We start from the raw sequence: 65,293 nt of genomic DNA, 5'->3' as shown, positions 1-65,293 counted from the left end.
TTGTAATCTGCCTTACTATATAAAAATACAACAGTATTTTCTTTGCCTGAGTATGCTTTCATTCTGTTTGTTTCTATCAAAGTATAAAGTTTTAAAGAAAAACATTGAGTATATTTTTTCCAAAGAAAGCTTCTATAAGTTGAAATAAAATACAAAAAAATTAGTTTTTCTATCCCAACTAGTGATTCTTCTGCAATATAAAATTAAGCAAAAGATTATTACTTATTGGTATTTTTGCATGAATGGTTACCAACTTTCCAAATAATAGGTAGTTATTTTCAAGAAGATATAAATTTTATATTCCTAGTGTTGTGTGACAGACTTTTCCTGGGGAGATACAACAGACATGTGGCTCACCCCAATTAGGAAACTGATGACATGCCAAAGTATGGATACCATTTGTGCTGGCTAGTTTTATGTCAACCTGACACAAGCTAGAGTTACTTGAGAAGAGAAAACCTCAGTCGAGAAAAATAAGGTGGGGCTGTAGAAAACCCCGTTGGGCATTCTTAGTAAGTGATTGGAAGAGGAGGACCGAGCCATTTGTGGGTGGAGCCATCCCTGGGCCATTGGTTCTTGGTTCTATAAGAAAGCAGGCTGAGAAGGCAATGAGGAGCAAACCAGTAAGTAGCACTTCTCAATAGCCTCTGCATCATCTCCTGACTCCAGGTTCTAATCTAGCTTTTGGTGATAGTGTTTCATAGCGGCAAAAGTAACCTTAACAGTGAAACCACCAGAGTCCAGTTGGGTAAAACAGTGAATTTTATTGTGGTTACTTAAAGGAGCAGAAATGACTAAAAAAACAGTTATATCACCAAAGCACGCCTCAGACTGGGTAAAAGTTCACAAAATCTGGAAACCTAGAATATACAGCTACCTACCTATAACGGGCTTTCTTTGGGGCCACCAGCCAGCTCCCAAATCATGACATGGAGACTTATGATTAGTTATAAATACTTAGCTTTATCCTATGCTTGTTCCCAGCTAGCTCTTATAACTTAATTTAACCTGTTTCTCTTTATCTAGATTTTGTCTCAGGGCATTTTACTTTTCTTTCATTCTGTATGTCCTACTCCATGTCTGTCTGACTGGCAGCTTCCTGGTTGGCCCCAATCTCCATCTCTTGTTCTCCTCATTCTCCGCAGCCTAGTTTCCTTCTCCTACTTAATCTCTCTCTGCCTGTCATTCCCACCTATATCTCTACTGCCTAGTTATTGGCCATTCAACTTTTTATTAGACCAATCAGGTGCCTTGGGCAGGCAAAGAGAAACAGCAACACATCTTTACCCAATTAAACAAATACTGCATAAACAAATGTAGCACATCTTTACAGCAATAAACAAATGCAGTATAAACAAATGTCACAGAGCTCTACTTAGTTAAAGTAATATTCGACAACATAAGCTCCCAACTCAACAGATTGAAAACAATCCTTTCCAGGTAGCAGAGTTGGCTTGTGTGTCTTCCAGGGACTAAGCTTTTCCTTCTCGTGGGCAGTTCTACTGTCAATTTGTTCAGGTGACTGGATTTGCCTGACAGGAACTCTCAGCTGTCTTTACTGTTTATTTACTCTTGGGGAAGTGGGGGGGAACCTCATGAATCTGGTTATTTTCAGGGACTCCCTGAAGCTATCTTGAGTTCTTTTCTTCCTGTCTTAAAGGCTTCCCTGTAGGATGGAGCGTATAACTTTCTGTTAGAATAATCTGTTGTTTCATCATTTTACCTTCTCATAACATTGTATCATAAAATATGCCATTGTTTTACTTCTCCTTTATATCTATGCCTTAACATGTTTCCCTCAGAAATGGAAGGCCTTTTAACCTTAGAGGAAACTGCCACACATCTAGTCTTGGTTTTAATTGAATTTCCTGAAGTCATGAGTTGAAGTTTTTTCTGACTTGGAACATAATAATAGCTCTAGCATCAGTAATGAGGAGGTTTACCTAATCTTTTTGCAGTATTGATGCATACTGTTAATGAGTTATACATATAAATTTAACATAGGGAATTTATTATATAATATTAAAATATATTTTTAAAGTTTGGCGATAAAGAAGGCAAAAATGAAGTGGACAGCAGCATCAGAATCAAAGAAAATGGAATATAAATGATCTAAGTCATTCAGAGATTCCTAAGTTCCATTAGCAGTTCTCTGTTTCACAAGGATGCTCAATAAATGCAGAATGAAAGGGCCTAGACCTTGACAAAGGAACCCAGAACCTGTGATGTGGACTTCTAAAGTTTGCTTTCAACAATGAGTATTTTTTTTTTAGTCTCCACTTTGTTATACTGTGTTGACTCTCGTCATTGCCAATAGTATTTCATTTTTCTTATGAAGAGTGTGACTATAAACAAAAAGGACAAAGCATTTCCTTACTGCTATATGAGATCATTTTTTTTCAGCAGGTGAACCTTGCTATAACATGCCTAGAAGAAGAGTGTAGAAAGTGATCAGATAAGGCGAGAAGTGAAGATGAGAAATTAGTGACCAGGGTTGAGAACAGTCTTAAGAACTGGCACTTTTCCAAGACTGCTTTGTCCTTCTCAGTGTATAGTGTTTAATGCCAACAACTTCTATCTCTGAAAGACATCCAAACTAATAGTGGAAGAAGTTTTAAAGTAATATGTTTCTAATAAATTAAAAGCTTCACTAGATAAGGGTAGAGTGCTGGTATTTGCTTGGCTGTAGGGTGTGCTTGTTCAGTATGACACGAAATCTACATGCTTTGGTGAATGCCTTTTCTTCAATTCCCACATTCACTCCAATGTTTTTATCCTTTTTAAAAAGGTCTTAAAAATTCATCTGCTAGTAGTATGGAAGTTTAATAAGGCAAAACAAAGAAATAAACACATCCTTGGCTGAAGAGTTATCTCAGCCAGCTAATAGAGTTTACTGCTCTTGTAGAGAGCCCACATTGAGTTCCCAGGTCCTGATGACAACTCACAACTACCTATAGCTATCTCTAGCTCCAGCTGTCCTAAGGCATTCTTCTAGAATTCTAGAGGGCATGACATGTACATGCACAAGTCTACACATGTACAAATAATTAAAATAAAAATACTTAAATAAAAATACATCATTAGACTTACTTTCTTAGATGGAAAATGAAAAAGTCACTATTAAAACAAAATAAGCAAAAAAAAACTGAATATCTAATATTCAGTACAAATGACATATGTTCCTTTCTTTGCTACCAACTACTATGTAGCTTTCAAATATTTTTAACTTTATTTGCCTTTCATACGGGGGAAAATCAAAACAAACAAACAAACAAAACACCACAAGCAAACCATCTAAGCTCGCTTTTCTTCCCAAACGAAATTTCCCTCTGTAAGACCACACTCCATGTTTCTTTATTAGTTGTTTTGAAGTTTATTTATCTCTGTCTGTGTCAGGTCATCACTGTGATATGTCTGCTCCTGTGATCCGGAAAGCATGGGTACTGCTTTGTTCTGTGGGCTCATCTGAACCTAGGAAGGACCATGAAATAGTTACTGTATAAACTGTCTACATGACCACTCTATTGCATGGCCGAGGGGAAAGCTTTTATGCTAGATATGAACAGCCAGAGGGATGTGGAAGAGTTCAACGCAGAGAGAGAAAGTAGTAGACTAAATATGGCCTGCAGACTGGGCCTGACCAGGAGAGAAGGAGGAGCAGAGGAGGCAGAGAGAGGAGAGGGCCCATGGTGGGTACATGGGGTGGGGTGGAGGTGGGAGAAGGGGTAGGGATAGGTTAGGGAAGAAGGGTCAGGGAGAGGTGAGAGGAAGACCGAAAGAGGACCAAGGAAGGGCAAAAAGAGGAGCATAGCAAAATGCACATAGCCAATATAGCATTATAAAGAGAATGAGAAACTGTGGGAGGGAAGCTCCTGAGTTAGAGGAAGTGGAGGGAGTGTGTGAGAAGAGCCAGGATGCTGGTATGAACTCTAAAATGTACAACAGGTAATTATGATGCTGAGGGAGCCTGGAGGCCGGCATGTAGTTTGGTGTGCTAATAGGGACCACAGATAACCGTTTGTCCCTTCTGCCAACGGTAAGGGAAATAGTTCCTTTGGTAGAGGGGAACCAGCTTCAGTTCCTAAGGAATGCTGGCTTTTGTCTAATCCCCAGAATTTGGGGAAATGGAGTTTCCTTTGGACCTAACAGTCACAAAAGGAGAATGTTACTAGTACTACAAAATCATTGATCTGAAAATTTCAATGCAACAATGTCTATACAATGTAATGTAACCAACAGCTACAATGTGGAAGTAGCCCACAATTGGATACAATTCATTCCTGGCCTGCAGAAGCTCCAGCAGCCCAGGTACCAGTACAGAGCTAATAAGGTCTCCTTTTGGAGAATACTCTTCCAGGTTTCTTTCTTTCCAGACAGGTTTCTCTGTGTAGCTCTGACTGTCTTGGACCTTGCTCTGTAGTCCAGGCTGGCCTTGAACTCACAGAGGTTGTCCTGTCTCTATGCCCGGAGTGCTGGAATTAAAAGCATTGGCCACGACTGAGCCACCATGCTAGGCCTAAAAAGTTAGGAAGGGGAAAGCTGATTAGTGAACTCTGTACGCGCTAATAGACAAACTCTTCAAACCCATGGGAGACAGACCACCTGAGCAGACTTTTCTGAGTTTTGAAACAACCTATAATCAATGTAGGTTTTCCAGAACCCCCATGGTATGATGACTACAAAAGTTCTACAGGAAGACGATGTGGCCTTTTAATGTTTCCAGCTTGGTTTTTCCACATCTCCTGTTGTTTATCTATTACCTTTCCTTTGCCCATTTAGGTGTCTTTCGTGCAGCAGCAGCAGCACGCCTGGCATTAACCACAGTTAGCTGGGGAATTAAAGCCGGATTTGGTAGCTTGACCTCTTCTTGGCCCTCAAAGAAAGCAGACAAGTTTGGACTCCTCCTTGAAGTGTAAAACCCTGTGCAATCAAGTCTTCAATGGGTATCTAGTTGATAGGACTCTACATAGGTGCAACGGGAATTCAGATGGTGGCATCATCTCATAACACTCAGCGGAAAGTTGGGAGACGTGCCAAAGCTAGATCTGACAATGAAGCCCAAACTCAGCAAACTCGGAGGCGCAAGCGCACCTCGCACCACCAGCCTCCTCCCCCTCAACCCCTTACCCCCACCCCTAGGCCCTCTTGGCTCCTCCGCACAGCATCCGGGGCGTGGCCTGGCAAGAAGCCCGATGCTCCCTCCGCCTCTACCAGCTGCTCCTTCCCAAACAACCCGGCGCTCCACCGCTGCCCTCCGTCCATTGGCCCTTGGCCCTTTCCATTTCCGCCCAGCCCTCCGACGTTCACCAATCACCTGGCGCTCTCGGGAAGGCCCCGCCCCCGAGGCCTTGGCTGGGGCTCCGTGGCCTCGTCCTCCGGCTGCTGCCTCCGCTGCTGCCTCCTCCTTCCCCAGCTCCTCCGGCCGGGGTGAGACCGCGGGGCCCGAGGGGCGGCGGCGGCGGCGCGATGGAGCCCGGGTCGGGCGGCCGAGGCGCAGCGCGCGGACAGCGGCCCTCGAGCGCCGCGCAGCCCCGCGAGCAGGAGCGGAAGCTCGAGCAGGAGAAGCTGTCCGGGGTGGTGAAGAGCGTCCACCGGCGGCTCCGCAAGAAGTACCGCGAAGGTAAACAGGCAGCGGGCGGGGGAGGGGAGGCGCGTCCCCCGGCTGGGTCAGCGCTTTCCAGCCCCACAGGCCACCATTGACACACACGGGGGCGGCACGTCTGCCCAGGCCGCCACCGGCCTCCTGCTCTTGCCTCCCGGAACCCTAATGGGCAGTGGCCACCGGCTCGGGCCCTGTCCCCAGCGGTGTGCGGAGACCGCTGTCACCGAGCACACACTGGGAAGGAGGGAGGGAGCGCAGGGATGGGGCTTTCAGGTAAGACCCGAAGACAAGGGAAAATCCATCCGGGAAGGAGCCCGGCAGAAGGGAAGCTGCCCTCCAGATTGCTGCGCTGGACCAGCCTGTTGTTCTGCTCGCTTGGCAACAGCCCCTCTTCCTCTTCGCCCACTGGCAAGGCCGTGCCGAGGCCTCCCCTGCCTGGTCTCCCAGGGCTGCGAAGTCAGCAGGCCCAGTAGATGATCTCAAGGTGCTTCACCTTGTTTAGCCGGAGGAAGGGATGGCAGGCAGCTCTGTCTTCAAGTTTGTGGAGGCAGGCAAGAAAGAGATCTGGGGCAGGTTCTTTAGATACTGTGCAGTTTTGAATAGTGGCTAGCCACAGAGACTCTGAAAGACACGGATACCATTGAAGCCGGCCATAGATGCAGCCCCTTCCATGGAAGCAGCTTTACTGATTTTTTCTTATGCCAGAACTGTGTGTGTAGTTGGATTTTACGACTTATCCTGGCATTTTTTAAATGGAGGCTCTCAAACAATGCAACTTTATAAGATTTCCGAAGGTGAAAACTTGCTTTATTCTTTTGCTCAGGGGAAAAAAAATCTCTTGAGTATTAAAATGGGATACTTTCCACAGATTTTTGCTTTAACTTAATTGCAAAATGAAAACTCAGCAGTGTTCTGATGTTAGTCCTTTAGCTAGTTAATAATTTAGGTTAAAGAGAAGTTCTGACAGGGAAGGAACAAAGACCTGTGAGATCATGTTGCTTTTCAATTTTATGCACTTTCCAATTACTCTAGAAGTTCAGTCCAAGTCTTCTTCCTTTGAGTGTCGGTGCTGTGTTTCGTATTTAAAAGTATTCAAAGTTTCTTTCCTTGACAGCTCGGTCCTGGCTTTTAATAGAGGCCATTTGATATCCCCATAGATGGTTTATAGCTATTGTTTGATAGGTACCAATAGAAGAACCTTGGCAAGCATTTTAAGGTACTGAATTTTTTTTATTAAAATTGCTTTAGTTCCTAACCGCAATTCAATAAAATGAGTGGTTACCATAGCAACAGTTGCATCATTCTTGATAGTCACAAAATGCACTTACATAATGGCATTCTCTATTGGTTTTTGTGTTTGGAGAAATGAGGAAATAAGTGGACCCACTTTTCTTCAACTTATAGTGCCATTTTGTACAAATTTAAGACACATCTTTTAAAAGAAAATGACTAGTATGTAATTCAGTTTCTATTATTAACCTTTTGTGATAATTTCATTGTTATTCATTATTCATTTATTCATGAACGAATAGGTTCCACTTAAATTAACTCACTGCTAATGTGTCATTATCTCTTTAAGCTGTTGTTTATGCATGCTTAGTCCCACATGTTTAAACATGTCTTTAAGCCCAAATTCTAACTAGGGGAACACTTAGTCCATAATGAGGATTGGTACTTAGAAATGACCAGAACTGAAAGCAGTGCATCTAGTTCAGAAGTCAGTGATCTGATGAGCTGCTGGGCAGGTTAAAAAGTCCGGACAGATCTAAGACTTTGAATGAAGCTATTTTTTTGGCATTTTAATACCCTGAATTCCATCACCCATTTAGGCTTCTCTAGGTTTTGCTCCAGTGATATATAATACCCCATCAGTTAACTTGCAAAGTAGATATCTGAATGAGTGTGTCCTTTCCAATGTTCACATTTTATATGGCCCTAGTTCTCAGTTGTTTGAATGCCCAGGAAGTCTGGCTATATAATCCCAAGAAACATATTGCCAGATTTAGTGTAGAACTTAAATTAATTCCTTCATTTTTATAGATGAGTGGACTCTAAGAAGCTCAAAGTAACTTTCATAAAGCTGAGAGTGTTCATCATTAGTGCTATACTATTTTATGGGAGAGAATAGTTTCTCTCCCATCTCTTATACTAATATTGGTGATTTACATGCTAGAATATAAGAGAAAGTGGAGAGCAGGAAGCAATACAACAGTTGGGCAAGGAAGAAGGCTATTCGTTGGTGCCTATGGGCTATAGGACATTTATGTAGTTGACTTGGGGCAATGTGCAGTTCAGCTTTTTCAGGGATATGCTGGTAATGAAAAAAATGTTTTCGGTTGGAATGGAAAGGGAAACAAAGCAGTTACTGAAAAGAACACAAGCAAGGGTAAAGAATGTAGTGTTAAAAAATAGAGTTTTGCTTGCCTTTATCTCCGATAGTGGATCTGAAACGCAACAGAAAGAAAAGTGAAAATGAGACCTTCCTGCGGTGATGAGGAAAGGTGTTTCCTCCCCTGCTCTAATCTGTCCGACTGGCGAGTGTTGACAGTGATGAGCAGGCGTGGGCTGGGAAAGTGAACAGTGTTACAAGGGTGGACTTACTTCCCTCTGACCACTGCTTCACTCTGCTCACTTTACTGCCTGCCCAGCGTCACAAAGACCGTGTACTACCTTTTATAAGGAAAAGGAGATTACAGTAAAGAGCAGTGTCTGGGATAGTACCATATACTATATATACTGAAAGAAAATGTGGACACACTTCCTAGCATTGGTGATCAGAAAAGATGCTTGGCTGTCCAGCCACTTGTAGATAAAACACTGTTATAAATGGAGTTTATGTGAAGAATATCACGCTGGCAGAAATGGGTATTTTCTATCTTTGCTATACAGAATTATAGAGTTTGATTTCCACAGCAACTTAAAACATTTTAAAGTGATGATAAGATGTATAAATAGTTTATCTTGAGGAAATAACTAGTTTGGTTTTGCTTTTTAAATAAGGGCTTGGCTGATTGGTCAGATTTACTTGATCAGTGTATCTGATTGAGAACTGAATGAACTGGAACCATGTGGATTTTCAGTTTTGTTTTAGTTTTCTTTTGTAGCTTTGGTGTACATGTTATGTGAGTGTATGTCTTGTGTATATGTGTACCTATATGTGTGTATATGTGTGCCTATACCTGTGAAGTTCAGAGGTCAACGTCAAGGTTCTTCCTCGGTTGTATCCAATTTATTTTTTTGAGTCAGGGTCTTTCTTTGAACCTCGATCTCTCTAACTAGGCCAGACAGACTAATCAGAAGTCCCCAGAGATTGTGGGATTATAGTAGCATGATGTTGCGCCTGGGCCTTTTATATGGTGTTAGGCATGCTTGCAAGGCAAGTTCTTTAGTGACTGAGCCACCTTTCCAGCCCTCGCTATTTTTTGAGCAAACACCTGAAATGAGAGTATTGTGGTGAACTCATTTTAACTTCAGCTTTTCTTCTAGTAGACTTTCTCCACAGCTGTGTTAATAAGTTGGCCAAAGAGATTTTGGAAAGGTTCTCCTCTTTTAATATTTTTCAAGTGACATTTCATTTTACGTTTTCCCCTAATCAGTACCCATTCTGATACAGAGTAAGAAAAGTGTGTGCATGTGTGTGTGTGCTCGCGCGTGCATTTGAGAGAATCTTTGCTTTATCACTGTAGTTAGATTCTTCACAAAAATCTAGTTAACTTAGCTCTAGAAGATTTTGTTGTTGTTGCTTCATTTGTGTTTTGGGGGGTTGTTTTTCTTTTGAAGGGGAGAGATGAACAGATTGTAATAATCAATAACACTAAGAGGAAAACTAATGCATTTGTTTGAGTGAAGGGCACACAGTAAGTGTGCAGTGTGTGTTATCTATTTGATTTTATCATTGTGTGTCTTTGTGGTATATTTGAAATGATAACCTAAGAACAAAAGTATTAATGTAAATCCTTTGGTTACTTCACAGGCCACAAGCAAACAAACAAATAAACTCAGAAGTCATGTTCTTAGCTTGGGCCCCTTACAAGTGTTCCCTCTGGAACTCCATGGAATATACAGTAGACAGAAGAGTCAACAATGAAGCAAAAGTACAGTAGACTACAAAAGGAAGTAATGTAGAAGAGAAGAAACTAGCTAGGTGGCTGTTGACGTTCATCTGATTTAGAGTTGATAAAGACAAGCAACAGTCATGATGGTGAAATGGAGAAAAATAAGAACATTTTGAAAGGTAGAATAGGCAGTTTTCATAAAAGTAAAGAGGAAAAGACAACGGTAATGTAAGCTTTTTTGGGGGAAAATGTTAGTTGTCATTCAACCCCAGGTTAGAAATGCACTCTGTGTGTCTGAGTAAAAGTCCTGTGTAGACAGGGAGAGCACCTTAGGACAGGGGTGGAGACAGTGGTTAGTGTGCACCAGCAAGACTGCTCAGAGAAGTGATGATGATGTGCCAAGTGGTGCTTGGAGCCTCCACAGAACACAAGGAGCACTCCCAGAAGTTGAGTTTCTTCTGTGCTACGTTGTAGTACTGAAGAACTCTACTTGCTATTTGTGCTTCATTTACCGTGAAAGTACACAAAATGGCAACTTATAGTTTTCAAGAGAAGACAAAATTAGAATTTTTACATTCTTTAAGAAATGGTGATTGGTTTTGATTCTGAAATATTCTCAGCATTAGCCTAAGGGCAGTGCTTTTGCATATATCCAGGTTTTAGCTTTCAGGACCTACTATGATGTTTCTTATGCATTAGTGTGTGCCAATACTCTGTTAATTTTAAAATGCTGATTCTTGGGCCCCCAGAAAGCAATTGTGTAAATTGTAAATTAGGACACATTTATGCTTTTGATGCAGGTGACTGTTGGACCACTGGTTTGGGAGGGCGACACCAAACTAAGGTTATTTTGTTGTAAAGCTAGATAGTTTGATGCAAAAAAAAAAAAAAATGAAGCTCGTTCCTTGTCTGCCTAAATGATGCTTCATTTCTATAACAAATCATAGTATGCAGGAGGGAAGTGTCAGTTAGGATAGCTAAGTTAGTGATTTCTCTATTAACTTCTTAGTATTTTTGTTATACTGCTATAAAAAGTTATTTATTTTTAAGGGACAATATGCATATCATATTTTAAGCATTCTGTCTTTAAATTTCCCTGTTAGTTGATTTCATATGTTAGATTGTCTCTTCTTCTTTTTTTTTATTGCATCTTCACATTTCGGTAGTAAAAATAAGCACACTTATGCTGATATTTAAATAATATAGGCAAATTCTTCACATAGTTTCTGCCATACCAGTTGTTGTAGTATTTATAATAATTTAGTACAGTATGGTACTTGGAAATACTTCCCTTTCTGTCACAGATCAAAACTGTCACATATAGCAAAATTTCCTTTTTTGTAATACTATGCTGTTGAAAGAGCAATCTTAAATTGTAAATTTAAGTACCAGTGGTATTAAAACGTTTCTGTTTTATTATGAAACTTACTTTTGGATCTCCATTTTTTTTTAGTTCTTTTTAATTTCTAAAATCAATGGGATCACAACTATTTTCAGATTACATAAATATTAGAGAAGTTGTTCGTTGCTGCCCTATCTGTACACTTCCAAGGTAGCATTAAGAATTGGTTGACTCTTGAATATTATCCCTTACCCCATCTTGAAACTAGGAATAGTGATAACCATGTATTGTTTTCTTGACAATTTAAAATTTAAGTTGTTAGCCATGCATAATGGAATAGCATTTAATCTCAGCTCTTAAGAAACTGACGCGGAAAGATGAAGAGTTGGAGACCAGCCTGGACTATATAACTCAGCTCTGGAGAGAATAGTCATCCCAACATCAACAGCAACAAAAACTAAACAGATGAATCAGTTCATCTCTGTCATATTATCAAATGCTACGATCTAAAATTAGAAATCTTTTGGCTTCTTAAAATGCTATAGATGATCATTTAGACTAGTTCCTTAGAATGTTTAGCACAGATTTGAGCCATGACTATACAGTGAATTTATTTGTAAAGTGTTGGAGTAAATGACCAGTTCACACTCTAGATCCATTAAATAAAAGGTGTTTACAATGTGCATTGAGAACTGGCAACCAGAGATGGAAACAACTAACAGAAAATTAAAGATAATGCAGTTACAGAGATTAAATACACCTTTTGACTGCCAAAAGCCCATTTGTTTGTGGTTAGGAAATCATTCTAGTTATGTTTTGCAGACCTTTCTTCGTGTCCATGAACATTCATAAACATAAAACTCATGAGAAAAGGGTGGTATGATGAATGAGGTATCTTTTTTCCCCAGTCAGTCATCAGCTTTGTTTCTCCATGTTCTGCCATAGCATTTCAAAAGTCTTCTAGATATAAAGCATCGTATGGCCACATTGACAGTATGTGTAAGTCACAGCCAGAAGCTTGATCTGATTGCTACAAGTTTAAGACTAACATAGTATTAGGTCCCTGAGGTGTTAGTTATCTAGAATTTGGCCTCGAAGTTAAGGAAATATAATGTGATCTGTAGATTAACAATTACCACAATAAGCTTTAATTTTGTAGCATTTGCTATGCTCATTGGACATCATTTTAAAGCTTAAGTTTATTGAAATATGTGTAGTTCATATACAGTAGACACCTTCTAAAGTACAGAACTCTATAAATGTTAATAGTTATAAACAAATATGAAAATGCTGCCATATAATATAAAATACTCCATTACTCCCAGAATTCCCTTTTCCATCTTTCTATCTTTCTACTCACTGCCCCATTTAAGCTCTTTTGTTTTAGAGTTACCTTTCAGAGTTTTATATACTTAGAATGGTATAGTGGATTGAATCATCACTTTTAAAAACCAGTAATGTGTTATGAATTACAGGCTAAACTACCAAGAATTGTAACATGTTGATTTTTGATGTATAAATGATAATAACCTCTCTGATATGTTGTGATCTCAAATTGTCAGCACTAAATACATACATATGAGTAACATTATATGGATTCAATAGTATATCATACACATCCTTTTGTTGTATATAAAATAATTAAAAAAGAGATCATGATAATTGAGTAAGTTTTAGGTATATTAAATAAAATATATTTTATTTAATGAAAATATATCTTCCATAATGATTTCTCAGTCAATTTAGTTGACATCATATAACAGTTATTCTGTGTGTGAGTGACTACTAAAAATTTACTTCTTTTCTAATATATTCATTCTAAGATAGTTACAGTACTGTACATTAGATCTTTACAGCTTATTCAGTTTTACAACTTAGTTTTTAACACTTTGACCAACATCTACATTTTCATCTCTTCCTCCCTATTCCTCAAACCCCTGATGAGCACACAATACTTTTATATTTCTTTAAGCTCCTTGCTTTAGAGTCTACATATAAATGATCTGAGATGTATGTCTTTCTATGACTGGTGTATTTCATGTAGTGTGATGACCTCAGAGTTTATTTACATTGTTAAGAGAAGCCGGATTTTCTTTTTTAAATTGGAGTTTCATTATGTATATAAACACCATACTTCTTTTGTCTACCCATTGATGAACACTTTCTTTTATCTTGTAATTAATACAACAGTAAACGTGAGATTACAATGTCTCCTTTACATATTAATTTTGTTTTTCATATATAAAGAAGAGGAAACAGAGGGGTGAAAGGGAGGGAGGAGGTGAAATCTTTTGGATGTTTTGAGGAGCCTCTAGATTGTTTTCCATAATTGCTGCACTTTAATCTCAGAACAAAGTACATAGGCCCCTTTTTCCACATATAGCAGGTGGTTCTCTGTTATGCTGGCCATTACACTGTAGTTTTAGTTTGCGTTTCCCTAACTACTAGTGATGGTAACCATCTTTCCATGTACCTAGTAATCATTGGCTTGGAAAAATGGCTTCAGTTCCTTTACCCACTTTTTTAAAAGGCTGGTATAATTTTGCTATTGAATCTTATGAGTCCCTAGATATTTTTATATTAATATTTGACCATTTGTGGTTTTAGTCATAGAGTTATCCTCATTAAACTTTAAAATCTTTGCTTTATATTTATACCTTTTAAGAATGAGAATTAGGATAGTTAGAAAAATAATATCATTTGTAATTAGATGATCCCAATATATAAAATAAAGTGATTCACTTTCCTTGAATATAAGAAACTCACGATAATCTAGTATTTTTACTAAAATTACTTTTCCTTAAGCTTAAAGTTTTTCAAACAGTCCTGTGAACTCAACAGGTGTAATTCTACTTCCACTGTAAATTAGTTGTTTACTTTTAGTGGGTATTTAAAAATATAAATGTCAAGAGAATACAAAAAGTAAAAATCAAAGTGTTGTGAACTTTGTTCTAGAATTTATATGACTTTTAAGTTGATTTTTAAATCTATGTAGCTAAACAAGTTATTGTTGCTGATTCTCTAAGTTTATTATTCTTGTTTGATTATGAAGTGTGTGTAATAATGCTTTCTTAAAGTCATTTTTGTATTCGTTGTAATAGGAAAGGTGAAGTATATTTGTATATTAAAGTATATCCAGTTTTTCTAGGATGCCTGTAGAGAGTGAATTTTACAAGTGAGGTGCTGGGCATGTAGCTCGGTGGTTCGGTGCTTGTCTGAGCATGCACAAAGTCCTGAGTTCACTTCCGAGAACTACATAAAGCAGAGCATGGTCACACGCTCTTGTAATGCTGAATGCATGTGTAAGCAGGTGCACCCTTCCCCAAAGTGTACCCATGTGAAGACCAAGAATTAAAGTTGGGTGTCTTCCTTAGTTGCTTTCCATTGTTCTTTTTAAAAGACATGCTCTCTTGACTGAACCTGGAGCCACTGGTTGTCTGGACTTTTCCAGTGAGCTTTCCCAAGTCTCCTATGTGCTGACCACTGGTGTGGTGGTGTAGGCAGCCACACTGGAGCTTTTCTTTTGACTGGGTGCTGAGCAAGCACTGTACCTATTGAGCCATTTCCCCAGGTCGCAAGTTACTGTACTTTTTGAAGAAGTAGATTTATTTAAGCTCACAGTTTCTTTCAGGGAAAGAATAGCAGAGTTCATGTGGTAGGAGCGATCCCTGCCCCTGGTGTTTGGTTTGCTTACATTTCAGTGGCAGCCAGGAAGCCGAGTTATGAAATGAAACAGTAGTTAAAATTGTGGTTGGCCTAATAACCAAGTGGCTGTCAAAAGTCCTTGGAATCAACTTTTAATTTTTAATATATGTTTAACGTATATACAGTTTGAGTGTGCAGAAGAAATTTGAGTTTACATGCTGGGCATTTAATAACATTTTCAAAAACTCAATTTGAGGAGCAGTGCTTTCAGAATCCACATTATAATATGCTTAAACATTTTGTTAATGTGTAGTATTTTAAACACTATAAAAGAGAATACTATGAAAAATTAACTTTTCCCATTTTTCTCTATAAATTATTTAACATAGCACCCTTAATAAACTTTCAGGAATATACTGGATAGTAAATTTTTCTCAGAATTAAAAATCAACTATGACTCAAGGCAGTAGTGGCACTCACCTTTAATCCCAGCACTCAGGAAACAGAGGCAGACAGATCTCTGCAAGTTCAAGACCAGTTTGGGCTACAGAGTGAAGTTCCAGGACAGCCAGGGTTGTTAGACAGAGAAACCCTGTCTTGAAAAACTCAAAAAACAAAACCTCAACTATGTTTTGTCCATTTTTAATCATTAAGCATTTACTATAATACATATTTAATAGGCTTTGATAAATGTTTGCTGGATAAGGACTTGAATTAATGTTATGATTCAGGATACTTACAAGGGACATAAGGAGTATATTAAATTCATGTCTGTTTTGTTATAGCCTTACTCACACTTTATTTGTATGTTTGGCACTCTCCTCTCTCTCTCTCTCTCTCTTTCTCTCTCTCTCTCTCTCTCTCTCTCTCTCTCTCTCTCTCTCTCTCTCACTTCCTATTTGCTAACTGTTATTTCATGTAGCATTTAACAGTATTTTTTTTTTCTGAGTCTAGAGAGATGACTGGGCAGTTAAGAGAAGTTGCTGCTCTTCTGAGATTCCTTCTTTGGTTCTCAGCTCTTAAGTAAGGCAGCTCACAACTGCCTATAAACTCCAGCTCAGCTGATCTTATACCTTCTTTCGTCTTCCATGGGCATCCGCATACATGTGGCATGCATGTGTCTGTTCTTGTGTTTGTGTATGTGTGTTTGTACATGCACACATTAAAATAATCTTCAAAAGAGCAAAACTTTTTCAGAAAATAATGGTTTAAAAATAAAAATTAAATAAAATATATTGTTTGGTTTCAGGTATATAGCTTAGTGCATTATGCTTACAATCACATACTAACTTTCAGTGTGAGCATACTCTGAGGGTATATAAACTCTACTGTTAATAAAAATGTTGAAATATTAAGTTGTTTGTAGTTAAAGTCAATTAAACACACAGACAAATGTTTGAATCCTTTAAATGTCAGATAATAATAAACCTCAAAACTATACCAAAAACACTTTTCAAAGACAATTTCGTTGTATGTGAATTCAGAGGCTATACAGAAACAGGTCTCTATAGTTATAGTCATCTTTGCATCTGTTAGCTAGTAGTTACAGAGTAAATCAAGTTCCGAGTCTGATATGACATAGTAAGGACACTAAGAAGTTTTAGTAGAGGACAGTAGTGTCTCACATAACCTCCTTCGTTCTCAACTGTAATGGCAAACACTGAACTCAGAGTCACCATTAGTGACAAGAGTTCCACTTTGTGTGTGTTCTCTTTTTCTGTTACTTTTCTCCAGCACCTTGGAGCCTTCGGTTGATATGTCCTTGCTCAATAAGTACATACTAGAATCCAAGGTTTATAACATTCCCTGGTTAATGGGAATTAGGTAAGCTAGTGCTGAAGTTTCTTGCCCTTCTTAGGTCCAGCAGCATTGTGGATATATTGTCTTCACTATCTGTGTCACTAACAACCCCTGTACTCTTTGTAAATTTTTTCTCCTAGCTTTCCCTCCCATCCCCTTACTGTGGTTGCTTAGGGCTCTCTTCCAAATAAAGTACAAATACTCAAGTCTTTCAATTTTACCTACTGTTTTCAGAGGCTGTTTGTTTCCCAGCCTCCCAAGCCTGAAATAATCACTCAGAAACTATATTAATTAAATCACTGCTTTGCCAATCACTTAAGCATATTGCTAGGTAGCTCTTATATCTTAAACCATTTCTTTTAATCTGTGTATCATCATGTGGCTGTGGCTTACCAGACAAAGTTCAGTGCCTGTTTCCTCCGGCAACTACATGGCATCTCTTTGGCTCCATACTCTCTCCTCCTCTATCTACTTGAAATTCCCACCTTGCCTTGTTCTGCACTGCCATAGGCCCAGAGCAGCTTTTTCGGTAACCAGTGGTGTTCACAGCATACAGAAGGGACTCCCACTTCAACCTACTACCATGTAGAGTCTAAATCAAGTCTTGCAGGAATGAAATGAGTTTTCATTACACATAGGTTCTTTGAAATATATTTGATAATAGAATTTTTAAACAAATAACTCACATTTATGAGAAATCAGGTATTTCTGAATAATGTGTAATTTTTTAACTAATGCTTAATTTCCAGCCATACTTGTCCCCTACCAGTATACTTTATGAATTGGTAGCTCATATATGTATATCTGGGGGGGGGATGTGGGAGGGTGTGTGCATACAATTAGTGATGTTCAACTTAATAAGTTTGTTTGAAAGGGTAAATTTTGAATGTCATAACATCAATTGTAAAGCAGTGTTTAAAACTTTATTAAGTTTTAATTCATGATTTTTGTATTCTTGTTTTATAAACTATCTTTATTTTCCTAAAATTAGCTGACACATAAAAATAAAGTTAACCTAGATCATCTTTTCTTTGCATACAGTGGGAGACTTTGATAAGATCTGGAGAGAACACTGTGAAGATGCGGAAACACTTTGTGAATACGCTGTTGCAATGAAAAATTTGGCAGATAATCACTGGGCAAAAACTTGTGAGGGTGAAGGCCGCATTGAATGGTGTTGTAGGTAAGTGTTTTATAAACGGTCACTTTTGGTCTCCAATATATTCTTTAACTTAAGGGTAAAATGATGTGCTGTTTATTATACCACAGTGGAAACTATAAATACTCTCAAATGATGTCTTTAAGATCCTCTTTTTCCTTTGTGTTTCACTTTGTCTAGGTTTATTTCAGTTTTCTTGACTTTTCTTTTTCATTTTTTTATTGATTTTTTTTTTTGAGCTCCTCATTTTTCTCTGCTCCCCTCCCTGCCTCTCCCCTTCCCCCATCCATCCCTCCCCCACGGTCCCCATGCTCCCAATTTACTCAGGAGATCTTGTCTTTTTCTACTTCCCATGTAGATTAGATCTATGTAAGTCTCTCTTAGTGTCCTCATTGTTGTCTAAAATCTCTGGGATTGTGGTTTGTAGTCTGGTTGTCTTTGCTTTATGTTTAAAAACCAGCTGTGAATGAGTACATGTGATAACCGTCTTTCTGGGTCTGGGTTACCTCACTCAAAATTATGTTTTCTAGCTCTTTCCATTTTCTTGCAAAATTCAAGATGTCGTTATTTTTTTCTGCTGTGTAGTGCTCCATTGTACAAATTTACCACATTTTCCTTATCCATTCTTTGGTTGAGGGGCGTTTAGGTTGTTTTCAGGTTCTGGCTATGACAAACAAAGCTGCTATGAACATAGTTGAGCACATGTCCTTGTGGCACGATTGAGCATCCTTTGGATATATACTCAAAAGTGGTATTGCTGGGTCTTGATGAAGATTGTTTCCTAATTTTCTGAGAAATTACCACACCGACATGCAAAGGGGCTGTACCAGCTTGCATTCCCACCAGCAATGCAGAAATTTTCCCTTTTCCCCACAACCTCTCCAGCATAAGTTGTCATCAGTGTTTTTGATCTTGGCCATTCTTACAGGTGTAAGATGGAATCTCAGAGTTGTTTTGATTTGCATTTCTCTGATGACTAAGGATATTGAACATTTCTTTAAGTGTCTTTCAGCCATTTGAGATTCCTCTGTTGAGAGTTCTCTGTTTAGGTCTGTACTCCATTTTTTTTAATTGGATTATTTGTTCTTTTGATGACCAATTTCTTGAGTTCTTTGTATATTTTGGAGATCAGACCTCTGTCTGATTTGGGGTTAGTGAAGATCTTTTCCCATTGTGTAGGCTGTTGTTATGTCTTGTTGACCATGTCCTTTGCTTTACAGAAACGTTTCAGTTTCAGGACGTCCCATTTATTAATTGTTTCTCTCAGTGTCTGTGCTATTGGGGTTATATTTAGGAAGTGGTCTCCTGTGCCAATGCATTCAAGTGTACTTCCCACTTTCTCTTCTATAAGGTTCAGTGTGGCTGGCTTTATATTGAGGCATCATGAATGCACCCGATCTCATCTGATCTCGAAACTTACAGTTTCCTTTTCTTAATCAAAATGTTTTACCTTTCACAAGTTTAATTTTTCCAAGCACTTTATAAAATATGACTTTAAGTCTAGTATTACGTCTACTTGATATGGAATGGCCGGGTTTTACACATGGGAGGTCTCCCCTTTTCTGTAGAAAAAGGAGGAGAGAATGGCTACTGGAAACTGGACTCAAGTCCTGTGGAAGAACAATCAGCCAGCGCACTTAACTGAAGCCATCCGTCCCCACCCCTTAAAATGTTTGTGCTTTATTGAAAGTAGATTGTTTTATAAGATATATTCTGATTATTTTTCCCCACCCCAACTGTTCCCATGAAGATGAAGTTATACAGTGATAACAAGGTAACCTTGTAAGTTATTAGGAGTAATTTTTTTGCTCTATCCATGTAACAGTAATAGTGATAGGTTTTCTTCTAGGACTCATGAGTGATTTAGGATTTGGCCACAGGTTTGACAGTATCAGGTATGTATGGGTTCCATCTTCTGTAGTGGGCTTTCCTGCCAATCAAAAAGTGACTGGTAACACCTATAGTATTTGTGCCGCAATCATACCAGTGGGGATTTGTTGCAGAAAAGTCCCTAGTGCAACATGCAGGGTTCAGGATCCATAGCTGAGTACGGATGCTGATTACTTTTTGCCTCTGGTTATGTGAATGGCATATTCCAGCCCTGTGAACACTAGCTGGTAAGGATGAATCTTCCAGGCCAGTACTAGCTAGAGTTTTTCTTGTTCTCTTGACTAAAGCTGTAGATCTTACTGTCACGTTCTAGAGGGTAACAAATATTATTGACAGTAACCTGTATTTGACATGATGGGACGGGGGTATTTATGGGACCCGATAGGCCAACACCTCAAAAAGAGGTATTTTATTCCAATTGCTGAGGCTTTTATTTGGTAGCATATTGTGTTTAGTTGGGTTATTGTGTCCGTGCTGCCTCCCACCCTCATTATAGGGTACCTGCTTTGGACCTCTTTTTATATTGTGTATACATTTTAGAAAGTTTCTGCATAGTAGGATTCTATATTACTTTGCAAAAGGCCTTTAGTGTTAGTTATCTCCCCATATCCTCTCTGTCACCCTGCCTGCTTGTTCCCCTCCTTACCCAATCCTTCCTATTCCAGTTCCCAACTTTCTCACCCAACAGTGCTACTTTCTTTACCCATTCCTTGAAAGATTCCTCCTTCCCAGTGGTCATTACTAGTTACTTAACCTCTGGGTATTCCAAATGAAATATAAATATATAAAACTTTAAAGCTTAAGTTCACATATGAAACATATGAGAAGAAATCTATAATGCTTGTCCTTCTGGATTAACCATTCTGGAAGGGTTACCTTCTTGATCATGGTTGTTTACAGTTTCATCCATTTACCTGTAAATTTTATTTTTCCTTAACAACTGAATAATGTTCTGCTATGTATGGGTACCACATTTGCATTATCCATTCTTGAGTTGGTAGATATCTAGGTTGTTTTCTATTTCCAGGGTATTGTAAATAGAAGGGCAATGAACATGGGTAATCAAGTATCTCTGTAGTAAGATATAGCTGCATCTCATGGTAAACCCATTTTTAACTTCTTGAGAAATCTTCACACTAATTTCCATAATGGCTGACCAGTTTGCACACTCACCATCAGTGAGTAAATAACGAAGGAGATCCTACGTTATCTCCTTCATTTGGATTATTGTTTTTGTTTCTTTCTTCCTTTTTTTTTGAATCCTAGGCACTCTGACTATGGTAAGACATCAAAATAATAATAATAATAATAATAATAATAATAAAATTAAAATGTCATTCATGAAGCTGGGAGTAAATTTTGTTTGTTTGTAATTAGGAGTATTCATAAAAGACCGTATACATGGTTGAGAAACACTTAAATGAAGTTCAAAATCCATAGCCATCGGGGAAAAACAAGTTAATTCTTTAAGATTTCATCTACTAGTTTTTTGAGAATTGTATACATATTTACATCCTTTCTACCCCATTTCCTTCCTATTCCAAGTCCTCCTATGTCCTGCCCCCCTCAATTTTATGACCTGTTCTATAATTAGTAGAATTGTGTGTGTGTTTATGTGTATGTATGTATGTCTGTGTGTGTAATCCAGAGCAAAATATATATGTAAGAGGGGCTATACAGTGTCTTTATTTAAACTTAAAGCTAGTTTGGCCAAAACGGCCTCAACCAAATATTAAAATTTCAATTGTATATAATTTATATTAAATTATGTATAATTCACTTCCCTGTTAATTTTAAGAGAGTCATATATTTATATATGTGCATTCATACATATATGAGGTAGGTGAAAATAGTGAGAAAATGAGAACAATGGATTGTGAAACAAAGAATTGTACATTTGAGGGAATAAAAAAAAGGATCCCCTTTCTCCCTCATCCCCCCAAAAAGAAAAAAGAAAGATGGGGTGTTTGTGATTAACTACTTAGTTCTGTTAGCTCACTGTTCCACTCCACAGCCTTGGCTTTTCTATTTTCAGGACAATCCAGGAGGCAAACCCTCCTCCTGTTTTCGAGCAGACTTTGTTCAGAAAGAGATTATTTTTAGGTCAAACTGCTAAAAATAGGTGATAAGAATTTAACTCAAACTTCTGAAGAACAATAGTCAAGTACAAGATGTGGTTTTAGAAAATAACTTCAATAAAAAGATTGAGCTTACCATGATGACACATGCTTTTAAAAGCACTTAGGAGGCAGGGGCAAGTGAGTTTGAACATGCCTGGGCTATACACTGAGATCTTGATTCAAAACAAAATGTGTGTGTAAGAGAGGTTGAACAGTATCTTTCTATAAACCTAAAGCCTTCAAAACAATATTAAATTTGCAGTTATATATAATCTTAGTTTAAATTATGTATAATTTCTTTCCCTCTTGATAATTTTAAGAGCTCAGTATTACTTTCAAAGCTAATATGGACTTCAATACCAGTTGGTCAAAAGTTTGCTTCCATTTAGTTATACTTAAAATTTAAAAAAAAAATGGTGTGAAATTTATTTATTTACTGACTTATTTACTCTGCTAAGATTTTTAATGATCATTTAGTAAGAATAATTCAGTATTGAATTTCTTTTATAAGAATAATTAGATTTCAAATGTAATATGCTAGAGAGATGGCTCAGCAGTTAAGAGCACTGCCTGTTCTTCCAAAGGTTCTGAGTTCAATTCCCAACAACCACATGGTGGCTCACAACCATCTGTAATGAGATCTCTTGAGGAAGAGACCTGGTCAGACTTCTTAGACTGTGAAACTCAATATGGACATGTTCAACAGAACCGCCATATATGGGCTGCCCATGCATGCTTGAGTATTGCCAGGACATAAATTTCATTTAATTTTTTTTGGATTTCTTTTATAACAATAATTAGATTTCAAATGTAATATGAAGCAAAGCATTTTTGTGTATATCACCAAAGATACATAAACACATTCTTTCTTGAACAATTTGAAATTAGTTCACAAATAGCATGCCATTTTATCCCTGAACTCACAACTCCTAAGGAGAAAATCCTTCTGTGTAACTGCAACACCATTATCATTAAGACATTTATCAGTAATCTTCCAATTTACTAAAATTATCTAGTTCATAAATTCAGATTTTTTTTTCTTACTGTCTCCAAAATGAATCTTAGGGTTTTGTGGTGCTTTGAATTAGACTAGCCCCCATAGGCTCATACATTTGAATACTGCCCCAAAGTTGGTAGAATGATTTGGAAAGGCCTAGGAGGTGTGGCTTTATTGGAGTAAGTGTGTCACTGGGAGTGGGTGGGACTTGGAGATTTAAAAAGCCTGTGTCATTCCCAGTTAGCAAGCTCACACACTGTCTATCTCTTGCTAGCTTGCTCTTTGCTTTATGGTTGTCTCATGTAAGCACTATGCCTGCCTGCTGTTACCATGGTCTTGGCTGTGAGGGTCATGGCTAACAGTCTGGAACCATGAGTCCCAAATTAAATGCTTGGTTGTGGTGCTTTGTTATGGCAGTAGAACAGTAAGACAAGATTCCAAGTTTTTTTTCTAAATACAGTCAGACCTTGGTAGTGATATCTCTGTGCTCTTACTTTGTTTTTTATAACATTGAGTTTTTGCCAAAATGTCAGCTTTTTAGAAAATCTCACATAGTTTAATTTTGATTGTTGCTTAGAAGTGGCAAATTGAATTGTTCAAATATTTAGATATCTTCACTGATTTTCCTTTTTTGGTGTCTTATTTTATTAATTACTGAGAAATGTTATAAGATAAATTTCACAAAATTTCTTAAAATTGCTTAACTTTTTTCTCTATTTTTGCTTATTATGTTTGTAATAGTTAATGTTAAGACTTTCTCTGTTGGAACCCTGACTGCTCTTAGGACTGGAGAGGGAGGGGGAAGAGGGGAGGGGGAGGGAAAAGGGAGGTGGGGAGGAAGTAGAAATTTTTAATAAATAAATTAATTTTAAAAAAGACTATCTGTTTACTTTAACATAATTTAGCTATAGGTCTATTTCTTTTGGTTATAACCCATATTTTTTTTCTTGCTTCATTTTGTGTGTGTGTGTGTGTAGCAGCTTGTTAAATATTGCTGTTATGCTTAAAAGACACTGGAATAAATATTTTCCCTAGGAAGGACACAACTTTGTTTTTCTTTAATGCAGGAACTAGGATGAAAGAAAGAACACTTAGATCCATCAGTAGTAATTGGTCTGGAATGGAGCTAAATTACCTCTTTAGAAAGTGTCAGTTCACATTTGGTTTCCAGTGCTTTGAGAGTGAGGGGATGAATGTTCTGTGAATGCAGAGGGACAGCTCTTAGAGAAGAGGAACTAATATCTTGAGATATTAGCCCAAGAAAGAGCACAAAGATCCTTCTCTGAGTTTTCATTCTATTATCAGTCTCTCGTGCTGCTACTGCCCAAGAATCAGAAAGAATGTATCAGTTATTATATCTGTAGTTTGGTTCTTTAAAGATTCCAACCTGTCCATGTGGTGACCATCCCTTCAAAGCTCTGCCTCTTCAGGATCCCAGGGTTCTGGCAAGCCTGATTCTTCCTGCTCAGGAACATTGCAGTACACGCTCCCACTGCCTGTGCTCTATTTTTTAGTAAAGGCTTCTTTTTCTTTGTGGTTCCTTCATTCCTTTAAGCCACGTTGTGTCTTTTTTTCCTCCAGTCTTTTAATATTTTAGATTATGTAGTTTTGTTTTGTCATATTGTTATGATAGAAATTGGAAACTGTTGTAATTGTCTATATTCTAATCTAAAACCAGTTTTGTGATTTATATTCAGGATTCATGTATTTGTTTGTTTCTGTTTCCTCTTAGGGCTACTAGTTAAACATGTTTACAGTCTTGTTTATTTCTTGCAAACTGAAAGTTGGTTCCAGAGCAGTGGTTCTTAACCTGTGGGTCATGTATAACATTTCTAATAGGTCTATTAATAAAAGCCCAGAGTCAGATATAGGGGAACATGCTGGGATCAGAGAGATGAAGGAGCCAAACCACTGCCACTTTATTTCTCAACTTCCCAGCTGAAAAGATAGTTCTCTTTTCCTTTCACCTTATTACTTCCTCTCTCTGTCCAGCCATATCACTTCCTGTCTGTATGTACAGACTTCCAGACCTCTATGGTTAGCTGGTATCTAGCTCTACCTTCTGATCTTCAGACAAGCTTTATTTGTATAAACAAGATATCATCACCTTGCCCCTGTTTTTGTGTAAAAATTAAAAAAGGAAGGTTATAACTAATATGAGGAAAATTATACACAATATACACAGTCAATGAATATATCAACAATGTCTATTAATAATTGACAAATTCAGAGAAACTACTCCTTTTCTATCCTATCTTGGTGAGTCCAAAAAATTGTACCTAATTTACTTTCTATTCTAATTTCATTACCAAACTGCCTTTTTATGTCTCTCAATCTTACACACGTTACATTTCTTTAATCAATTTCTTTTCTAATTTGATAACAAGGAAAACTATTAACTCTAACTATAGTCTTCAACTCTGTCAGAAACCCGAGAAGGAAAAATTATCTGAGTAAACAGGAAGTACAAGCAAGTGACTTCCAAAAAATATGAGAAATGACGTAAACAGCTGGCTGCCTAGACAGTCACCTAAAGTTACTCTGCAGTGTTACTGCATCCATCTTTGACATATAGTCCTAGCATATCCAACAGACTTTTCTGTGAAGCAGGATATTCTAAAGAACTATTCTATCATGTCTTGGAAAAGTTCAACAGTCCTTGTGGGTGCTGCTTGTCCAGTTAGGATAGCATACTGTCAGTAGTCGAGGGGAGAGCACTTCTTACCTAGTGGCTAACCTTTGTTATAAAGAAAGTAAACTTCATGTGGAGATTTTTTGATGCCCATCATTTTCTCTGAAGGATATTCATGCTGCCAGGAGCAGTCATGCCCTATTGTCATAAAGAAAGAAAAGAACCTATGTTATTAAACAACTGAAATGACATATTCTGTAGATCTTTGAAGTGTTTGAAGACCAACTGTCTATCTAAAATACATCTGTTTGACCTTGACAATATACCTGACTACACGTTCAATTGTAATAGGTGATAAATTGCTAACCTGCATTTCTTTATAGTTGACAAAAATAACTTTCCAGGGCTAGAAATTTGCTTAATATTGTTAAATGACTTCTATAGGTACCATACATTGAATAAGATTAGAAATATATGTACAGTATGTTCTAACAAAAATAATCTCAGCTTTGTATCAGTATACAAAAAATCCAAGCCAGTGTATAGTATTTAAAACTAATAGTTGCTCTTTTAGTTTAAAAGTAGATTTGATAATCTACCTTTTGATCTTATTACTATATCCCCTGTATTTCTTTTCCAAGTATACTCAATAATCTACCCTTACATCCTAACATATCTGTAGTTCCCCCCTCTTTTTTTCCAAACAAGAACTCTGACTCTAACCTTCTTTGTTCAACTTCCTTCCTGACCATAACCAATAACAATTTATATCCCTTCCCGAACAATAACAAATATCCATAACCCATTGCATGACCAAAAACCATCCACCCCACCTCTTGGATATGTGGATGTTATATTCTTAAATTTACTTCCTGCTGTCTTGGGGAGGCAGCATCTTTAGGGGATCATGAAAAGAAAAATTGGGGTTAATTATCAAGTCCTGGGAGAGATAGCTTTATCATTTGTTGTTCAGTTCAGTCTCTGCATAATGGGAAAGTACAGGGCTTGTCTCAAGTCCTGACTAGAGTAGTATGTTAGGCTGGATCATCTCAGCTAGCCACCTTGAAATTGTCCTGAGCAGTTTGTAGTCCAAAGCTGATATTTAGGTGCTGTTTTTCCACTTAATGGTATTATCATAGTCCTATTGGAATCATCTTTGTGGGGCCTCATCTTCCTTTTGGAGACTTCAAAGGTTGCAGTTAGTCATGTTCTTCATGTACAGCAGATCTCAAAGAGGTTAAGAAAAGCTTCAAATCGGGTGGTGGTGGCACATGCTTTTAATCCCAGCACTTGGGAGGCAAACACAGGCAGATCTCTGTGAGTTCGAGGCTTGTCTGCTCTACAGAGTGAATTCCAGTACTGGCTCCTTAGCTACTGAGAAACCTTGTCTCAAAAAAAAAAAAAAGAAAATAAAAGAAAAAGAGAGAGAGGGAGGGAGGGAGGGACAGAAGAAGGGAAGAAGAGAGAGAAAGAGAAAAGAAAAAGAAAGAAAGAAAGAAAGAAAGAAAGAAAGAAAGAAAGAGAAAAGAAAAAACTTCCAAGGTTCAAAATAGAACCAAAGGAGTTTGATATCAGTGACAATAAAATAGTCCTTTAATTTTATTTTCCTTCTGTTACATATCAAGTGGCTCTTCTGACATGAGATGGAGATTTTGGATTTTACTTTAACAAGCATGCTTGGGTTTAGAGAAGGAAAGAGCTATATTTAAAATCCAAAGCCAACTTTAATTTTTTATTGGTCTGTGACTACAAAAAAAACCATTTGCATTGCATATCTGTAGAGAATATCAGAAACAAACGTTTGGGAAATTTTATGAAATTCTATCCTGTTGGAAATGTGATATACCAATAGGTCAATTTACTTGGGACATTATTTTCTGGATGATTAATCCTTTTTCTTCAGATGTCTCAGTTGTCCAGTTGTCTTCAGATTCTTTAGCTGGATGCCTTTATTCTCCTAAAAAGATAAAAACAAAGTCCTTCCCCAACCTTAATTTTTCGGAGATTCTCTTATGGCAAATTGGATCTGATCAAATGAAAAGCATTTGTTAGTTTTTAAAGTTAGTTTAGATTGAACTGCTATTTTGCTTGATGAACTATCATCTCTTCTAATTAAGAGGGGTCTCTTGTTCAAATCAAATATCAATTTGTATGGTATTCATAGCTTGTCTTCTTTTGTGGAAACAAAAGCAAAACCTCTTCCCCAATATAACACATATGCTGGTTTCCAATCTGAGGTCAATACATCTTTAAAGTATACTGGCTGATTGAATTATGTAGTTTTTTTCCACTATCAAATGTCCCTCCATGGCTGTTGTTTGTTTCTCATTATCATTCAGAAAATTCAAAGTTAATAAAGCATTATGTAATCTATTTCTGGGTGTCTTTGTCATCCTTTTCTCTTTATTTAACGTATTTTTTAGATTTCGATTTGATCTTTCTATAACTTCCTGCCCTAAAAGGATTGTGTGGTATACCTGTAATATGCTTTATAGTATCATAAACAAAATTTGTTTCATTTTCTTAGAGACATACGCTGGGGCATTATCTGTCTTTATTTTCACAGGTTTACCCATGATGGCCATAACTTCTAGGAAATGTGTAATTATCAAATCAGCCTTTTCAAACTCAAAGCAGTTGAGTATTAAAAACCTGAATAGGTATCAATGGTGTGGTGTACATATTTTAGTTTTCCAAACTCTACAAAATGGAACCTACCCATCTGCTAGACTTTAGTTCATTGCATACCCTTTGGGTTACTTCATGAAGGTTGTGGTGTTTGGGTGTATAAAGAACAAGTAAGACGTTTCCTTATAATTTTCTTGCATTGTTGTCATGTGGTGGAGAGGTCTTTTTTTTTTTTAAACTTTTCTATCGGTGATTTTTTTTTATAAAATTCTGAAGCCTCCAGCACATTTCCAATCAATAATTGATCGATTTCTGCATTATCTTTTACTAGAGCACCTGAGAGACCCATATGGGATTGGATGTGTGTTATGTATATCGGGTGATTCCTATTCTTGAGTATTTCTTGTAACTGAATATACAATAAAGTCAATTCTGTATCATCTGATATAAATTAAGTGGTTTCAATATGCAAAACAACTTTTTCTGCATACTATGAGTAGTAACTATGTGGAGAGGTTCCTTAAAATCCCTAAGTAACTTGAAAATAGCTTATAATTCTGACTTTTGGACAGTATCATAATGGCTTAAATCCACTTTGCTTAAATTTTCTCATTTGTGAACTGCCTTTACTGATGTGTTTGCATGATATAGAGTACAGGGGCTCCAGATATTGGTGTTTACCGTACAGTTCAAGGAAGGATCCAGTTAATTCTTTTTGTAAGTTGAATTCTCTTGCTTTTGGGATATTTGTTGTTAACTTCTCCCAAAAGATTACCACAAGCTGTTTGTCAGGGTTTACTTTCTGCCCATAATTTGTCAGTTTCATCATTAGTGAATGGTAGTACAATTTCTGTTTAGTCTTTTCTTGCCTATTGATGAAGTCTCAGTTTTCCTTTTAAAATTAGCTCAGATCTTTTCCATATAAGTTTTTAATTTTTTACTCTGTTTATGTGGTAAAAAAGATCTATTAAAAGATAATGTCTTCCCTCTGCATTCAAATTCCTGTAGTGGAATGTTTGGAGAGTAACATGACCAGAACGTAGTTAAGCTTCAGATCCACAGGATCCACATGTGCAAGCTGTAATTTATCTTCTACCAAAGATGATTCTCCTTCAGCTTTTGCTGATTATTTACTGGGACTGTTTAAGTCCTTGTCACCATCTAAGGTTTTGTTTAATCAGTTCATCAGGTTTTATCCCAGTAGTGGGCCATGAATTGGAAATGTCTCCTACCAATCTTTGAAAGCCATTAAGAGTCTGCAATTGATCTCTTCTAATATGCACCTTTTGAGGTATAATTTTTTATAAACCTATTTCTATTGATGCCAACTATAAAAGCCATTCGCAGGCCTGGAGCTGCATATGGAGCTCCCACTGGAGATACATGCAGGGCTCCTGCCTCTCCTGGCTTGCCCAGTGGGTAGAGCATAAAACTCTTAATCTTAGGGTGGTGTTTTCATGCCCCACGCTGAGCACCAATATATAGCATGTGTTCTAATAGGTCTTAATAATAAAAGCCCAGAGTTAGATATAGGGAGAAAATGCTGGTTGATCAGTGAGAGTTACCTCTCTCAACTTCCCAGTCAAAAAGAGAGTGAGTTCCTGTTTCCTCCTGCCTTATTACTTCTTCTCCTTGCCCAGCTATATCACTTCCTGTCTGTCTGTACAGACCTCAAGACCTCAATGGTTAGCTAGTGACTAGCTTTGCCCTCTGATCTTCAGGCAAGCTTCATTTATACCAACAAGATATCACCACAGTCATGACCCTTTGCTGGAGTGGGAGGAATGAACAGCCCTTTTACACGGTTCCCCTAAGACCATTGGAAAACACAGATATTTACATTACAATTCCTAACAGCAAAATTGCAGTTATGAAATACCAATGAAAACAATTTTATCGTTGGATGTTACCCAAGCATGAGGAACTATAGTAAAGTGTCACAGCAATAGGAAGCTTGAGAATTGCTGCTCTGGAGGATTGTTGCAACTCAAATGTTTTTGTAAAAAGAAATATTTTTGTTTTGTTTCGTTTTTCAAAATAGGGTTTATATGTATAGCCCTGACTGTCCTGGAACTCATTCTGCAGATCAGGCACCTATTCTGGAACTCAGAGATCCGCCTGCCTCTGCTTCTGAGTGCTGGCATTAAAGGTGTGTGCCACCACCACTAAACTGCAAATAGAATTTTTTTTTTTTTTTGGTTTGGGTTTTGTTGTTGTTTGTTCTTTTGTGATGGGGTCTCTCTGTGAAGTTGTGGCAGTCCTAGAATTCACTCTGCAAATCAGGCTGGCCTGGAACTCAGAGATCCATTTGTCTCTGCTGGGATTAAAGGTGTGCACCACTGCCACTACCACCGCTGAACTGGAAAAAAAAATGATATTTTTTGGTTGGTTGGTTATTGGCTTTGTTTGGTTTGGTTTGGTTTTTTGAGACATGTTCTCTCTGTAAAGTGTTAGCAAGTGTTAGCAGTCCTAGAACCCACTGTGTAGACCAGGCTGACCTCTCTAACTCACAGAGATCTGCCTGCTATGCTGGAATTAAAGGTGAGCGCCGCCATGCCCAGCTGTTAAAAGGATTCTTAGTAGATGAAACTACATCTGAATCTTAGGAGTAGGCTCTTACCTTTACCTTTACAGGAAATGCTGTCACTTGGGTCTAGATTCTAGATTCTTCAAATAGGATATGATTTTGTCTTGTTGATCAACTCTATCTTTAACAACCTTTGAATAAATTACTTCTGTTTGTTTATTTTGTTTTTTCAAGACGGGGTTTCCCTGTATAATGGTCCTGGCTCTCCTGGAATTTCCTTTGTAGACCAGGCTGATCTTGAACTCAAAGGGATTCCCCGCGACACACAAAATTGCTGAGATGAAAGATGTGTTCTACTACCACCCAGCACTTCTGTTTATTAAATATCACGTTTGCAGTTGCAAAGTTAGTATTTTTATGTGTGTATCATTCTTTAATACTTAATTACTGCCATTGTTTTGTAAATAAGCATTTTTCATTATAAATCGATCATAATTATATTTCTTCAAAACGTCTAAGCTATGTTTATTTATAATTATTTTGTTCACCAATTTTCACAATAAATAATTTCTATAGAGTAGATAGTTATAATTATGATAAGTGAGGTTTTGAAAATGTTTCTGTAATATCATTGTAGTCTCATGGCTTTGAGTCACTTTTTTTCTTTGTTGTTGGCCAAGGAGAATAAATGAAAGCTTGTTTCTGTGTTCAGACATCGCTTTTGAGCAATTTATTGCTATCCAGTACAAACTAAGCTTTTACTTTCCTTGCTTTAGACCTACAATCTAACCTTTCAAAATCCTGTTTGCTTTTAATGGGAGGTAGAATTTGATGAAAGGCAGCCAGCTAGGTGTCTTTTTTGTTATTTTTGTGAAGAGAATTAGAAGCACATGAGAGAAAGAACAGAGGGGGAGAGAGATCGAACATCCTTAATCTGAAATGCTGCAAAATCCAGTAGTTTTTGAGCACTGATAACCAGAAATGGAAAATTCTCCACTCTCATGGTCAAAATATTAAAAATACTCCTCACGCTAGAGACAAGAAAGGGGAGTAATAGGTTTGGTAAATTATGTAGTCAATGGGGAAATCAGCATGAAAGTGTTTAAAACCAAAAGCAAAAAAATGGAACCGTCATATGACCCATTTACACCATTCTTTGGCATGTACCTGAAGTCACATAACATAAAGATTCTTATCTATCCAGTTTGTTGCTGTACCGATCACACTAGCTGAGAAATAAAACTTGTTGAGATGCCTACCAGTAGGTGAATGGATAAGGAAGTACATACACAAAGAAAAACGTGGTGTTTGTAGGAGAATGGGTGGAGTTGGGAAGTCATTATGTTAAGTGAAATAAGCCAGACTTAAACAAATACTGAATGATTTCTCTCCAATGCGCAACCTAGATTTAAAATTACAAGCATGCACATGTGATCCACCCATTCTATTTCTGGGGCAGGAGACAAAAGGGAGTACAGATTAGAGTAAAATATAATTGTAAAAATGTAAGAAAATGCCATGGTAAAATGTGGAAAATTAATTTTAAAGTACGATGTAAAATTACCATTTATATAGGCATGTTGGTTATTGTCTTTTGTCAGTTTAACACAAATCAGGGTTATCTGCCAAGAGCAAATGAGAAAATCAACTGAGAAAATGCTTCCATCAATTTGGCCTGTAGGTAAGCCTGTGGGTCATTTTCCTGTTTAGTAATTGATATGGGAAGACCCAGCCCACAGGGCAGTTTGACACCTAGGCAGGTGGTTCTGGATTAGTCTGTAAGTTTACTAAGTAAGCTGTGGAAAGCAAGCCAGTAAGCACCAAGTCTCTATAGCCTGTGTTTCAGTTCCTGCTTCAGATTTCCGCCTTTAACTCCTTACCTGACTTCCTTCATGATGGACTGCAATTGCAATATGTAACCTTAAGTAAACCCTTTCCTCCCCAAGCTGCTTCAGATCTTGGTGTTTATCCCAGCAGTAGAGAGCAGTCTATGACACTGTCTATTAGTAGTTTGAGCCTGTGTCCATTATAACAGCATTATAATAGTAAGTTTACACCTGTGACTTGTGTGCTCTCCAAGTATGGATTCTTGGTCAGATTTCCTCCTGTGGAACAGGTCTCAAATCCTTTAATCAGAAAGTAGTTGGTTACTCTCATAATATTTCACTATTGCACCCATAGTCATAACTTGCCATACCACTTATTATTGTAGTTCAGAGTGTTGATGACCTCACGCCTGCTCCTGCAGCAGCCCACTTAGCAACATTTGACTTTAACAGATGAAGAAAATTTGGTTGTATATAATTATCACATTTTTTAGTCACTAGTTGTTGGTCATCTAGATATTTCCTCATCCTAGCTATTGTGAATAGAGCAGCAAGGAGCATGTGGTAAATGCAGTCCTTTCATTTGGTAGTGCGCGTCTTAATTGTCTGAGGAGCCGCCACACTGATTGCCTTAGAGCCTGTACTAATTTGTCTTCCGGTATCTATTCTTTACTAACTGTAGGTAATAGCATGTTATATATAGGTTCCTTCCCTTTATTACCTAATAGTGGAGATCATGCTATTTGGTATTATGATAGATGTTTCCAGAGAAGTAGGAGCAATATGTGTGTGTATTTGTACATGACACATTTATGCACTTCTGTGTGGATATATAATAACAGATTGGTTACAAAGAACTGACTCATATAATTATGAAGTCTTATACATCCTAATCTTCATTTTAACTGTAGATGAGTAAAGCAAATTGCTCCTGGTTTAATCCAGCGAGTTCAAAGTCTGAACAGAATAATTTCCTTAAATAACTAGAAAGTTTCTCCTGCCTATCTTCAAAGAACTCCACCTTTTCCTGCCAGCTGGATCAAATTAAACTGATTTTCCGGCTTTGGAGATTATGGGCTTTTTGGCTAGGACTACATAATCTCTTAAAGGAGAACCGTATGTTTATTGTATTAGTGTATTGAAATGTCATACTATATTCTTAAATGTTCTTCCTTACAGTGCCAATTAAATATATTTAGAAAAAGTTTCTTGAGTTGCAGACTATAGCTTTTGTAACTTCATTGCTTTGTATTTATGTATTTCACCTGTTTGGGTTTTATCAAGTGTTGTGACGTATCACTCTCCTTTTTCTCCCTAACTTTCCCGTATATGATTTTTCCATTTCCCCAACAACATTTACTCAGAAAACTGAATCACAGTGAGTATCATAACTTGACACATGTTTCACTACCTACCTCACAGTTGATTTTGTTTTACAATTTTTTCACTTAGTTATCTATATTGTTGATCTATGACTAATGTCAGTATTTTAATTATAGACTTACATAATATCTTAACATTATTGGTTGTCATTTATCCTACCCACCCTTTTACTTTTTCAGAATTTCTTGATTATTTATTTTTTCCATGTTTATTTTAGAATAAACTGGTTTACTCATTTTTTTAATTGTTTGAGATGAAATTATAAATTGTAAAAACTGATGCCTTCACAATGTTACATCATCTTGCCCATGAAAAATGTATTTCATTTGATTTTTTTTCAACTTTTTAATCTGTATTTAAAGATTTTCTCTATGGTGTTTATACATAACTCTTATTCCTGAGTAACTTAAGATTTTGTTGTTATTATAAATATGAACTTCCATTTCATTACATATTCTAACATCTTAGGGTATATATTTGTTTGAACATGTTTATGGATACCTGTCATTTTGTGTCATATATATATGTATATATATATCACCATTTTGCATAATTTTATTACTGCTTGTGTTCGTTCATGATTGATTCTCTTAGGTTGTCCAGATATTCACAGTATCATCTGAATACATTGTTTTATTTCTTCCCCCCCAGTTCATTTGACCCGGTCCTTGTTTTTCCCCACTGAACCGACCATCGTGTCAGCTCTCGTGTCTGTTTCCTGAGTGTGAACACAATGAGAACAACTGTCAGGCTCCGTGACTGCAGTTGTGATGATCTATGACACAGACTGAGCTCTTCTCTTTAAATTGCTTTTGTCAAGAAGATTTTATCACAGCAACAGGAAAGGAGATGAAGACAAGGAACAAGGCTCACTTCTCTTAGGCTTCAGTTTTTCCTAGTTCCTATTATGTAATAGTTCCTCTTATTCCTTGCTTTCCCCCACCCACAGTTTTTATTTTATTCATATTTGTGGGAGCGGGAGATCAGAAAATAACTATTGGGAAATGACTCCTACCCAAAGATCCAGAGGTCAAGCTTGGCCTGTAAGCATTTTTAATATTTAACAAAAAAAATGCCATCTTTTCTCCAGTATATGGTTTTTGGCCTCTTTTGTCTACTACCAGATGGCTATAGTTATGGGTACTCCTGTTTGGATTTTCTCTTTCTTTCCATTGGGCTTTTATTCCATGTTGGTTTTTGCGCCAGCACCATAGTGTTTGGGGTTTTTTTATTACTGTGATTCTGTAATATATTTTTGGATCTAGGATGATGATCCCTCCGATATTGTTTTTTCTGCTTAGAGTTGCTTTGGCTATGCAATCTTTTCTGGTTCTATGTGGGATGGTATGGTTCCTTTTATTGGGATTTCATTGAATTTGTAATTGCTTTTGGTTATAGCCATTTTCACAATATTAATTCTACCAATCTTTGAACACTGGGAGTCTTTTAAAAGTAGGTCTTTCTAATTCAAAATTATATAATTAAGGAAAACCCCTCACAGGTGTGCCCTCCCACTTGGGTTTTAGTTGATTCCTGATGTAGTCAAGTTGACAACCAAGTCGACAGCCACCACACTTGTGTATAATACCATATTGTCTACAAATACAGATAATTTGTATTTCTGTATTGGCTTCTTTTTCCCCCATTAGTACTCCTTTAATTTCCATCTCTTGCTATATTGCTCTAGCTCATGCTTCCAATATTGTTTGAAAAGAAGGGTGTTTTACAGTCCTGACTGGATTTGTCATCCTGAACCTTTGTTATTGTTGAGTTATATTCCTTCCAGTCCTACTCTCTCAGACATTTATCATCAAAATACTTTGGATTTTGTCAACTGCGTTTTCTGCATCTATTGAGATGATCGTGGGATTTTGTCTTTAAGCCCTCTTCTATCATTTATTATGTTTATTGGTATATTATATAATTAAGTATGTTGAACCATCTGGCATTTTCTTGATAAAGCCAACTTGATCTTCATGGATGATCGTCTTTGCTTTTCATATAAAATATATTTTGATACTGTATATTTTTTATCATATCATTTCCATTCCCTCAACTCCTCCTTTCCCTATCCCCTCCAAAAATCCCAAACAAACAATAAACAAAAAATGAAAATTAAAATAAATAAAAAGCTAGTAAGACCACAAAATAACAACAAAATGAAACAAAAATACCACAAAAGACAAACATAGAGCCACTTTTGTATTGGCCAACTACTCCTGGACTTGCTCTGTACCAAGGTTAACAGAATTTCATTCAGAATGCTTGCATCTGTGCTCCTCAGGTATATTGGCCTGTCATTTGGCTGTTTTACTTTCATTGCTGTTGTATTTTTACCTGATCTGGGTAGTATAATAATACTGACTTCATAGAATAAGTTTAGGAGTATTTCTCCTATTTCTACTCTTTTGAATAGTTTAAGAATTATTGGTTGTGGTTCTTTGAAAGTCTGGTAGAGTTCTGTTGTGAATCCATCTGGGTCTGGGTGTTTCTTAGTCAAAGGACTTTCTATAACTGTTTGAATTTCCTATGTTACTATGGATCTGTTTAGACTGTTGACCAGTCAATTTCACCATTAAGTTATTTATTTGTGCTCTTCCCAGCTATGTAATATGTAGGTACTTGGGACGATAAATATTTCTTTCAGAGCTGATTTTAATGTGTTGCATACGTTTTGTTGTTTTACATTTTGATTTAGTTCTAGGATATTTTGATTATTTTTTCTTGAATCTTTTTCCCTTTGATCCATTCCTCAATCAATAGTGAGTAGTTTAGTCACCATGAATTTGTACACTTACTAAAGTTTTATTCATTGTCAATTTTATTTTATTTTTTGCATACTAGTCAGATAGGATGCATGGAATTATCGGTATTGTTTAGGTTAGTTTGGGATCCCAGCATGTGGTTTGTGTTAGAGAAGTTTTCATGGGCTTCTGAATAGAATGTAGATTCTTTGTTGCTTGGTTGAAATATTTTGTAGTTATCTCTTAGGTCCATTTGATAATAATATTTTAAATTCTGAGATTTCTCATTCGTTTATTTGTTTGTTTTTTCCAGATACCCTGTCTATTGGGTGAATTAAAGTGTTGAAATCATTTACTATAATTGGGGTTTGTGTTAATTTGTGTCTTTACTTTCATTTGTATGCTTTTTATGAAACTGGGTGCACCAGTGTTTGGTGAATTTATTTTTAGTATTGTGTTATTTTCTTGATTAATTGATATCTTGATTGTAGTGAAGTGCCCTTTGTTTCTTCTAATTGCTTTTAGTCTGAGGTATATTTTGTTACATGTGAAGGTGGCTATGTGTACTTGTTCCTGACCCATTTGTTACATGTGAAGGTGGCTGTGTGTTGTGCCTGTTCCTGACCCATTTGTTACATGTGAAGGTGGCTATGTGTGCTTGTTCCTGACCCATTTGTTACATGTGAAGGTGGCTATGTGTACTTGTTCCTGACCCATTTGTTACATGTGAAGGTGGCTGTGTGTTGTGCCTGTTCCTGACCCATTTGTTACATGTGAAGGTGGCTATGTGTGCTTGTTCCTGACCCATTTGTTACATGTGAAGATGGCTGTGTGTGCCTGTTCCTGACCCATTTGTTACATGTGAAGATGGCTTTGTGTGCTTGTTCCTGACCCATTTGCCTGGAATACTTTTTTCCACTCTTTCATTTTAAGATGGTGCTTATTTTTCAAGCTGAGTTTCTTGTATAAAATAAAAGATGGATTTTGTTTCTTATCCTTTCAGCTAACCTATATCTTGATGATGGATGTTTAAGTTCTCACTGAAAAGTTTGTATAGATTGCAATCATTAGTTGTACTTTGTAGTTCTTTAATTATAGCTTCATTTTTGTTTATTTCTAGAGTCTCTTGGCTGTGTTTAGTCTCTCTTCTGTTAGAAGTGTTGCTTCCAGTATTCTGCTTAGTGTTTTTTTTTATTGTGTTGGATATGAAGTTTTTTAGACTATTTGGATCAAGGAAAGTTTTTTTTTTCTTCTTCAACTGTGACAAATAGTTCTCCTGGTTACAGTAGCTTAGGTTGACAGCCATAGTGTTTTAGAACTTGGAGTACCTTGCTCCAGAAGGCTTTCAGAGTTCCCACTGAGAAATCAACTGGTATTGTGATGGTTTTTCCTTTATATGTAACTTCTTTCATCTTACAACTTTCAACATTTTTCTTTATTCCATGTATTTAGTGTTTTAACTATGGTATGCTATGAAGTATTTTTTTTCTAATCTTGTCTATTTGCTGCTCTGTGCACTTCTATTTGCATGGGTATGTTGTTCCTTATTTTGGGGAAGTTTCCTTCTACGCTCTTGTTTACAGTCTGATCTATACCATTAGCCCACGATACTTCTCCCTCATAGTATCTCACATTTCTTGGTGTCTCATATGTTTTGCATGTTCCTTTCCTGTGCTTCAGATTTTTTAAAAATATTCATTATTTAGTCTAGATCCTCTATTCTATCTTTGTGTACTGATAGTCTCTCTTCTGCTTGGTTCTTTCTTCTTGTGTGTACGTCTTTCCCCTGAGTTTTTTAATTGAGATATTGAGTTTTTCAATTCTGTCTTCATTTCAGTTTATGTTCTCTTCAACAGTTCTATTTGTTGAATTCTATTTTCAAATCCTGAATTATCTTTATTTAGCAGTGTATTTGTATTTTCTTAGATATCACTCAGGAGTTTATTGTTATCCTCTTGGAATTCAATGAACTATTTGTTCATTCTTTAAATTACACGAATTCTTTGATAAAATTTATAATTTTTCTAACTATAGATACTTATATAGGAATGGTGAGTTTGATATAAAACAGACTGCCTTCGCTATTTGTGTTGTTTTTGTTTTTGTAAGATAATTGAGGCCTGGGAACTCTCATTGGTTTGTGGTTGATGTAAGAATTTGGGCCTGCCTTAGACTGGGCTACTGTAGGAACTGGACCAGGCAAAGATGACTCCCAACCACAAGTCTGGAGCTACAATAGTAGGTGTAGAGATTACAGTGAGTAAAAAGAAGGTTGGAATAGCTAAAGAACATCTCACCAGTCAAAGATGGATCATGAACAAAGCAGACTCAAAGCCCAACAAGCAGATTGGAACTAGGGCTGTGGGTGTGGAAATGACAACAGGTAGGGTGAATCATGGGATAAGAAATAAACTGCTCATCCACCCAGCAAAGGCAGCACTTGAAAGAAAGGGTTAGGAATCTTAGGTTGCAGTCTGAGCTATGTTCGTATATAGATAGCAAATATATGGGGAACGGGATAGCAAATGGAGATGCCACTTACCTAATGAGAGTGGCTTAGGAACCACTCTATTTAACATTTTTTATATAATAATGTTTTGAAATCGCAATTGTATTAATCAGTGTTCTCAAGAGGAACAGAACTGATTGAATCAATCAGTCTTATCTATAAATAAAGAAATGGGATTTATTAGAGTAGTTTACAGGCTATCATCTAGTTAATCCAGTAGGCTTTAATACCAATGAAGGAATGACCTAGAGAGCCCGAGGGCACGCAGGCAAAGAACAAGTGCTTCTTTCTTCCCTGTCCTTCATACAGGCTACCAACAGAAGGTGTGGTTCTTCCTACCTCAAAGGTCTTGATTTAGGGTGGGTCTTCTCACCTCAATGATCCAATCAAGAAAGTTGTACCCAGCCTCTTGTCCAGATGTAGTCAAGTTAACAAACAAGAGTAGCCATCACTGTAATATTTGGAGTGGGACCATTTTATTTGAAAGTTTCCCACCTTGAATAATGAAGGATGGGGTTTTTTTGTTTGTTTTCTTGTTTTTTTTTTTACTTCATCACGTTTAATGTTTTAAAATACAACTTCATTTTGATTTTTAGTATATGCCGAGAGTATTTCCAAAATGGTGGGAAGAGAAAAGCACTTGAGAAAGATGAAAAAAGAGCTGTACTCGCCACTAAGACCACTCCAGCCTTAACTGTGCACGAGTCTGCTAAACTTGAAGGTCGTTTAACAAACCTCAGCTTTACAAGTCCTGAATTTATAACTGAGTAAGTATACTTTATCTGTTGCAGTCAACATTTCCCGAGGTAGCTGTGTTGATGTGAATAATGCAATAGAATGGCTTACATAGAATAAAATAGTTTAATACTCAATACATAGTAGCAGGCCATTTATTTTCTTCTCTGGTATATGTAAGTTTCAGAAACAAAAATTTATAATGTTAAATACCTAAATATAGGAAAACTTGGTGTTCCTATAGCATATGTTGTCCATATAAAAATGAAAACAGTGTGGTTTATTAAATGTTATAATGACAATTATATGTTGTGACAATTAAATGCTATTATGTCAATGCAAAGAATCGAAGCAATGAAAACCAATTAAACTGTTTAAAGTATTTAGCTACTGCGAAATTACAGATGAAATGTATTAATACTAACCAACCATCATCATGTTTTTGAATTGAAAATATGTCTGTTGGTGATGTGTGTATGTATGCATATGCATATAGGTATAAACTTAGCAAGTACGTAAGTATTTTACTCCAGTTCATCATTAGTATTAAAGCTATGTATGCATATTAGTATCAAAATAAATATTGGTGACATATAACTTACTGTTTGAAGAGTTACAGAAACGCTCTTGATAAATGCTGAAATTTGATAACAGCAAAATTGAATTCTTATAACTGTTGATGCCAGCATAGAATTATCTTTGGTTATTCTGACTTTAATACTGTGTTAAAAGTACTACCTAGTTATAAATAATTTTATATAAATAAAATCAACACATCATCAATTACTTCACTAGGAAAGAATAAATCATCTTTACCTTTATTATTGCAAAGCTTATAATGACTTACCAAACATCTTGTGCCTTAGATGTCAGGAAATATATAAAATACTTTTAAGTTATTGACTAAGGCTATAGCTTAGTGGTAGAGTACTTGCCTAGCGGCTGTGAGGCTCTAGGTTCAATCCCCAATACTTCCCAAATAAAGAATCATATATCTACATCAAAACAAGTAGCTATGAGAAGCTTTAGCTCTACATTTTCTATATATAGTTCTTTAGCTTTAGTCTCTAAGTTTTTCTTATGTTTTTCTGTCATTTTTTTATTGATTCTTTTAACATGGTTTCTTTTAATTCTTTAAATGCTTTTAAAATTTTGTTTTTGGGGTGGGATCTTGTTACGTAACTCAGTTGACCTTGAATTCCTGAGTTCAAGCAATCGTTGCCTCATCCTCTCCTGCAGCTGAGACTGCAAATGTATACTTCAATGGGTATTTGGCCCTTTTACATTCATTGCCTTGAAATTTTTATCTGTAAAATCTCTTACTTTTTACTCACTCTGAGTTAGGTTCTATATCCCACTTTTGCTGAGTATGGGTCACACGTCTATAAAATTTTTTGCATGTTTTATAGTGTTTATTGGGGATTGGACATTGTTCATAATGTCCCACAAAACTTGTCATTTGGGGTTTTCTCCTAAGAAGGGGGTCAAGGAATAGGGTCCCTTTCTCCGTCCATCCTTCCTCCTTCCCTCCTTTCTTATTTTTCTCTCTTTGCTCCTTGTGTCTCTTTTTTTTTCTCCTAGATGTAATTGTAATTCATCTTCAAGTTCTGTGGTTTGTGTGTGCTGATGCCTGTGTTGCCTCTTTTTTAGTTGTTTAAGTCAGTTTTCTAGGGTTTATACCTCTGTCTTCATAGCTGAATGATTAAACACTGGAGGATTAGAAGCTGTGCTCTAATACTGTGGGCCAGGATGACTTCCATCTTCTGCTTGTCAATGTATTATTGAAGAAGATATTGTCAAAGTAAGCAGTATGCAAACCAACCTCCCCTTCATTTTTTGCCAATCCCTCTTGAGGGTCCTGTACACTGCCTTCTCTGCCATGGTCTTGTGGAGAGCTTCTCTAGTTCCTCTATGTCTGTTTCATTTTTCAGGATCTTGCTGCTAAATTTCTGACTTATCTTCTAGTCTGAAGCTCAGCCTGATGAAGACTCGCATGGCAGCCTGACACTAGCATACCTGCTGTCTGTCCCTGTTTGCTCCAGCCTAGCTTACTCCCTTTACTGAAAATACTCTGGAAAATTTTCACCCCACACTCAAAATCAATTCAGCCCCTTCCAGCAGTGAAGGTGCTGCAATTTCACAGCAAGCTTTCTTCCAGAAGAATCTGAGGTTTTCTTTTGATGAAGCAGGCATGGCAGAAACAAGAACAGCCCCAGGAGCATAGCACAGATATTCTGTGCTCTTAACATATATTCAGTTTCTTTTCATGGCATTCTTCACCCTACTTGCCTCTCCTTTAAATCCCTTGCAATGTTTATTTTTCATGTCTTTGTTCAACCTTATAGTTACTTCTTGAAGAACAGATTTGTTGATGTGTTTAGTTACTTGTCTCATTGCTGTGATAAAAGGCCTGGCCAAAGTAACCTAAGGATTTATTTTTGCTACAGGTCAAGAGTAGCCAACATCTTGATTAGGGAAAGCATGGCAATAGGACAGGCAGTTGCTTTGCTGTGTTCACATAGGAACACAAAGAAGGATGAATGCTAGTGCATCCCCAGCTTTCTCTTTTCTGCTCAGTCCAGAACTCACCTGGGTACTGGAGTGTCCACAATAAAGATGGGTCTTCTCACCTCAGGGATTCTAATGTTGATAATCACTCACAGGCATGCCCAGAGGCTAACTGATCTGTAATCTCAGCAATCCCCCTTCAGACAGGCGCAGGGGCTGTTCTCAAGAGTCTGGACCTTGCCATACTGACAGACAACATTAACTCAGCCAGCCTTTGCCACGGTCAGCTGTCTTCTCTGATTTAGTTGTAAAGGGGAAAATGTGGTTTCTAGTTTTTAAAGTATTTAAATGTGATTGTTAAAGGCTGGAATTTGTGTTATATAACATTAAGCATTTAGAGTGATTTTGCCAAAGATGACTCTGTATTTTTCCATCCAAATACTGTAAGAACTGGGACCTCAACATGCAAATATGTGAGCCTGTGGAGCTGAATTCAACTCAAACCACAACAGCAGTATTATTTAACTTTTCTTATACATTTATTGTAGTGCTTACATCATATTAAAAAAATTACTACTAGAGATTTTCCTGACTAGCAATCAAATGATGATATGAAAATGTTGTTTGTAAAGATTATAAATGAAGGGGAAATGGTCCCTCAGTCATGGCTACATTTTAATTGCACTTCTTTCTAGGTTTTTAGCATGGCACTCATGAGTTTTTGTCCAGTAAACACTATGCCCATAAAGAATTTTGTAAACTCTTTCTGTGCCTATAAAACATTCATTTCTCATAATAGTCTTCATAAAATTTTCATATTGTGTGTGCCTCAGTCTCATGATCAAAATCTGTTAGCTATTAAGAAAAACAAGTCCTATATGATTATCTATTACTAGACAGAGTATATGTGAGAGAAGACGATATGATTGTCTATTTAGGATCCTTGTAGATGGTTCTAGACTCTTGCACATTATTGTTAAATTGAGTTCAGTAAATGTCCATTTACCCAAATTTACCAACATTGTGTGTTTTTATGTTTTTGTTTTCTCTTTTGACACTGGAATAAATTGTCAATCCCTTGTATTAATATATAAAAGTATTAATACGAATGTGTACATTTGGACCTGAAGGTAAAGGTTTTTAGTTACTTCAATTGCTGAATGCTAATTGAAGAAGTTTGTAAATACCTAATCAGAAAGATTAGCAAAATTATCAAGATAACAGTCCATCACTGAATGAAGTCATGGTAGGAACCTGGAGGTAAGAGCTGATTCAGGGGCACAGGGAAAGTGGTGCTTACTAATTTGCTCCTCATGGCTTGTTCAGCCTGCTTTCTTATAATGTCCAAGACCACCTGTCCTGGAATGGATTGTCCCTAGAGAGCTGAACCTACCCACATAAATCATTAATCAAGAAAATGCCCCCTCCTGGCTTTCCCACAGACAAATTTGATGAGGAGATTTTTCTCAATTGAGATTCTTTGCAAATGACTCTAGCTTGTGTTGACAAACACAGACCTTCACATCCATCATCTGAAAAGCTTCTTGTTAAAGTGGGTGGTGGTTGACACAGATATTCACAACTGGGCAAAGTATAGATAGTTGACTATGGAGTACACAGTCCCAAATAAGACTTCTGTTAGATCACCCCCTACCTACAAGGCTCAGGGAACGCCACAGAAGACAGAAGAGTAAAAGAACCAGTGGTCAAAAACTGTAGTAGTGAATGTTTTCTGGATGCGACCTGGCTTTCCTAAAACTCACTTTGTAGACCAGACTGGTATGAAACTCAGAGATCCACCTGCTTCTGCCTTCCTAGTGCTGGCATTAAAGGTGTACACCACCACCACACAGCAGTGGGCTATAAATTAAAAGAGAAGAAGAGCATTTGATGTTGGGAGGCAAAGATGGGGGTCTGAGAGAAGGTGGAAGAAGGGATATGATCAAAATACAGTGCATGAATGTGTGAAAATCAAAAATCCAAGAGCTCTGACCTTCCAAATTACTGGTTGTCGAGAATGAATGTAGTAGTGGTAATAGAAATTCAAATATCATTTGAGTAATAACTCAGTTGGGAAATTATCATGAGACCAGAACCATGATCAAATTTCTGTAATAATAGGAAAGTCATGACTGTAAAACATTTTCTTTTATTGTTGTTGTTGTTGTTGTTTTTATTGAACTATACATTTCTGTCCTCTCCCTACAAAATATTTTCTATTGAAATAAGTACTGTTTTGAGAATTTTATGAAATAAATGTGCCTTCTTAGTAAGAGTTTTAAATCATTTAAACATTTTGCTAATCTCATTTTTGATTTAATTCTGTGAACTATGTCCCCAACATCATTTAGATTTACTACCTAAAACAAATTATTATTACTTTGGTAACTGGAATTTAATCTAACTTGATCTAATGTAAATATAAATCTAGTGAGACCTTATGCAAAACTTTAGAAAGATAATTTAAGGAATGGAGCCTTCCATGTTTTCTTTTGAAATAAATAAAATTGCTGGTTTTACCAATAAGATACAAACTAATTGGCTGTTTTTGGCTTTAACAACTAAGAGGTCATTGACATTGAGGAATTTGTACTTTATGGGTGACAACTAAATTTTAGTGATTTGGAGTTCAGTTGGGAAGTTCCTAGTAGGCTATTGGCAGTCTTCAAGTGTGATGGTAAGGGCAAAGGTTAAGGAAGAAATAAATACCTGGAAATGCGGATTGGGAATATTACCCAACTTGGTACAACACATACTCATTTTGTACCTCTGTGTGCAGTGACCTGGTTTGTCACTATTCGGAACCATCTAAATATAAATACTTTAATGTTAACATAGTCACATTTACAAAATTGTAAGACAGAGAGTAGCCCTCAGACTCCTGCCTAGATGTACAGATCATTTATAGAATCGGGTTGATCGAAGAGTAAGATATATAGGTTTTAATCATCACCTACTATTTTCCCATGAGGACCACTTTCCTTTGTAAGATTTTTATTAATTAAATTTGTTGTTTAATAATTTCCTGCATGTATCTGATACATCCTGATTGCTTTCACCCCGCTCTCTCTGCTCCCTTCTTCCTGTTGCTGCTGTCACTTGCTGTGATTCTCTTTGCCACACTCATGTCTCTCCTGTCCCTCTGGGGCTGACCAGAGTCATCTGTGTGGATCCTGGTGGGTCCACACTGCATACATGACTGAATTTTATTTATTCAGAACCACTCCCTAGTAGTGAGGGGATGATAATGAAAACTACTTTGAGGTTCTGCTTCATCCCATATAGAAAAAATTATCAGATAATCTGCCCCAGTGTTAGAGGGGACATGGGAAAAGAAAAATTCTTATTCACTGTTGGTGGGTGTACAGATTAATTGTCATTATGAAAATTTCTCAAAAAATTTATTTAAAATTAACTGCCACAAAAACCCAGCTATTCTACTCCTAGATATATACCCAGAGTATTCCATATCCTGCCACAGAGGTATTTGCACATCTATGTTTATTGCTCCTTTGTTTACTGTAGCAAGGAAATAGAACAATGTAGACATTCCTCAATAGAAGAATCAATAATGAAAATGTATGCATGCAAGATGGAATACTGTTTGGCTATAAAGAAAAATGAAATCATGAGATTTTTGGAACATGAGTGGAGTGAAAATGTATATCAAGCTAAGTCAGTGAAATTCAAAGAAAATAACCAGATTTTCCCCAACGTGGATCATCGTTTATCCGTAAACAGCTGGTAAGTGTAGGTGTAATGTAACATTTAGAAAAGAAACCAGGAAAGGATAATATTAGGCACTGACAGAGGATGAAATGCAGGCCAAAGGACAAGAATTGTGAAAGAGGATACAAGGTACAAAGCTAATTTTTTTTTGTCTCAACTGTGTGTTAGCGGTATTTTGTTTTGGAGTGTGTGTTTGTGTTGGACAAGTCCACAAAACTGTAATTGATTGCAAAAATGTAAAACCCTAAGCAAACTCTTCTTCAGAATAATAATTTTAACTATGTCAGAATGGCATCCACTGATGAGCACAGTAGAGACTGGGAAGGGTTTGCTCAAGTAACTCCCTTAACCTAGCTGTGTGATGTTACTTGTAAAGTTATTACAGAAAAGTGACCAAATATATTTTACCTGAAGGTTCTGTTTTCTTTCCCTTACAGAAATGTTTTCTGGTTCATAATTTAGAAAGACTTTTAATTGCTGATTATACCCAAGAATGAATTTTCACTAGGGAATGTCATCTTGCCGTTAAAGTAGCTCAGTATTGAGCCTCAACAAGCCTAGTTTTCTATAGACTGCTTCAGAACATACTTAGGTTTTACTTCCTCTTGTTATTAAATCATTTGTATTTTGATAAATACAGCAATTTTTCATCAAAGAGAGATTAAAGTCATAAGAAGATTGTTGCAAAAACTGCTGTGGTTAACAGTATTATGTAGATTATTATAAATTAGGATTTTCAGAGAATTCAAACAAAAAGTTTCATGTCATGCTAGAGTATACTTAATATAGTTACATGTTCGTAACCTAAAAAGCAATGAAAAATTACACTCAGAAATTAAGAAAGTCAATTAAGACATTTTAGCTATTGAACGTTAGCTTTTGATTGATACTACAATTTCATTTGTTACTTTGCCTAAAATTGGGATTACCATATGGTCTATTTTTGTACAGTCCTATTTATGTTTGCTAGTTCTCTTTTATTTTCAGACATGTACTAGATTGGACTCTGAATACGTTTTGATGCTCATACCTTTAAAATGCCATAACCTAATTCAGGGATGAAGGGTACTAAAGAAAAAGAGATTCAGAGGATAGATAGAAGAATAGGAAAATGGATATTGTAACCATCAAATGACTCTACTGTTTCTAACCCAGTAAAACTCTGTGTGTGTGTCTGTGTGTCTATGTCTGTATGTGTGTAAAGAGGAAGCAAATATAAAACTAATAAGAACTATTTGGAAAGATATTGAGTCTGAAAAGCTTATAGTTGAAGAGCAGAAAAGCCATCAGTGAAACAGCCGGTATCCTCAGCAACCAGAACACGTAAGAATGAAAATTTCCCAGTCATTTAAAAGGGTAGTAATTGCTAACAGATACTGTTTTCTTGTTCTCTGCTCGGTAATAGGGAAATCAAGAAAAATAAGTGCCAAGATTTTTTTAAAAGAAAGCTTATTGAAGGAGAAAAATGTTTGTGGAATTACAGTTACTTTAGTTTATGTTTAATTTTTAGCTATTTATTTTTGTGTTACTATTTTTGGTTGCTTAAAAATATGCATAAAGATTTGCAAGTATACAGTATTTATATATACAGAGAGTATCTCAAAATCAGTAGCTCAAAACCTGCCAAGCATACATGAAACTCCTAAGAACGGTGCCCAATACTAACCCCAATAAGCAACAGAAAACAAGGTGCTGTTCACAAAATATCTATTCTTCGTTGTAGATAGTAAGAATGGTGACTTGGTAGAAAAACTAACTCATTTTTATTTTAAATTTCAATGCAGTTCTTTTCTGCTGAGTCAAGAGAAAAAAAAGAAAGTTTAGGAGTATTAGTACATGGTTTACAAACTACCCATTCTGGAATATTATTTTTAAAAGATATAATGCAAAAAAATATATTGCAGGTTGATTATCTAAATGGTTGGGAACAACAGTGCTTTAGATTTCTGATTTGGGGGGATTATATACACAACAAATGAGACAGCTTAGAGGAAGAACCCAGGTAGGACATCAGATTCATTTTTCATGTAACATAGCCTAGAATTTAATTGTTACCCTATATGTAACAACATTATGCTTCTGATTATGACTCACCATGTAAGGTCAGTTGTGGAATTTTCCACCTACAGTATCATGTCCAGAGCTCAATAACTCAGTTTTTGGAGCATTCCAAGTTCTTATGTTTTGAACTAGAGATGTTCTTCATGTTCCATAATGAGGGAAACACGTGGAACAGAATGGTTTCCCTTAGGTGAAGAAACTAGCTTGCTCTGTATACTGGTGGCTATTTTTCATGTACATGTTCCTCGAAGCCAAGTGTGGAGATGTAGGCACTCTACAGTGATGAGTTCAGCTTATGAGCTGTGCAGTGAGATCCAATCTCAAAATTATCCTGAAAAGTGGTGTTTATAAGACTATGGAAATAATAGGGAAGGTAGATGGCTATAAGAAAAATTTTCAGAACAAGAAAATTAATTATATATCATGCTTTAAACAACATATATCTAATAGATTGTACACATTTTGTAATCCATAAAATCCATGATAGTTGACTTTAACTTTCAGTTATATGCACACTGGATATACTGAGAGCTGGACAATTCTGTGCTTTGCTGAATAAATTTTACTGTTTCTATTAAGATGGCATATAAGCTGTTATCTTTGACATTATTCCAGTTTTTGAGACCCTGTAAAGAAAAAAGTTCAGTTTAGAGTGATATGTAGGAGAAAACATAAAGTCCAATTTTCTTTTTTCTTTTTTTTTTTTTTTTTTTTACTGAAAATAGATATCTTCTGATTACGGTTTATCTCCCCCAACTCCTCCCACTTCTCCCGACCTACACTTTTGTGCGCTCTCTCTCTCTCTCTCTCTCTCTCTCTCTCTCTCTCTCTCTCTCTTATTAGAAAACAAACAGGTATTTAAAATAGTAATAATAATAGATGAAAACAAGCAAGAATAAGATAAAACAAATAAGTGAACAGAGAAAAAGCCCAAGAAACACATATAGACACAGTATTTGCAAACAAAGAAATCCCACTAAAACACAAAATCAGAAAACATAATATACGAGCAAAAGACCTGTAGTGTTTAAAGACCATGGCCACACAAAGCATTATAAAACACACACGTGTGCGCACACACAAAATCCCTAAATCCCTCCAGAAGTGCTATTGAGTTCATTTTTTGTTAGCCATCTACTGCTGGACATGGGCTTTCCTTTAAATGTTGTTTGTATACCCAGTGAGAATCCATTGGAGAAAGTACTTACCAATTGGTGATAGGTTCTAGGCTAAGGCTGGGGACTTGTGTCCTTTCCGCTCCCATTTCTGCACTGGGCCCTATCTGACTTAGACCTGTGAGGCCCTGTGTATGCTTCCACAGTCTCTGTGAGTTTTTGTATGCATCAGTCCTGTTACAGCTAGAAGACCTTGTTTCCTACAGTTCGTCATCCCTTCTGTCTCCTACACACCAGTCTTTCTGCTTCATTTTCAGCAGAGTTCCCTGAGCCCTGAGGGGAAGGAATAGATGAAGGCATCCCATTTAGGACTAAGTTTTCTAAGGTCTCTCACTTTGTCCAGTTATGAGACTCTGTCTTTATAAACTCCAGTCTTCAAATATTTAAGTCTAATAAGATCCCAACTTTGCTTGCAACGTTACCGTTTTGAAAAAATATAGTGTTCACATTGTTTGGAACAAGTTTGAAAAGAAGGGAAAATCAAGTTAGGAAAGCACACATACATACAAAAATTTCTACTAACGTGTGTGTGTGTGTGTGTGTGTGTGTGTGTGTGTGTGTGTGTTAGAAAGAGATCACTTGAGCATGATAATTTTTAAATCCTCATGAGATCTAGTATTCAGGTTCATACAGAATCATATCTATAGTGTATAACCCAAGTTTAGCCAATGACTCATACATTTTGGGGTCTAAGCCTTCTACAGTGAAACTTATGGGATAGCTTCCCCTGTGTAAAGTGCTACAGTAGGAGCTGAAACTGCACATTGTTACCATCCCCTTGGAGCTTTCAGCCCTCATCTGCCCTTGTTTGTTTTGCCAAGCTATTGGAGAGCCTTCCTTTCCCTTCCCAGTTGCTTCCCTGTGTTTTACTTAGCTGATGAAGATTCCCTACCTGATTGTGGACTTGCCAAAGTCAAAGCAGGCATCTTCAGCCATAGTGTTTCACAGAATTGTGAGATTTTTTCCCTGACCAAGTTTTATAATACATTCTGCATTCAGTTTATTCTTATAAAAATAATGGCCTATTTCTCAGGATTGAGTAACTGTATGGAAGTATATATGGATATATTTATAGAAGAATATATACATTTAATTTCAAAAATATCCTTTATGATTTGGGGGATGACAGTCCTCATGAATGTATTATTTATAATTCTCATCTACAATCAGTTTGACTCTGTATAGAAAGGCTTGTAAAAATTATTCAGAAAGCAGTGTGTTTATATAACAATTCCATAAGTTATATTCTTGCTGTGTTATTGAAGGACTGTAACTATCTTATTGTTGTATTTTTGAAAACTATGAAATGCCTAGCATACAAATATTCACTAATATTTAAATAAATGAGAGAATAAACATGGGCATAAGTGAATAAAATAAAGATTTGAGAGTTGTTATTTCTGGAAAATGCCATGTTTTAAACTTAGGAGTGTTATTAACTTAACAAAATTAAGTATGAGCCGTTAGGTGAAGTGTTTGTAGAAATACACAAACTATGAAGAGTTCTGGATTTTTCTGTCAGTTCTATAGAGAAATGACTTTGGACTTCAACAAAAAATGTGTTACTTATATACCTTTTTTATTTCAGCCATCAATTATAGTGCTCATAGTATAGAACTTTTAAACTATTGAGTCTTTCAGGATGAATTGTCTTCCTCAATTTCAAAACTTCTAAATCATATAGTTTGCCTTAAAAATTCTCAATAGGAAAAACTTGTCTTCAAAAATTTCTGTTCTGTTATGGATTAGCTATAGGTTCAAGTCATACAAATGTAATAGCAGTTCTGAAAATGTGGGAAAGTCTCTTTTTAAAATAATTCATAGTATTGTAAGTTTATCTACTCTCCCAACTACAAGAGAATTGTTATGTAATGGCAAACTTTCCATAGATCGTCATAGGAGTTGCAAAGGTAAGAGAGACTTAGTGAACTTAGTGCCTAGCCCAGGGCCACTGTAGGCTTCCTAAGTAATCATGGTAGTAGACGTTAGAAGTAGTGTGATATTTTGCTATGCCTAACCAAGTCTATCATAGTTAGACTATGTATGTATAAAGAAACTCAGTAATTCAGTTAGAAGAAATTTTGGAATAAAGTATACTGCAGTTCCCAGTTATGTCAGTCTCATGACTGTGTTAAGTCTGACTTTATAACATGGAAACCAGGTGAGGCTAGAATCAGAAAAAATTAATGCTCTTTTCCCTTCATTTTCATGTTACCCTAGAATATCTTTCAGTCTGTATACCATTCAGTAAGGTGAAATGCTGGAAGAGTAAGATGGAACTCCAAAAACATTGCTAGTGTTTCCAAAGAGATGAGAGATTAAAATGTTTAAGAATAAATTACTCAAAATGTGCTCCTTTAAAAAAGTTCAGTATTTTTTAAAAACTGATGATTGAATATCAGTATCTACGATTTAGCTCCTTCCCATAGTTATATGATAGTAGGTACACTTTTTCTAGACTTACATTTAACCACCAGAGGGAAAACAAGATCAATTGAAGTAGTTGTTTTGAAACTAAAAATTGAAAACACTTCTTTTTCTTCTTGCTGTGAACCAAACCCTAGTCATTGGGCATGCTAAACAAGTGAGCTACATTCAGCCTCAAAGAAAAATATTTTTATGTTTAGCATATTAGAAAACTTAAGATAGAAATTCAGGTGTATCAATTTTAAAATATGGCAGGATAAAAGGAGACCAACTGTATTAAAAGAAAAGAAATAAAGTATAGACATATTACTGGTAATGACCGATCTGTGCAACCATGAAAATTACTAGTATTCCTAATGACTACGCCTCCTTTTAAAGAAATTTTGTTCATTAAGTCATTCTTTGGACTTACTTTTGGTGCAAGGAAACAACACATTATAGTATACTGCTAGGAAACTAACAGTGGGCTTCCCCAATCATTCCTTTGTGCTTTGAATTCCACTTTGTCTCTTTGGTAACCCAACGTAACAGACAAGTTCAACTGTCACATACAGAGACTATATTGGTATTGCATTTTAGTCAGGGTATCTTTAAAAAGGTCAATGGAATTTGCATATATACACACAGTGAGAAGAACTGTGAAGAAATTGGCCCCCGTGGCTATAGGGTTTGCCTGGTTTGCAGTCTGTAATGCAGGCCTAGTATGCTGTGGACCCTGGGGATAGGAAGTACTGGAGGCGCTTGAGTCTGGAATCAGTCTGGAGGCAAAATTCATTTTTCCTTAGGCAACTCTGTTTCTCTCTCTCTCTCTCTCTCTCTCTCTCTCTCTCTCTCTCTCTCTCTCTCTGCATTTTTTTCTTTATTTTTTAAAACAATCTTTTCTTATTTTGAATACCAATCCCAGGTCCCTCTTCCTGCTCTCCCCACCTTGCACCGACTGCATCCCTCCCCATCTAATCCTCAGAGACATAAGGCTTCCCGTGGGAGTTAACAAAGTTTGGTACATCTCTTTCAGGCAGGACCAAGACCTTGCTGCCTATATCTAGACTGAGCAAGGTATCCCTTCAAAGAGAATAGGCTCCAAAAAGCCATTTCAAGCACTACAAATAAATCCTGGTCCCACTGCCAGTGGCCCTACAGACTGACCCAGCGACACAACTGTCACCCATATTCAGAGGGCCTAGTTTGGGCCTAAGCAGGTTCCCCCATTGTCAGCCTGGAGACTCCAGAGTCAGTGAGCTTCCACCAGCTCAGGTAAGCTGGGCACGTCTGTTCTTTTTCTCATAGCTTTCAACTGATTGGATGCAACTTCCCCATTTGTAGAGGGCAGTCAGCTTTGTTCAGACTTCTGATATAAATATTAATTTTATCTTTAAAAAAATACCTTCATGATATCTAGACTGGTATTTGATCAGTTTTCATAGGTGAATTGAAGTTCTGATATTGCCTTCCCACACTGCCTCATAACTTGGCATTAGTGGGAAAATTTTTGAATGCCCTTTATAATACAGTCTTTTAACATACAAAGAAAAAACGTAGGCATGCTTCATTAAATATACAGCTTTCACAAGTAACTCACTGACATATAATATTATAAATTTGAAATTTGTCACCAGTAGATCAACAAAGGAATTAGTAAATTTGCTGAATACATAACCCCCTTATTAAATTTCTTTTCTAGAACATCACTTTTAGATCTGTAATCTGAACCCCTCTAGGGTAAAAAAGCTAGACAAATCTCTACACTTTAGCCTTCAAAAAATACCAACATTCTGTCCTTACACAATTATTTATGTTCTTTTTCTTTTATTTTTCCAATGTGTACTCATAAACTTTGTAGAGAAAATTATTGAAATGTTAGTTAACGTGGCATATGTTCAAAGTTGAAAAAGCTGTACTATTTTAATTATTGTTTTTATTTAGATGGGTTGGGACAAATAAAGGCCATTGTCTATTGCCTAGAGCCATATTGAACTTCATTATGATCACATTTGCTAGTTCATTTTCTGCTATTTTTGAAATGAGGAATGCTTGTACACAATAAAAAAGTTTCCTTGATTTAAAGAATCTATTTTATTATATTCCTGGTTCATTTAAGTTCATTTATTCATTGAGATAAAGTTAAATCCAAAGATATAATTCTATTGACTATTGTGAATTAAATTGATTTTATTTTGTCTTGTACAATAATAGTTCTCAAAATGTGTTGTATGGATTTAAGACACTTTTGGAGTCTTTTTCTAGTGAAAAATTATTTTCACAATAATAAGCTGCCATTTGTTTTTGTGTGTGTGTTACACTTTTGTCTGTGGGAGCAGTGTTTTCAGAGTCTATCTTCATGCCAGGAAACACTGCAGAAGCTTAAGTGCCCAGATTGCTGCTGGAATCCACTGCATGTCAGATACCAGACACAGCTCAGGAAACAGAAAACAGGGGCTTGCGTTTTACAGCCACTTTGAAAACTATTTTTAATTAAAGATTATTCTGTTTTACCCTAGAGTGCATAGATGGTACCAACATTAACAACATTTCTTCAAGCCCTTCTCCTAGGACAAGAGCTGATAATCTATATGATAATATTTATTCATGTAGGTAAATTTTTACCTGTGTTATTTTCAGTTTGCTTTTTAAACGTGTCTGTGTTTGTAGGTTGCTTCAAGCCTCAGAAAAGATCAGATTACTTGATGTTGGCAGCTGCTTTAATCCATTTTTGAAGTTTGAAGAATTTTTAACTGTTGGAATAGATATTGTACCTGCGGTAGAGGTATGTGATTTTTTAAAGATTTGATATTTTTTTTCTTTTTACATGTATCTTTAAAAAGGAAAATCACTATCTATACATTCTTTTTTTTAAAAAAAAAAAGCTAACGTATACTTTCCTGTCTGGAACTAGTAAATTATTTCTATTCAAAACTAAATACATGTTATGAAAATTTTTAGCATTTAGCTAACTAATATTAACGTATTATATTTATTTGTTTTGTTGCCAGGATTTGGCATACTATAGTAAAATCACTGTGATGATGTAAAACTCTGTAGGTTACAAAGATGTCTTTGTAATATCTTTGTTCCAAAGAGTAAAACAACACAAAAGATAAGTGTACTGCTTAGGGTCCATAGTTGTCGGCCTCGGAACAACATCTACACAGATTCTCCCGTCTTAACCTCCCCTTTTACTTTACGGTGCTGAGACTCCAGGTGTGAGCATTGCTTTCTATGCGAGTTCTCGGGGCTCAGACTTATGTCAGCGAGATTTCATCGCAAGTGTTTGTTGCCCATGGAGCCATCTCCCAGACCCTGTAGTTCTCTCCTATTCTGTGTTTCTGTAGCATTTTAATGTTCAGGCAAATACGACATATTTATTTCTTTGTGTGTTCTGTTTTCCTTAGCCATTTGATGGTGTTAATTAAATGTAATGTGCAATTTGCTTCACGGCAGGGATTAACTTTTTAATAGACTAAAACTGACACTACTGACAGTAGTGTCAGTGTCATTTGTAAATATTTTACTGAACTTTGAAGAGTGTTAGCATCATTCTGTGCATATGAAGTTTACAAATCTGCCAGTTAACTTTGTGTCATTATGACAAAGTACTTGACAGAGTCATATTTAGAAGGTAAAGTTATTTTTGTCTCAGGATGTCAGAGGTTGCAGTCAGCTAGCTCATTCATTCTGAGCCTGAGGCAAGGCAGACACTCCTCAGATGCAGAGATAGAGATGGAGACAGAGAAAGCATCCGTTGCCTTTAATTAAGCTTCACCTATATTTTCTGTCACCTCTGAGTAATCCATTCACCTGGGAACCCATCACCCGATCAATCCAGTACCGTGGTTAGCTTTTGTTTCTGGCGACTCCTTCTCTCCTACCATCTAGGATGTGAGTTCCAGTAGCTGGTTTGCAAGTCTTTATTATTACACACACTCTTTGACAGGCGTTTCACTTACAAACTGTTTTATATTTACCAGCTCTAATAATCTTCTTTAAAGTTTTTTTTTTAATTTTGTTTTGTCTTGTGGTTTGGGGGGAGTTGTTTTGGTTTTTTTTGTTTTGTTTTGGTTTTTTTTTTTGCTTATTGGCTAACTGGTGATAATAATAATATAAATGTGGCTTATATTAGAAATTAATCATTCCTGTATGTTCTTATCCAAATTAAATTCTAAATAAGCATCAATTTTAAATAGATGCTTTAAAGTCTTCCTAATTTCGAGTGTTTAAAAATTAGGGGTACTTAATTACTCAGAATTTTTAAAATGAGTTGAGAACAGGGTATGGTAGTACACACATACAGTCACGGCACTTGAAAGGAGGAGATAGGTTCAGAAGCCCCAAGTTTGCCTTGACTTTGAAGTTTGAGGCTACCACAGGAGACCCTGTCTCAAAAAAAAATAGAAAATACTAAAAAGAAAGAAAAATCTCTATAGAGCTAGAAGGGAAAGGTAGTCATTACTAAATTCTGTTGAAAGGCTCTGAGATGTTAAATATTGTGGTGTGAAACTTATAATGAACATATTCTTGAAATTGTTTTTTTTTTCTTTTCTGAGACAAGAAAAACAAGACAAGAAAAGCCTGTTACCCAGGCTGATCCCAACATATACAGTCCTAAGTACTGACTGAAATTACAGACTAATATGCCCTTGTTGTTGTTTTTATATCTACAGAGTGTCTATAAGTGTGACTTCCTGAACCTGCAGCTTCAGCAGCCACTCCAGCTTGCGCAAGATGCTATAGATGCTTTCCTGAAGCAGCTGAAAAATCCTATTGATTCTCTTCCTGGAGAACTGTTTCATGTGGTTGTTTTCTCTCTCCTCCTTTCCTATTTTCCATCACCCTACCAGCGATGGATTTGCTGCAAGAAAGCCCATGAGCTGTTAGTGCTGAATGGCTTATTGCTCATCATCACCCCTGATTCCTCCCATCAGAACCGGCATGCTATGATGATGAAGAGCTGGAAGATCGCTATAGAATCCCTGGGCTTTAAACGCTTCAAGTATTCAAAATTTTCTCATATGCATCTCATGGCTTTTAGGAAAACTTCCCTTAAGACCACAAGTGACTTGGTTAGTAGGAACTATCCAGGGATGTTATATATTCCTCAAGATTTCAACAGTGTAGAAGATGAGGAGTATTCTAGCCCTTCCTGCTATGTCCGATCAGATATAGAAGATGAACAATTAGCGTATGGTTTCACAGAGCTCCCTGATGCTCCTTATGACTCAGATTCTGGAGAAAGTCAAGCCAGCTCTATTCCATTCTATGAGCTAGAGGATCCCATCTTACTTTTAAGTTAATATAAAAGCAAAACGCCCTTTCATTCCATCTCCTAAACTAATTGCTTACACTAATCAGAATACTAACAGGAACTCAGTATTTAAAGCCTGGTTTGCATAGGAGAAATGCAGACGTTTACAGAGTTCGCTATTTTTTTCTACTTCTGGATTTCAAAGTTTATTCTTATATAGGAAGCTTAAAGTTTCATGCAGAGTGACTTTGTCTTAGCAGAAACCACTGTTACTTTAGCATTTTACATTAAGATTTTAAAAGGTACCTCTTTTCTCTTTAGTGCTATGTGAAGTCTGATTCACTATGTATTTTCCTTTCAGTGTAGTGTTGACTTTACACCATTGTCATGAGGAACCGTAAGATGTGTAGAAAGCTGTAGATTGCACTTTGATGAGTCACAAGTTAAACATTTCGCACATAGGTTGGTTTAGTTGTTTGTGGTACACTTATCTTTTTCTTTAAATTGTTACCTATTACTGAAGACATTGTCCACTCAGTTTCATCTAAAGATGCAGTATTCCTGAACTTTTTGAAATTGGGGACAACTCTTAATATTAAGCTCGTTTGGAAACATTAGACATTGAAAGACAGATTGCCCAAAGTGTGTTCTAATTTCATTAACCCAGTACAGCAAACACCATTGCCAGAGTAATATCTCTATGACTTTCTAACTGATTTAGGCTTTGGTGTTCAGTCTGTTTTACCTGTGAAAGTTCGTTTTTATTTTTAAAATTTAGAGTACATTTACAAAATTTTCTGTTTATGCAAGAAGCGGTAGATAATTCTCAATGCTGACTGAGACCACCTTTGTGAAAGGGTTTGCACTTATATAGAGTATATTCTATTGAGACCAGCTGATAAGGTCCTTACCTGTCCATTAAGGCAGTGCTGCACTACAAGTTTGGGATTACATGAACATTTTTGAAATTAACCCTCTACTGATAATCTCAGAATGGTTTTGACCTTTTGGTATCCTAATTTCTTTCTAAGCCCAAGCAGATAATTTTTCTGTGACTATATAAACAATTAGTTGGCTGCAGGAAATATCCCTTTCTGTGTTTCTGAATCAGAAGCAAATGACTAACAAGAAATATATGTCCAAACAAGACAAGTTTAAAGAGTTAAAACATAGTCCACATTGTCTTGTCAGCCAGCAATTGTCATGTAAACTATCATTTTTAAGAGTGCCACTGTGTGGATTTTTTTCAAGTGGTTATTACATTAAAATTACCTCATACTGAGGTTTTTGCACTGAAATATAACAGTTTCAGATTTCATGGTTAATGGTGTGTGTGGGTGTGTGTGTGCGCGCACGTGGGTGCGTATGTGTATTTTTAAAGGAAACTTGCATTTTCAATAATTCTAAATTTCATAAACTGCACTTCTTTACTCTAATAATCTGATGTTTTTGTGCTTATTGTGAATTGTTATAGTTATCTTTGAATGTCAAATTTTATTTAGAAATACATAAACTTACCCTTTAAGATAGGTTCGTTGTGTACACCCAATATTTCATGTTCAGTTTCACATGCTAAATTAATGAAAGTAACATGATTATAACTAATTTTAGAAAAGTCAGTTGTGTAAATGCAATAAACATTGGTTGTTCAAATATGCCATAAATAACTTGAAATTTTTCATTTACTTTCAATAGCATACAGTTCCATAATTATTAGAGTTGATATTTCTCTTCATTTAGGCACTACAGGATAATGTCTTACAGCTTCCTAAAAGAAAAGACAAAGATTGAAAAGGCACTATTTTCAGGATAAAACAAAACTGTGTTTTGGTAGCATCCCTATTACATATTTTTTGTTTTATTTACTAATTACAATTCTAAGAGCAAAGAAAAATACACCAAATGAAATTGCTTTGAAAGTAAATAAAACAGTGCTTTGGAAGGTTGATCTAGGTATGACCTTTGAGACAGCTTTTGTGTTACAGCAAAAATGTTGGTGCTATAAATTTTCTTGATTGTTTACTGTTGTTGAGTCTGCTTTTTCCCAAGGTGTGCATGATGTATTTTAAGTAGTACTTAAAGATATCTCTTTATAAGAACTACTACCATTTAGTATAAATATGTTTGATTTTATATCATTTGTTACTGTAAACTTAGCTTATTCAAATTTGAACTTACACCAATACATATTCCACAAGGCCAGTTCAGGGTGTAAGTGCTAAAATATGAGCAGTCACCATGGTTGGTGACAGATTATATAAGTAATGACCGGTGAAGTTGATAGGTCCTTTCAATATTGTATGGGTACGCTAAAAATGGTTTTATTTGGATATAAATCATTTAAGGGCCTTCCCGTTACATTCACAGCAATTTCTCGAAAATAATTCAGTATTTCAAAAATATGACTATCGTGTTGTTGGTTGGGCTCATCGGGATTGTGAACAGATTATGTGGTTTTATCATAGTTGCAAAGTGGTTGGAGGTAGTATACCTGAAAATGTACGTCTGTGTTTGTTGTATTTTCTCACATTTTGTGAACAAAGCACATTTATTAAAAAATTTAAATTTTGTAATATTCTTTGTCTGTTACTTGTAAACTGAAAGGCTTTCTTTTTCTCTTTTTGAGACAGCATTTCTCTGTGTAGCCTAGCAATGGCTGGTCTCGAACTCAGAGATACACCTGCCTCAGCCTCCGGTGTGCTGGGATGAAAAGTGTGTGCCACCACTGCCTGGCAAGGCTTTTGCTCTTTGGTGTGTTCCACTAGCAAATTTGAAGGCTGGGAAGCAATTTATAATTTGACTTAGAATTTTGAATCTCACCAGTCCCTCTGTGTAATAGAGATCCAGAGAGTGTGAGTGACTTCCCGTTAGCAAACACTGCCAGGTTCTTCATGACAAATGACTGCATTCTCATCCCATGTATGTCAGCCATATGGAATTGATTCTCTAAGAAAAGAAATGATTTAGGTGTATCTGTCCCTGCAGGGTAGTAGTCAGCTTTTTCATGAAAAATTTTTAATTGAACAATTGTTTGTATTTTATCATGTGCAGTATGCTGAGGAAACCGCAGACATGGGAGTGATCATAGTCTCTGGCTGTCTTGGAACTTACACTATAATGGAAATTCAAACATCCCTTGTTCTTTGTATGTAGGGAATGACTGCTTACTGAACCTGTAGGTTTTCTGATTAGTGTTAGAATCCTTTTTTTTTCTATTTCCCAGAAGTGAAACACGAGTTGTGGGGCAGGTTTTAAATGCTTACATACATATGCACACAAACACAAAAGCTGTTTGGCAATTGCTGCTAAGCACTCCAGAAAATCACAAGCTGAGTAGAGATGTTCTGTTTGTGAAAGAAACAGACTGCACTGGAACGTTCTTGCCTTTTCCACACTTTCCTGAATTCAGTGCAGCAGTGATATCCTCAGTAAGCAGTCAGCAGAGAGTAGAGTTAAGGTCTGGACTGCAGAGAGAGCTCAGGGAGAGAGAAAGTGCTTACCGTGGACAAGGCCCTGGCTTCAGTCTCATGCACTCCATTAATAGAAAGCTGCGTCTTCTCAATGCTTCACATTGTGAGATAACAGAGCTGTAATTGGTCATTTATTCTCCTCTATCATTTTACTCTTATATGATAAGAGTCATCTGTAATAGTCAGTGGAGAAAAATCACATGATCCACTGTGAACACTGACCCACATACACAGTAACAGTCTTAGTCTGTATTGTGCAGTGCCCAGAGAATAGGCAGAACTGTGTGGTAGATGTATCAGTTGGGTACTAAACTCCACAGTTCTGCATTTTGATTGGTTGTGATTTTCTGTAATAGTTTCCATCTGTGGCAAAGAGATGTTTCCTTGATGGCCAAGGACATAGTTAGGGCTTAGTAAAGTGATTCTGCAAGGTACACATATATGTGTGTTACAACATTTAAAGAAAAACAAAGCTGTGAATTTGAAAAAAAGAAAAGGGTATGTGTGTGGTGGTGGAGGAAAGGAAAGGGGAAGATGATATAATTATAATCTCAAAAAATTATATTTATAAAAGGCATAGGTGCAACATCAATCAACTAAACCAATACTGCATCCAACAGACAGGATATACACATTTTTTCTAAGTGGCATATAGCACCTTCTCCAAAATTGTTCATGTCGTGGTCAATAGTAAATCAAGGTTAAACAAATAGCTTTGGATCAATGGTGGGTCATTAAAGAAATCTGAGACAATCTAACATTCTTAGTGTTAAATAAAAAGAAAAATATAACTTACCAGACTCACTAGGACATAGACAAGGCAGTCCTAAGAAAAAAAATTAAGGCCAGGTGTGGTGGTGCACACCATTGATCCTTGCACTCAAGTGACAGAGGCAGGCAGATCTCTTGAGTTCAAAGCCAGCCTGTTCTACAAAATAGATTCAGAGACAGCTAGAGCTGTTTCACAAAGAAAACTTCTCTCAAAAAATCAAAAATGAAAACAAACTAAACACAGTTTATAGCTGTAAGCATTTTGCCAGAAGGGCATTTCAAGAGCACATCCTAATGAGGCACATCAAGGCTCTGGAAAACAAGAAGCCAAATCCCAAGCCCGGTGGATGGCAAAATAGATGATGATGATATAAATCAGTGAAGAAATTAATCAAATAGATAAAAATCAATAGACAAGGTCAACCAAAGTCTAAAGCTTTGGTTATTTGGAAAAGGTAAAAAGATTGACTAAACCTTAGCCAAACTGGCAAAAAAGAGAAAGTAAAATTGAAGGAAGTTATAGGTAAAAAGGGTATTGCTACAATGGACACCTTTTATTTTTTTTTCAGCAAATTTTTTATTATTAATTAAAAATTTCCACCTCCTCCCATTTCTCTCCTCCTCTCCCCACTTCCCTCCCCCTCCCTCTCCAGTCCAAAGAGCATTCAGGGTTCTCTGCCCTGTGGAAGTTCAAGGTCCTCCCTCCTCCATCCAGGTCTAGGAAGGTGAACTTCCAAACAGACTAGGCTCCCACAAAGCCAGTACATGCAGTAGAATCAAAACCCAATGCCATTGTCCTTGGCTTCTCAGTCAGCTCTCATTGTCAGCCACGTTCAGAGACTCCGGTTTGATTACCTGCTCCATCAGTCTCAGTCCAGCTGGCCTTGGTGAGCTCCCATTAGATCAGCCCTGCCATCTCAGTGGGTGGGCGCACCCCTCACGTCCTGACTTTCTTGCTCATGTTCTCCCTCCTGCTCCTCATTTGGACCTTGGTAGCTCAGTCCAGTGCTCCAATGTGGGTCTCTGTCACTATCTCCATCCATTGCCAGATGAAGGTTCTATGGTGATAAGTAAAATATTCATCAGTGTGGCTATAGGACAAGGCCAGTTCAGGCACCCTCTCCTCAGCAGCCCAAGGAACAAGCTGGGGACATCTCCTTGAACACCTGGGAACCCCTCTAGAGTCAAGTCTCTTACCAACCCTAAAATAGCTCCCTTAATTATGATATATACTTCCCTGCTCCCATATCCACCCTTCATTCCAACCGTCCCATTCTCCCAAGCTTTCCCATCCTCCCCTTCTCACTTTTCTCTCCCCCTTTCCCCTTACCCCCACCACACCCCCACCGCCAAAACTTTCGTTATTTGCAGATGATATGATAGTGTACATAAGTGACCCCAAAAACTCTACCAAAGAACTCCTACAGCTGATAAGCACCTTTAGTAATGTGGCAGGATACAAGATCAACTCCAAAAAATCAGTTGCCCTCCTTTACACAAAGAACAAAGAAACAGAGAGGGAAATCAGAGAAACATCACCTTTCACAATAGCCACAAATAGCATAAAGTATCTTGGGATAACTCTAACCAAGGAAGTGAAAGAACTATTTGACAAGAACTTTTAAGTCTTTGAAGAAAGAAATTGAAGAGGATACCAGAAAATGGAAAGATCTCCCATGCTCTTGGGTTGGGAGGATCAACATAGTAAAAATGACCATTCTACCAAAAGCAATCTGTAGATTCAATGCAATCCCCATTAAAATCCCAACAAAATTCTTCACAGACCTTGAGAGAACAATAATCAAGTTTATATGGCAAAAGGAAAAACCCAGGATAGCCAAAACAATCCTATACAATAAAAGTACTTCCAGAGGCATTACCATCCCTGACTTCAAACTCTATTACAGAGCTACAGTAATGAAAACAGCTTGGCATTGGCACAAAAACAGAGATGTTGATCAATGGAATCGAATTTAAGACCCAGATATCAATCCACAAACCTATGAACACATGATTTTTGACAAAGGAGCTAAAAGTACACAATGGAAGAAAGAAAGCATCTTTAACAAATGGTGCTGGCATAACTGGATGTCAACCTGTAAAAGAATGAAAATAGATCCATATCTATCACCATGCACAAAACTCAAGTCCGAATGGATTAAAGACCTCAATATAAATCTGAACACACTGAACCTGTTAGAAAAGAAAGTGGGAAATAGTCTACAACACATGGGCACAGGAGACCACTTCCTATGTAGAACCCCTGTAGCACTGACAATAAGAACAACAATGAATAAATGGAACCTCCTGAAACTGAGAAACTTCTATAAAGCAAAGGACACTCTCATTAAGACAAATCGGCAACCTACTGACTGGGAGAAGCTCTTAACCAACCCCGCAACAGACAAAGGTCTGATCTCCAAAATGTATAAAGAACTCAAGAAACTAGACTTTAAAATGCTAATTAAACCACTTAAAAATGGGGGCACTGAACCAAACAGAGAATTCTCAACAGAAGAAGTTCAAATGGCCAAAAGACACTTAAGGTCATGCTCAACCTCCTTAGTGATTAGGGAAATGCAAATCAAAACAACTTTGAGATACCATCTTATACCTGTCAGAATGGCTAAAATCAAAAACACCAATGATAGTCTATGCTGGAGAGGATGTGGAGTGAGGAGAACACTCTTCCATTGCTGGTGGGAATGCAAACTTGGGCAACCATTTTGGAAGCAGTGTGGTGGTCTCAGGAAATTCGGGATCAACCTACCCCAGGATCCAGCAATACCACTCTTGGAAATATACCCAACCTAAATGCCCCTCAATGGAAGAATGGATAAAGAAAGTGTGGAATATATACGCATTAGAGTACTACTCAACAGTAAAAAAACAATGACATCTTGAATTTTGCATGCAAATGGATGGAAATAGAAAACACTATCCTGAGTGAAGTAACCCAGATCCAAAAAGATGGATATGGTATGTACTCACTCATAAGTGGATTCTAGCCATAATTAAAGGACATTGAGCCTATAATTCGTGATCCTAGAGAAACTAAATAAGAAGGTGAACACAAAGAAAAACATATAGTTATCCTCCTGGATATTGGATGTAGATAAGATTGCCATGCAATGGACTCCTTTTAAATTCAGGATATCTTTAGGGAACAGAATATTTCCCAACACTTATGAGGTTTCCTTACTGCCTGTATCATTGTCATCTCTGTGGATGAACTGTCATTTCTCTGTCTCAAGAGGTTATTCCTTTTCAAATTGAATCTTTATTAACTTTGATGGTATTCATAGCTTTTCTTCTTCTCTGGAAACAAGAGCAAAACCCTTCCCCAACATAGCACATTTCTTGGTTTCTATTCTTTAGTCAACACATTCTTAATACACCAGATGATTTAATTCAGAAGTCTTTTCTGTTATCCATTGTCTCTCTGCTAGCATTGTTCCTTTCTCATTAGCATTAAGAAAATTCATGGTTCATAAAGCATTATGTAATCTATTTCTGAGGGTATTTTCCATCTCCTTTTCTTTAACATGCCCTTCATGGTTTGATTTGATATTTTTATAACTGCCTGTCTTACAGGATTGTTTGATATACCTGTAATATAATTAATATTATAATAAGCAAAACGTTTCATTTTCTTAGACTAATGTGCAGGACCATTGTCTGTCTTTATTTTTGCAGGTATTCCCAAAATGGCCATAATTTCTAAAAAAAATGCATGATTACTGACTCAGTAATTTTCTGAGCTCATGGCACTTGCCCATTGAAAACCTGAATAAGCATCAATGGTGTGGTGTATATGTTTTAATTTTTCAAATTCTATAAAGTATTCCTTTGAGTACCCTTTTGGTTACTCCCAGCAGGTAACAGTATTTGGTTATAGAAAGAGCAATAGGATATCTTTTTATAATTCCCTTAGCTTGTTGTCATGTAATAGGAAACTCTTTCTTTAAACCTTTGTTATTGAAATGATGCTTTTAATGAAATTCTGAGGCCTTCAGGACACTTCTAATCAATAATTGATCAATTTCTATATTGTCTTATGCTAAAAAACCTGGCCACTTCCAATCAATAATCGATCAATTTCTTCATTGTCTTATGCTAAAAAACCTGGCAGACAAGTATGGGATCAGATATGTGTTTTATATATATGGGACAAAGCCCATTTGTGATTATATCTTGAACCTGAATGAATAATGAAGTCAATTCTACATCATCTGGTATAAATTCAGCAGTTTCAATATACAAGACAACTCTTTCTGCATATTACAAATCAGTAACTATACTGAGAGGTTGTTTAAAAT

At 36.7% G+C, this 65,293-nt stretch overlaps 1 protein-coding gene across 1 annotated transcript; it reads left to right on the top strand.

The window, feature by feature from the left end:
• Positions 1-5,415: 5,415 nt before the first annotated feature.
• Samtor (S-adenosylmethionine sensor upstream of mTORC1) lies at positions 5,416-59,306 on the top strand. Its single transcript, XM_085683865.2, has 5 exons — positions 5,416-5,620; positions 17,486-17,627; positions 39,456-39,626; positions 54,144-54,258; positions 56,153-59,306. Exons 1-5 carry the CDS (start codon positions 5,467-5,469, stop codon positions 56,780-56,782), a joined length of 1,212 nt encoding a protein of 403 aa, XP_085539991.1. The 5' UTR covers positions 5,416-5,466; the 3' UTR covers positions 56,783-59,306.
• Positions 59,307-65,293: the final 5,987 nt, after the last annotated feature.

This window comes from Myodes glareolus, chromosome 25 (assembly GCF_982192425.1).
Source record: "Myodes glareolus chromosome 25, mMyoGla1.1, whole genome shotgun sequence".
Classification (NCBI taxonomy): Eukaryota; Metazoa; Chordata; class Mammalia; order Rodentia; family Cricetidae; genus Myodes; species Myodes glareolus.
Note: the sequence above shows the minus strand (reverse complement) of the source record. Positions and strands in the feature narration are given on the sequence as shown.

Coding starts and splice junctions, on each gene's coding strand:
- Samtor (XM_085683865.2), top strand. CDS start 5,467: ATGGAGCCCGGGTCGGGCGGCCGAGGCGCAGCGCGCGGACAGCGGCCC. Junction 39,627..54,143: donor AGTCCTGAATTTATAACTGA/GTAAGTATACTT, acceptor CTGTGTTTGTAG/GTTGCTTCAAGCCTCAGAAA. Junction 54,259..56,152: donor ATATTGTACCTGCGGTAGAG/GTATGTGATTTT, acceptor TTATATCTACAG/AGTGTCTATAAGTGTGACTT.